The sequence below is a fragment of the Erithacus rubecula genome, assembly GCF_903797595.1.
Source record: "Erithacus rubecula genome assembly, chromosome: 8".
Taxonomy (NCBI): Eukaryota; Metazoa; Chordata; class Aves; order Passeriformes; family Muscicapidae; genus Erithacus; species Erithacus rubecula.
The window spans coordinates 9,196,534-9,268,622 of NC_136659.1; positions in this window are offsets into that span (position 1 = coordinate 9,196,534).

Here is a 72,089-nt window from a genome sequence, read left to right on the forward strand (position 1 = left end):
ATAAGAATTACTTGTTGTGACCCTCAGGATCCTGAGGAAGGGGGGAAAAAGCCTAGCAAGCTCTTCACCTAGCTGTGTTGATGTCAATGAGAAAAACACATCTCAAAACAAACTCATTCACTCCTGACTCACAGAAAGACAGCACTAGAAATCCACAGCATTTTTCCCATTTGAACTGTCTATTGGACCCCACAGAAGTGCACTTACATTGTGAAGTTTGGCACTGTACCACAAAGCAACTTGCACCTTCTCCTGTTAGGTAATTAGCACTGAAAGTCATTGTTTTGGAGAACCATTCAGAGAAAAGTAAGATGAAGTCCATTTCTCACTCATCCCTAGTTATTAATGGCAATTTTAGCAAAATGTATGAAGAGTATATCTGATCTCTGCTGTCACACAGCAGACAGATTTTAACTCAATTACTCCCCTCTCACCTTATCCGAATGTATTTTCCTGGATGAAATTAGATCAGCTGTTATCTCTGAGCACACACCCCATGAATCGTGGGTGGAAATATCCACAAGGAAAAACAGATGCTCTTGTGATTGACAGAAACTCCTGAAACACTGTCTGCTCCACAGAAACAAAGGCAGAGATGTCACAGGGGTGATTTACTAGCCTGTATTACCCTGACAGAGAGACATTTTTGTATGGCTAAAGGTCTGGTCTTGTTGCAGAATAAATAAATGTACTTGCCTCAAATTCAATCTAGTCTAATTTGCTGCAGAAAATTAAAAATATTAGCATAGCAACTATTAAATCAAGTGAATTTAAAACAGTGTAAGGTGAAATGAAAAAATATTATAGCAGGAAATCCCATAACTGTATGTTTTGGATAAAAACAGTGAGAGAAATGAAGCTAAATAACACCCAGATGATTGCAACCACTGGAGAGATGATATTTTGCTGTATGTAGAGATTAGTCCAAACCCTGCATTTGTGTATATTTCCTCTCAAGTCTTAATATCAGTGTTGTAAAGCACATGTAGTGGCACCAGAAAGGGCTGCCACGTTCCAGCATTGCAATTTTCATTTTCTTAAAAAGACAAATAAAAACACCAAAAGCTTTAGGAAACTATGGATTTTTTTTTTTTTTACATAAATCAATAGCATTTTGATCCTAGTTGTAGTGAGTACTCATGAAACTCTTGTCTTTTAATGCTGGCCTGTGGCACATGACTGCGATAGCAATGTCTGCACCACAGGGTCTGATCATGTGTGATGAATTCCCAGTTACTTGCATCCTGACAGACTGAAAAGGTCAAATTTCCTATCAGTTCATTAGCAGTTCTGTACAAAGAGAGATATGAAATGTGAGTTACAGTGAGTTAAAATTAATGGGAAAGTCTTGGAGTATGTGGACAATTTATTTTACTTTGGAGACTTGCTGCTTCCCCAGGGAATCTTGCAAGGGCAGGGATGGCAGCAGGAAGGCAAGAGGCTGGAACCCATTAGGATCTGTGCAGCAGAGGATGAAAAGTCTACAGAAGCAAGAGAAACATCTCAGCAGGCTGGAGCAAAGAAAGAGATGTCTAAGATTTGGGTTTTGACTCATTCTCTCTGTCTCATGTCCCCAAAACTTGCACTTGAAAGCTACAGGGCTCTCTACTATGACATGAAGTTTTCCTCTCTGCACTGTCTGCACATCTCTTGTCATTTTTCTAGAAATTGTCCTGAGAATGTTTCAAATAAAATGCCAAGGTTCTTCTTTTCAGTTGTTGGACCACCTTTGATTCATCCACATGAAAGCAGGCAGGACAGCTCCACTCTGAGTTTTACAAAGGCAAAAACTTATCAGTAAATCCTTAAATAAAACCATGCCAAAGAGCAGAAGTTTCCTGGAAATCACCTGCAAAGTCTGAAAAAAAATAATTGCTTGATTAGACAGCATTATGTAAAGAGTAGTGTTTTCATTACACTGGATTATTCTCAAAACCCTTTTCATCAAATGACTTCACAGATTTGATCATTTGCATAAAAGTATCCAAAGCTGTCTGGTGTGAGCCAGCCCAGCCTGTGGTCTCACAATGAAAGCTGAACATCACATCATGGAAAATAAACAGAAAAGCAGTTTGGGGAAGGGGCTTTCTCAGAGTGTCATGTTTGGAAAGTGCTTCCTCTTTCCCTCAGAACTGATACACTATGCTCAAGTATTAGAAGGAAAAAGTCAAATTTTTACAGAAGGCTGACTTCTTTGCTCAAAAGAAAAACAACAGAAATTTGAAAATACAGGAAAATACACGATGCTGATAGATTCATTAGTTAGTCATACAGTGCCAGGTAAACCAAGAAACTTTGCCCAGGTACATAAATGGTAATAATTCTCTCTGGTGTTATGATAAATAGTACAACCTGTGAACAGGCTGTACACTTAAATGCTGGTATAACCCACTGGTGATTGGAGACCAATATGCTCAAGCTATTTAAATGACCTCTTGTTCTCAAGTTTTTTGTAAGAATTAATGACAAGAACCATGAGGCTGAGAAAAACATATACTGTGTCTATTGAGATTTTATCATTTGATATATGAATAGCCATTTTTGAGATTGACTGATGAAGTTAATTTTGCTTTAAAGGTCTAGTGAAAATGAAAAGCATACACAGAAAATGACTTTTTAATGTTCTTGGTCACGTTGGAATTACTAAAATTAACACAGGGTGTTGTGAAAACAAACTGATGGCATCACCTTACAGGCACTGGATAGAAGATGCCACAGCATGCCAAGTGCCTCTTTCATTGTAATCCCAGCATCTTGTCAGAAACCATTTAGTCACGTCAAATTGCTGAGTTGTATTTAGTTGGATTCATCAAATAAATGGAGCTGTGGATGTAGTGTTTTCTTTTAGCAAGCAGAACTCATTAATTTAATTCTGGGAAAAGTCTACAAAGAAACTCCAGGAAATTACACTGTGAGGACAAAATGTATTTTAACTGATGAGGTATAAAGACTGATAGTAAAATGACTGATAATGCAATTGTTGAGCAGTTGTAGCAAAGTCTGGTCTAGCAGTAATCAAAAACATTTGTCTTGATAAGCATGAGGAGCAAAAACAAGAAAGAATACAATTCCAGGGTTTCTTAATGAGAATTTAACAAAGGGAAAGGAACCTAATTCTGAGAGTGTAGCTCTTGGTACATTATAGCCCATGAACTTGGGAATTTATATTCTCTTTTTTCCTGGCAGCACATGCTTATTTGGAAATGAGTTTGCATGGCATGAAAAACTTAGTGGATAAGTGACAGCATGGCTTATAGAGCTTGTAGATCTGAGAAACTTAGGGCTTAAAATTGAAGGATAATTTATTTTTCAGAAAAATTTGGCATTACAAATCAAAGAGCACTCTTGTGACATAGTAGAACAAAGAATCAGCACAGAAAAATGGATAGTTTATGTGATTACACCCATAATTCACCAGTGCTCAGCTTTTAGTAAGTAATATAAACTCCCTTTCCAGTGTACTAGAAATTACCAAAAAAAAAAAAAAAATTAAAAAAAAGAAAAGATAAAGAAAAAACTAAACACAGACCCAAAGCACCCACAATAAAAAGATCCATCTCTACAGATACAAAAGCTTTCAGAAAAGCTTTTTTAAAATGTGTTTTCTGAATGTCTCCATTTGCATTAGAAATACATAGATTGGGTTGGACTGAATTGTAAAGCATCTTTTGTCATTCTTTTTGTTCAGTCATGGTTAAATGCAGCAGTTCCAGGTCACACACTGTGACTTTCAAAAGAATAGAATAAGGAGTCTTTCAGCACACGTGCCCATTTATGAAAATTAGGATCCCTAGAGGAAGAAACTTCTCCTACTTTCTAAATTGATTCCACTAATTTGTTTCCACATACTTCTGTGATGTGACCAAATAACAAAATAAACATTTTTAAAGATTTAAGCCATGGTAAATATTTTTGTCAGGACATAGTATCTTAATACAGATCTGTTACTTCATCTGAGCAATGAGAACTCAAAACAAAGATCATGGGAGACATTAAGGAGAATAGAAAGAGTAAATTCAGAGCAACAAAGCTGCATATTTTTACTCATTCATTAATTTCTTAAATTTCATGCTTTTTAAATCTGTGTTCATAATGAGGTTCAGAGGCAATAAATTAGCAAATAACCTATCATCCATGATGAATTCCTACCCATTTCTTTTCTCTGGAAATTGAAGTTTTAACATTCCCTACAGGCTATATGAAGAAGTTAATCTCTTCAAACCACTTCCATGCAAGGGGTTGTTGGCCATGTTCTGTGTTTTAGTTCTCAGAAAATAATTATCACAGTGATAAGAATATAACTTAGCTTTTCATTATATTTATTTCATACACAAAACTCAGATCTAAATTGTCTGTATAGTTTTTGTGTGCTGACTTTGTGCCAGAGGAATGTAAAAGTTGGAATGTTTGGCAATAAATGGGCAAAAATCCCATATGTAGTGACATACCTGATGAAAATCCCACTGAAAGCAGGGAGGAAAAGAGTGAGGGGATGAAAAATGCCTGTTGTAGAAGGAAAATGGACTTGTCTGACAGTTCAATAGTATGCTCTGTGAAAAGCCTGGACAACCTCTATTAGCACTGCTGATGAGATAAAGCTGGTGTTTTTCCTGAGTGCAATGGGGGCAAAAAACTTACAACTTGCTGTGCAGTCTGAAAGCCTTTGTTAAACCAGGAAACAAAACTTTTACTGATAACATGGGAAAAAAAAACTTTAAATTCACTGGTGATTTGGAGAACATTCCAGTTTTGATAAGCAGAATAAAAGAAGTCAAACATTTCTGAGTTTGAGGTTAAATTAGGAAAATGAACAGAGCTTTGCCAGCTTGATGAGAGTTTAAAGCAGGGAGAGCCTCAGTAGTGTGTTGTATGCAGAAAGAAGCAATCAAAAAATGTCTGTTTGCTGGGGCTTTTTGTACCCTAAAGTGGTCCCTAGAATTTGATATTTAATTCTTATCACACTGTACTCCAACAACATTATATGATCACCATAGCAAATTAACCAGAGGTTGAGCCAAAAGTACAATATTGGCACCATTTAAATTGTCCAAGCTTTGCTTTGGAGATGCAGAAATTTGTGAAAGTAATATTTTCTTATGGAATGTTTCTTGGACCACTTTTTCTTGCAGTACATTTGAATGGGAATTTCTCTTCCCCAACAGAATCAAATCTCACCGCTGAAAATTAACCAGCAGTTTCATTAACCAACTGTTCATTTTATTTTGACTTAAAATTGTCTTTTCAAGGCCTCAGACAGCAAACCCTGCATCTGAACAAGTTTACTGAGTCTCCCCTATGCTGCAGAGCCAGAAACAGGTCCAAATGGAGATGTAAGTTGGTGTTGAGACAATGAATAACAAAATGCATCTTTTCACTGGGGCCTGATGTTCTTGGAGTACATTGTTGAAGAATTACCAGCTTGGTTTGATTATCAGAGCATCTTGTATTCATTAATTGCATCAAATCAGAGGGAGGGCTGAGAGTGAGGGTGAGAAGGAATGAACACTGCAGAGGAGGATTAGGAGGAGGAGTTGTATTCAAAAAAACCTGAAATTAATCTTCTTAAAAATCCTTTTCCATAGCAAGATTGGGTGCAAAGGTCTGAATTAAGAGTCCAGTGCTCTGAGAATATCTCAGTAAGGAATCTGGGCAGTCTCCATGTTTGTGTTTGTGTATGTGTGGTCCTTTCCATAGAGCTGAGTGTCCCACTGAGCAGCCAGTCCCTCCAAATCAGATGTTATTTATTTGTATGTGTATCCTGAGAGCTTTCTGCATGTGTGTACCTGTCCTACCCACCCTTACCATCCTTAGGACTCATGTACTTCCCTCTGCTCCATCCCAGCACCCAACAGGGAGGTGCAAGAGTTGAATTCTGAGGGTCTGTTTGCTCTGCTTCTGGTACCACCTTGTGCTTTAGATGTCTGCCATGGCTGTACACAGCTACATAGAGAGAATGGATATAAAAATAGGCCTAAACTAAGTAACTCAGTCCTTCTAGTACCAATTTTTGCATTGCTAAACATTCTTCTTATCATTTACTTTTACATTTAGTTTTCCACTTAGTTCTGCCTCTGATTAATTTTCTCGTAGATGCAGAAATGACAAGCTTTTCAAATGCTTGGGGTTTTTTAACAGAATTTATTTGCCATATTGGCCTTCTTCCACAAAGTCTAACAACTCCAATGCTCTGAGGTTTTCAGAACTGATTCTTTTCTAACAATCCATGCACTCAGGGCTGTGATTAATTTTCCTAGAAAAAAAAAAATCTATGCAGTTGATAGCTTTAAAAAATGTATAACATGGATAAGTGTCACAGGGCTGGCTATGAAAAGAGAAGGATATTAATCACAACATTTAGATTAGATTATAGATGCAATTGTACTTTTTTTTCTCCCTTGCTGCAACCATTATGTTTAGAACAGTCACTGCTCTGCTATTCTAGCAGGGAGAAAAAAATGTTTAATTTATACAGCTGGAAAGGCTTGGCCTTACTTTCAAGATCATCTCATGCATTTTGTAAATATGATTTAGTGAAGAATATAGGCTTGAAGACAAGAATTACCTTTAATTTAAGATTCAGCAAACCTCAGAAGAAGAAAAATCTTAGAGGTAAAAGACAGCAAACATGTTTGATGGAGGCAACTGTACCACTTTAATTAAAATCTCAGACTGCCTTTATGAAGCACAGAATCTGTGACCCTTGGAAGCATCACTGTGAAGCTGGTGCTGAGTTCTGTCTCAGGCCTACCCCTGCTCTCTTAGCAGACAAAGGGAACACTTCTGATGCCTCCAAATAGATCAGAGCAATCCCATATTTCTACTTCTGGTTCTCCACCTCTAGCAACCTGTCAGTCCCTATGAAGAAGGGCAACAGGGTTGTTTTTTTTTTTGTTGTGGTTTAAGCAGCCATTTGCTCACACACACTCATGGGATGGGGAGAGAATTGGAAAAAAAAGTAACACCCAGGGGCTGAGATAAAGGCAACTCAGTAGAACAAGAAATAATTATAATGAAAAAATATATACAAAATTAGAGATGTGCAATCAGTTGCTCATCACCTGCTGGCTGGTGTGCAGCCAGTCCTGAGCTGTGGGCTGCAACCCCCAGCCAACTTCCCAGGCTTTATATGCAGAGCATGGCACATATGGTATGGGATATCCTTTATCCAGTTGGGATCAGCTGTCCTGGCTCTGGCTGTATCCCCTCCCAGTTTCCTGTGCCCTCCAGACCTGTCACTGCCAGGGATGAAAAGCCCTTGACTTAGTGTAAACTCTGCTCAGCAACATCTAAAACATCCATGTGTCATCAACTTCAATCCAAATCCAAAATACAGCACTGTAATAGCCAATAGGGAAAAATGTAACAGCTGAAACCAGAACACTTTTCCAACTGGCTGCTGGATTGCTGTGAGTTCTTCCCAAAACAAGCCCATGTTTATACTGAATCTGAGAACAGGTTTTATAACACTCAGTAGCAGGGAATGGCATCTTCAGCAGAGGTTGCTGGGGTGTTTTTTTAATCTGGTTTAATCATTGGTTTAAACAGTGTTTCAAACAGGAGCTAGAAACCAGTGTAGGAAGCTCATGAGTAAAACACTTGGTACAGCAAGCTGGAGCAGGGCAGAAGCTGCAGCAGTGCTTTACACAGCAGAGCAGCCATCAGCAGGATGCACAGCAGCCACTGCTGTCACCCAGAGCTCAGCTACTCACATGGGAAATGGGCTTTTCCTGCATGTGGGAAACTGCAGAGCCAATACCTAATTCACTGACACCTGCTCTCTCTATTTTGGTTTTCCTCATAAATCTCTGAAGATACTAATTTCCTTAGGAAGCAATCATTGATAAAAAGCAGAATTTTCTAAGTCAAAATCCACAATTTAATTCCTAAGTCTCTTCCTCTAAGCCATCACAGATGCAGTTAAAAACCTTTTTGCCAGGCAAACTTTTTGCTGTGGAATGATGCCCCTGAGGTAGAGCAAGCTTGTCAACAAAAAGTTCTTCAGGGGATTTCAGCATCCCTCAGCAGAGTCAGGACATTTCTATCACAGCTATCAGCTTGTTTAGCTGTACAATTTATTTTTTGTTGCTCAAAGAAAGAATGATAAGAAATGCTTGGGGAACAACCACATGTCTGTGGGCTAACTGCAGGTGTTAAAGCTGCAGGTTTCTCCTGAAAGACATCTTCAAAATTATTCCAGTGAGTTCTGACTGCTAACTTCTGCAACATGGGCTGAGTCATGTAAGAAACCTCCAATTCCTTTTAATCAACTGTTTCTGTTTAGATTTCATCTCATATTTATGTTAAATAGTCTCATAGACACAACAGGTTTGTATAGGGAATAAATCAGTCTAAAGTCTCTAACTCTTATTCCAGTCACAGCATTGATGTTTTCCAGTCTTAAGGATGATTTTAGTTTGATAAAAATTAGGTTTTGAGGGCTGCAACTTATACTTTTCTTTTGAAGTGAAAATAGTAGAGCAGGTAATGACCAGAAAGGGAAAATGAATGTACTTAGATACACTTTATTCAATATGTAGCTTGATACTAAACCATTATTTCAACTTAAATGTAGCAAATTACTTTTTCCCAACTATAAGCACTATTTTTTTTCTGAAGGTTTTTGTCATGTGGTCCCTACCTCACTAGTGAGCATGTGTTATTTTCTCTCCACTAACTGTTTTAATGGCCACCCAATGGGGTCATATATCACCTTATTTATTACATCTGCATCTGGTCAAACAGTTCCTAAAATAAAAAAAATCATTTATTGAAATAATTTAGCCTTTTTCCCCAGCCCTACATAATATCCATAAGAAGAATGTGACTTTTATTACTTCATTCCTTATTCATAAGTGTTTGTCAGATCACTTATGTGAACAAATTATTGCCTGTGGAATTTTCTCAAATCTTCCAATCATTCCTTGCCATCTGGTCAACAAGGCTGGCTTCATTAGTCACACAGTCTTATTTATATCCTTTGATATGCAATAAGAATTCTCCTGGAGCCCAAACTGGGGATGTCCAAGTTAAAAGCAGAATTCATTACAGCTTGAGTTGCTTCACAGTAGATCTGAAATGAACTCTCAGGAGCACACAGAGTTACAAATACCTGCTAAGGGAAAACTTGAATAAACTGAGTTTAGAGAAACTGCCTAGAATTTACTTGGAAATGTTCTAAAATATCTTTCTTCTTGTTTGTTTGTTTGGTTTTTTGTTGGGTTTTTTTTTTTTTTTTCTTTCTTCCTGCACAAGGAAATATATCTGTTTCCCTACATGGATTGAGTTTTTGTGCTCAGCCCACTCCAGAAAAGAACAGCAAGATCTGCTGGCTGTCTGGAATGCATCTGCTTTTCTCTACATGTCCTACATATACATATGGAGCTGTGTTTGTGTCCTGGTGTGTGCTGACATGTCACAAGTGTGCACTGGATCATGAATCCTTTGTACTTCTCATCTGATTTATGTAGCAGCTGAGGCAGTAAGTCTCCAGCCAGGAGTGCTCATAAAAATAAGTGAATATATATTACATATTTATAAAAATACCTCTGAACACCTTTCACAGAGCATCTGTATGGAGACATTGCCTGACATTTCTCACAGAGGTCTCCCCTTAAACACTCTGGTCTCCTGTGTGTCCCCTCCACGGCTGGGTGATGAGCACTGATGGGAGGGGAGGCACAGGGGCTGCCTCAGCTCTCCTGCCCATCAAGGTGTGTCCTGCTGGGGCTGCAGGGCTGTGTCCTTGCCCCTTGCCTTTCCTGGGCCAGCCCTGCCATCATTCAGGTGGGTTATGGAGCACACATCCTTCTGGCTCAGCTTGCCAAAGGAAACCTCACTTTACCTCTTCTCTGGCTGAGACTTCAAAACATTTCCACACCTAATTCTCTCAACACTATTACTAAGTGATAATTTCTTGTTATGCATCTTTTTCTCTTAAACATTTTAATTTAGCATTCACACCTGGAGGTTTTCATTTACTTTTCTAATGGCTCATTAAAAAGCGAATATCATGGTTAAGGAAATGGTTTGGGAGTGTAATATGTCATGTGAGCTAGGTGCTAATGCTTGAAGGGCCTGGCTGCTTTTCTGAGCAACCCAAATCAGTGGAGACACATCACAGATTTCCCTCCCTGTGGTTATGCTGCCAGTGAGGTGTGAACAGGGAGCCTGGAGGTCCTGCCTGGTGGTAAAAGCAGATTATCTCCAGGAAAGAGACTCAGGCTGCAATGTCAGGAACTATGGCTTAGGTAATTCTTCTGGAAAAAAGACAAGTGGTAGCATTATTTAGCAAATAACAGTAAATAGTGTTTAGCAAATAGTAGAACAGTAGTTAGTAAAAAATAGATTTTTCACCAAAAATCTAAATGAAGTGAGTGACAACATATGAATGACAGAGCCTGAATGACAGAGTCTGAATGACAGAGTTAGAACTCTGTGCTTTTGTACTCCTCCCTTGGGTTGCTGTGCTCTTCATGGCCTCCTGGATTCCAAAAGGAGGGATTCAGCACTCCTTTGGGAGGAAAGGCTGGGCTGTGACACTGCCTGAATTCAAGGATAACCTCAGAACACAGCTCCTTGGTGTCCCATGGGCTGGTGAGCTTGGCAAGCCCTGCCTGTCTGAAACCTCTCTCATCCCCCACCTCCATTTGGGTACCTATGTCTGTTCTATTCTATTCTGCACTTTTTCATACTGTTCACCCTAAAAACCAGAATCTTCTACTGTTTTACTTTGGGTGCCCTTGGTACACATATAATAGCTGTTTGTTAGGTTCAGAGAGGAGTATTGCTTGAAATATCATTTCACACTAATACATTTTGTTACTCAAGAAAAAATTAAAACATGCTGGGGGCCCAGTTTAGTTGGGAAATAAAAGATGTCAGTGGGACAGAGCGAGGCCTAAGAGGGGGTAAGAAAGGAGAGTGTGACACTGTAACAATGCAATAGTGGATTATTGACCAGGGGCTTAACAACCAGTGGTGCAAATCCAATAAATTTTATCCACAGGGTGACCAGAAAACTATTGCCAGTGAAAAACCATTGACTCTGCCTCAGGGCAAAAGACAAAAAAATCTCATCACACACAGAGCCTCGACACAGGACTCCAAAGATTCTTCTATCACAGCTACGCTGAAGGCTTTGATGGATCACCCAGTGCTGTAACCCCTGTCTTAATGAATTAATAATTAAAAAACTCATAATGGGAATACTGAGACAAGCTACCAGGCTAGCAGAAGGATTAGGAGGAGCCTGATTAAGATAATCTTGGAAACAGACATAGATGTTCATTGTGTGTTCATTCCCTCTTGCAGAGACTAGTGTTCCAGGATAATCAGGCCAGTGCTGGTATTTTCCCCTGTGCAAGGATTGGAGCATTTTGGAAGAGCCTGGAGCTTGTAGGCACAATTATAACTCAGTGTCATTCAGCAGAGTTGAGGCTTTCTGGAGTGGAGAGAATTTCTCCTTGGTCATCTGGCAGCAAGAGAACCCAATCTAACTTTCTCATTTATTCATTACATCCTGAAGTGGTTAATTCATTTATCTGCTTTCTGGAAATCATTAAGGCTGTTGTTGGCTTTTGTTTTCATAGCTAACCTCTTCTGTATTGGACTATTTTTTAGTATTGTTTCCTACTTCTGCAGTTAGGCTAACATACACTTTTTAATTAAAATATGGATGCATTCAGTTCTCTTAGATGTTCACCACAGCTCTCTGCTCTACATGAACCCCAGGAAGTGCCTTATAACCAGTGTGGGACAAGGGCAGTGAGCAGCCTTTAGGGGACATCTGATGTCACAGATTTGCCTCTTTCTTTCAGAAATTCCTTTCAGGCAGCTGAGCCTCACTTCCACATGCCTCTCATTCCTTAAACACCAGAAACTAAGGCAACTCTCTCACTGCAGTGGGTCTACTGAAAACTTCTGGAGGTTTAATAGGAGAATTAAATAGGATAATAATTCAATATGATCATTTTCATGTTTATGCCATTCCTCTTTTCATAAGAAAACTTAAAACACATTGTGTTTTAAGTGTTTTGTTGTTGTTGTTGTGGTTTGGTTTTTTGTTTGGTAGGTTGTTTGTTTTTTGTTTTGAAGTCCTGGCTTTTGTTTTTCATAACCTAGAACTGAGGAGTTATTTTCAGTGGTGCATTTTGTTTGTTAGCTTTAGAATTGACACACATTTTATATATTGCTGGATGCAGGAGTTAGAATGACACCAACTGCCAGAGAAGCACTGGAAGAGTGGACATAAAGTTATCAGGTTAAACTTCCATGGAAATGCATAGGTTTTAACCTTGACAGTGTTGATTTGATTTTAATTTTTAAAATACAATTCTCTGCTTTGTTTCATTTTCTAGTGGGGCATGAGAAAAGCTCTGGCAAGCAACTGAATCTGTTCATGGAACTAGAATTGCATAAAATATTAACTGCATATTTTTAGGAGAACCAGAAATTACATAAACAAAACTAACAAAGTGTACCATGAGGTAGCAGCCAGGTGGTACCATTTACTTATCTAGATGCTATAAAATACTTCTAGTGTTAAAATTTTTTTCTTGTTAAAGAGAGGTCAGGTGGATTAAGCTAACATGTATTCAAGCTTGAAGGCTGAATTGATTGTATTGTATCAGTCTAAAAGAGATAATTGAATTAATTTCTTCTTTAAAAAAACAAAAACAGATGGGCACAGGAGGGAGGATATAGAATTCTGCCCTAATTCAGTCCTATGGTTAGAAAAAGTTTCTTGAGTTTCATAGAAATGGTCTCATTTTACAGCCAAACATGAGATCCACTGTGTAAATCCTCATATCGCATATGGGGTAAAAAGTGTATAATCAGGTTGTGGAGTTGTTGTGTTTGTGGTTTTTTATATTATTTTGTTTGATATTGATACATATTTATATAAAATTAATTTTTAAATATGATCCAGTCATTTTGAGCAAGATGTTACTCTTAGGTCTTTAAACCCCTCAAAGTTTAAAAAAATATATTTGGCAATTGTACACACATAAAATAAGTTCTTTTTCTGAAATATTCATTATCAGTTCTTATTCTTTAAAGATACTCAGGGGAAGAGAACCAATTGCAGTCCACCTCTGCAATTTTATCAAAACCACTATTTCATGGGCTGAATAAATTAATTTGGCCATACAAAACATACCTGACAAAACTGCCACTAAAAATTCTCTATAAAGTTTTAAGCTGAAGGAAATAGAAATGACTGAGCTATAAATGTCCACATAAGAGGGTCTGGAGAAAGTGCTGACAGCCCTCTATCTCCAGTGATGCTGCCAGGTGCTGTTATAATTAGTGCTTTGGAAGCAGGGAATTGTTCATTTCTGCAAGCAGAGTATAACTTTGTGTGGGTGTAACCAGGTCTGTTAATTTGAGACTGAGCATTATTTCAGCACTTGGACTACTCAAGAAGAAGAAAAAGCTTTTGATAGAGGACTTTGGTGCTGAATAAACATCCTCAGGTCTAGATTTTGGATGGCCTTACTCAGCAGAATGTGGAAGGAGTTAGAAAGATGTGTTTTCAGCTCATTTACCATGTAGTTTATGAAATAAACCTATGGGCAGACATTTAAATGAGCAAACTGCTGAGGAAAAATGGTTTCTCATTCAGCATTTCAGCTGACAGGGTGTTAGAGTCAGTAAGAAAAAAAAAATTAAAAAAAAATATACCCCAACATTGGACAAGGCAGCACTCAAAAAAAGGGAAGAGCACAAGATCTCTCTTAATATGGAGACTCAGTAATGTTTTGTAAGAAGATGCCATTCTCTCAATATAAATAAAGCCAGAGTATGCAGATTTTCCATCAGAGCAAGGAATGGGTTTAGTGTTCTTGTCCTGCCTCTGCTAGTCTCACTCTCTTTGCAAGCTAGACCCTAATTTATCTATTAATGAAACACAGGTGCAAATATTTTTGACACCTCAGGGTGTATTAGGAGTCTGAATGCGTGCTATTCATCACTGTCCACACACTGGAGTATACATTCTCTTTTTTAGGCTTCCTGAGAAGTAAAAGGTCCAAATGCAACTTCAATATAAATGAAGAAAAACATTAGGGCTGGTGGAGTTGTGTTGCTCTAAAAAAAGAAATAACAGGCACTTTTGTACTTGTGGCAAAATTTTCCATATTTCTTACAGGCTGAAACACTGTTCTTAAATTAGCAATTGGCTGCCAGTGTGTCCCACAGAAAATCAGTGAAAACCTCACCTTATAAATAATCCATAGTGGAGAGATTAGGTGTATAATTATAGAGATAGATATTGGAAAGAAAGAAAAAAGTTAAATTTGATGGTTAGACAATAGCTGCAGCTTTGAAACTCTGCCTCTCATTTTAATGGTTGCACATTAGCCTCCACTGTTGACAGTCATCATGATGTTGCAATAACATCTTTCTACCTTTATGAAGCTGAAATAGCTCAAATTCAACAAAGCAACACATGTCTTGATGGAGGGGTGTGGGTGAACTGTAACCGTGGGTTGTCTCTGGTCATGGAACTATCACTGTGAGAAGCCCCATCTCCACTTCCCAAATTCACATGTGCCCATTTACCCTGCTCACTTTTTTCTTTGTTGATTGCCCTGACTGGGCACTGCAGGTCAGCTGTGCCTTCTCATTTAATCACAAGTTCACCACCTACAGCTGCTGCCAACAGCCAAACCTGCCCTCAGCTGAAAGATTTTACAAATCACACCCAAACTATAAAAGAACCAGCAACCATAAGGCTGTGCTGGTCAGTCTTCTGGATTTCTCTGGTGGAAGGAGCCTCTGTTGCTTTCTAAAGGTATTTTTGTACTGTTGTTTTATGGATTTTTGGTTTTGAGTTCCGTACTGCTGCTTCATGTGTTAGTCCTTTTGTAATTTCTGGGTTTTGGGGGGCAATGCTGAAAAAATATGTAAGGGTTGCTTTAAATTTTAGGAAAAATGGGGGACTTTATTGTCCTTGCCTAGTTGTTTGTATTTTTAATTCTGATGTAGAAGAGTTATATGGTGTGACTTGTACACTCTGGAGTGTAGCCTAGCTCCAGCCTGACTTGAGTGAATCAAGAGATTGTCACCAGGCAGTAACAAGTCTTGTGTCTGCCCCTTTTTTGGGGGAATGCTTCACCTTGTGGCTCTTCATAGGAATGATATCAATACCTGCTTAATGAATCTGTTGGTGTTTGCTTGACTTTGTTTCCTCTACTTTTGTCTGCATATAAATCACTCAGGTGATGCTGCTGACAGATCCTGTGGTTATATTTAATAATAAAAGCATGTGTTTTCTTAAGCTAATTATCTCTGCCACCCTTGAAATTCACATTAAGTTTCTGCTTCTGAAGAAAAAATATTTTAAACTGCATGCTTTGGGGTTTGTTGTTGTCTTTTGGTTCTGTTTATTTTTCTTATGAAGCAACATAAGGATATTTTCTAGCACCTCTTTGTGAGGTAAAAGTGAGGCCCATGGTGATTATATCCTGATAAATAGCAGGGCTGTAGCTGGAAGAATATATTATATGTAAGTTTGCTGAGAGGTGCTGAAAGACTCTTGTAAACAAAGCTGCCAATATGTTGCATCTTGAACACTTTAACAATTAAGTTGATTGGTTTTTTTCCCCTCTCTTTATCTGACAACACTCACAAGGGTTCATGATTTTTTCACTGATAAAGCTCCTGAAACTTTCTTTTCATTTCTATGAAAATACTGAATAAAGGCACATTTAAGACAGCATTTCACAGAGCAGATGAGCTCCCAAGGGGTTTAGTTTCTTAGGGTTGGCAGATGATAAAGGAAGAAGCTTGTTTTGATGAAAGAATTTGGAGTATCTGAATGAATAATGACAACTAGTATGTATAGAAGTAGGCTTGTTTTTCTCTGGCTTTTGACCATGGATGAATATCTTAAAGTTTGTCATCAAGATAAGTACTTTGAAACTGTATTAATGATTAAAGTGAAAGGAGACTGTGGGAGGCAGAAGAGGAAGAAAAAGGGAATTCATACAGTGTTGTGGGTGGCTTTTTTCTTTTCAAGAGCTTCATAAAACACAAAGGTGATAAATACAGGGTAAGGACAGAACAGCTGAAAGATGCTGGTGGAAAGAAGAAAACATGGTTTGACACTTGCAGAACATCCACAGAGCTGGGCTGAAGAGTGGGAGTGTGCAGCACATCTGAATGGCAAGAGCAGCAATCTACCTTAATATGAGCCTTTAGATATTTAAAATCCAATAATTGGGTTCCAAATATTGGGATAGATGGAGCCATAACTGAAAGAAAGCTGATAGGAAGAAGCAGCTAGTGAAGGCAGCAAAGAGGGGAACTGTAAAGTAACAAGAAAGGATAGTGGAGGCAGATAATTGGCAAGTTGGAAATGGAGAAATGAAAAAAGTTCCATGAAATAGTCTTTTGTCATTAATTTCTTGTCACAGGGTGAATCAGAAAGGGGGGAGTGGGGTTTTTTTCACCACTTGGCATTAGTAGAACTCGAGTGAGCAGCTCTGCTTTTCCACCAGTCCCACCAGGGAGAGAATCCAGCCTGACAGAAGTAATCTCTTTGGTTTTCATATATCCTGTTCTCCCAGTGGACTTTCTTTGTGGAGTTGAACAAAACCGAAAGAAAAGTGAAGTGTACTAATATCAGGATGGTGTTGAAAGAAATAGGAAGCAGTGGTTTTGAGCTATTTCTGTGTGCGATTGTGTAGAAGGCAGCACTGTATTTGGCTTATTGTAATGCTGTGGGTTTTTAATGTTAACTGTGTGTGACTTTTCCAATTTACTGTGCTTTCTTTATCCCTCTTCTTTCATGCTTAGGCTTTCCTATGCATTGTTCCTGAAGTTACATTGCTCTCAAAGTTCTCTTCTTACTTAGTGAAAGTACCAGCTACCAGCTTTTATTGGTGATTAAACAGAGTATCTTAAGACACAGTTAATCTTTAACCTTATTTTTCTATCCTGAAGTGTAATTTTAACCATTAACCTATTTGTGCAATGGAAAGACAGTAATGCAGCAGAATTGAAATTAAGAGGGTAAACTGTGCTGTTATCAAAACTGCTATCAGGTTAAATTGGTATCTTCACAAATAGCTGCTTTCATCTTTTGAGCCTCCTTGTGTTAGAGTGAACTCTGACCACTCCCATATGTCAGAAATGTTTTCATTAACTCTTTTGGGGAGTATCAGCAAGCACAGTGGAGCTTTTCCTTTAGCAATATGGTACAGAGGATTATCTACCAAGCATGAGTGTCTTATCTGCATGCAGTTAAACTAAAAGCATATGCTAGTGTGAAAACCACAAGTAGTAGTTTTTTCATCATCTTTTATGGATGTGTTCAAAATAAAACCATCAAATCCTGCTGTAATAAGGTCAATTTCTAGCACTGTTTTGTATGTAAAAGGCATATGAGGGAGGCTTGCTTAGTACATCTGAAATCTTAAATCTGGTGACCAATGGTATGTTACTTCTGCACTCATTACAGGAGTTCAGAGGTGCCACTGGATTTGAGACCAGGAGGGACTATGAATATCAGCTGCTTGGGCTTTTTGCTTTATATGCACCATAGAAATCTCACCCAGCAATTCCTGGGTGAGGCCAATCACTTCTACTTAAGCTGGGAAGCAATCTTTAGATGGTTACATGGATTCAAAACTTTATGTGATGAAGGATGCAGATGAACACTTGTTAAATATAATAGGGAAGATAATATACCTGGGTAACAAATGCAGCATATATTTAAATTTGACATGTGATACCTCAGCTTTCAACTGTCTGAAGAAGTGGTAGAGCAGCTTGTTTGCTTGAACAGTTCTAGTTTAATATGGCAATATTTACGTATTTGAAGTGCTATGCATCATCTGGGTTCAGTGCCTGTGTGGCATCTCCCAGCTCTCCCTCAGAGCTGCCTCCTTTGAAGGTGCTCTATTAGTTCATGGAGGCTGCATCATCCCCAGCCTCAGCAAAACTGCCTGGGCTTGTTTGAGGGGGATTTTTCTGTGGCTGGAGGCAGTAAAACACAGCTTTCAGCAGACCCTCGTGTACTCCCTGCTTAAAGTCAGCTCTGTAGGTGTTCCAGGTGGCTCAGACAGTTTGCTGACTTTCCCTTCCTATGTAGGCTGCCTTTCAGTATGATAAAACTTAGCTCTGTTTACTCAGATTGTCCTTGATTCATTCTCACAATAGGAGTACTGACAGTCCTATTGCTTCCCAACAACTATTCTCAGATTTTTTCTTTTTCAGTCTTCAAAAATTGTCTTGGCTTAACCTGAACAGCAGAATCACAGAAGTTAGAAAAATTCTAACCAAGTGGAGGCATGAAAATGTTAGAGCATCACACCTGACATAGCTTCCTGAGAGTGATTGTGTGGCACAGCTGTGTGAAGTGGACATTTTCAGTAAAGTAATGACACATCTGGATTTTAGGTGCACAGTAGGTATTTGAATCTCCATCTGAAGTTTGATGTTTTTGTGCGACTGTGAAGTTTGTATATTTGACTATCAAAAAGCATTTGTTTGAAGGCTTTTTGTCAGGGACTGCCCAATGTTTTTGTGATGGAAGAAGAGTTCTAAACTCAATTGATTTTTATGCAGCAGCTTTTAAACCCTCTTGATCATTGTAACTACCCTGGAGGGTCAGTAATGTTTAGCTTGTTGTGTAATTCTTCACATTTGGCATCATCCACTGAAGCTTTTTAGCTTGCAGTCATAGTAAACTACACCTGTGAGCTTGTGAAAAATATTAAATTGAAAATGTTTTTGGCATGAATGCTTGAAAAATCAGAATCAGCTAAAAAGTAAAAGGATGTATTATAGCAATTCTTGAAGTCATTTAAAATCTGGATCAAAATCTTTTCTCCAAGTGAACTTGAGTGTCAAACTGAAGAGTGTTTAATTCTAGGTGTGAAAATAGAGCATGAATCCTTCAGAAGGGAGCAGGTTCTACTGGCTTGAGAATGCCACTGGAGTACTCATATTTACGAAATTCTTCTGTTTCAGGGAATTGGTACCCAATGATAACCATCTGCTAAAAGTGTGTCAAAAAATTCTGTATGCCATGTATGATTTCTATCTAAAAAGTTGTGTTGTAGTTCAAATTTGTAAGTTAGTTACATTTATTGAACAAGAACTTTTTGAGTGGGAATATTCCATGTTAAGTGTTTGGGGGTTTTCTTACTCTCATTTCTTTTTACTTAGTAGGGTAGGGGGTACTGATGTTACTGCTGGGTTTGTTAATTTAATAGACGTAAGAGGCACATTCACTCAGGCAACAACACATAATAAACAGCAAGACTGTAATAAACACATTGCTGTGTTAGGCAGACGTGGAAGAAAATGTGCAAATAAAAATGCAGTGGGTGTATCCCTCACAGGATGCTGAGTTTTCTGTCAGAGCAATTAAAAAAATCAATGGCAGACAGAATGGAGAAGTGAACACAAACATCAGTGATGATGAGCTTGTGTGGGAGCTGCTGGAGCCAGGCTGGGAGGTGTTTGGAACATTTATTCCTGAGTATCTGAGAACAGACCACTTGATGCCGACAAACACAATCTTCCAGTGTGCCCTGAGGCACAGCAATACTTGGTAATCCTGTTTCCTCCAAAGCTCTTGATTCATGCAAGGTGTTTTGTGCTCTTTGAGAGCTCAGGCCTCCCACCTTGCTACAAGAGGGAGAGAATGCTGTAGGTGTACAGTGAGAACAGGAGAGATATGTCTGGTTGGAAAGGGTCTAATATAGATTTCTAATTGATAGGAGAACCTTTGTTTTCATAGTCTTAATGATTGAGTGTGAAGGTATTTTTAGTTTGAATAAATATTTTTCAGCACCACCTATTTCTGTACCTTTTACTCTTTGGAGTGCTGAACAAATGCAGCTAATGCTTAATGGAGAATCACTCTTATTTTTAGCCTGTGAAAGGAATCTGTCTTGTCACTATCTGTGAGTGACTTGATTGAACTATAATTTCCATGTAATCTTGTATAGGTTGAGGAGTTTGTTTACAGTGACTTGGGTTACTCAGGCATAAAAATGCACTGTTATTCCAAAGCTCCTTGCTGACTGAGGAGCAATTATGAGCTTTGCTGGCAGAAGGGGTCATTAAGGTTTTGGACACTGTACAATGTGAAATGTGTCCAGTGCAACAGGAAATATGGTGACCATCACCCCAAACCCTGCCTCTAATGGCAATAACTTTCTCCAAAGCTGCTGTCCCTGGCTTACAGCTATGAGTGCACCTTGCCTGTTTCCCCCTGAGCTGGCTGCACACCAGTGAGTTTTTACTGCACAGCCTTGGCTGGTCCCATCATAGCTGTCCCTGCTGGAGATGCACAGCCCACCAGGTTTGGGAGCTGCTGAGGAAGTGTGAGAATGTGCTGTGTGTCAATGCTGGTCACAGCCCTCTTTGGAATTTTTTCAGTGTTTAAAGGATGTGGTGATAAAGGAAACCTTCTAGAAGAGAGAGATTGTGAGGAAAATGAGCCACCACTATAATTTAATAAAAATTCTGTGGTGGGTTGTATCAGTGTTCTTAATGAACTTTCTCATATTTGTCTGAAATTATGCTGTGCTCCCATGAGAGGGGCAGGAGAAAAACCAAACAATGTTATTTTAAACCACCAGGAGTCTAATGTCAATGAAAAAGGGAAACTGAGGTGAATCCTCCCTGCTGCCTGAGCAGGGGTGTGTGAGAGAGCCCCATGGCAGAGCCCTGCTGGCTTGGTGTAACAACAAATGAGTGCAGGATCAGATCTGCAGCAGAAAGTCTGTCTCAAATTCATGCTGTCACTTCAGACAAGTGACCAGGAGGTCTGTTCCTTTTTACATGGCACTCATTGAGCATGCCACACCAATCAAATCTCATTGTCTTGTATTCAGTTAGGATGTATTTCTGCTTGTATTTCAATTTGATAGATGTCTTTCAATTACTGGTTCTAAGCAGCTGTGGAAAGATGTCCAGATCCTCCACATACTTAGAGATTGAACTCCTGTTTTACCTGGAGGCTTCTTAAAAGTTTAGTTTGGAAAATAAAATCTGGAGGTATAGAACAGCTTGCATTATTTTTGGTCCCAGGGTTTGCAGAACTGTAAGCTGTGGAAAAAACAGAAAGTATTGACTAAAGAAGAGGCAGCAGGAAACAAAATATCCTTTCAAATATCCCCATTGTGTTATTCTAACAATAATAAAAGAAGGGAAAATAAAACAAAACTAGTGTTTGAGTAAAGATGCTTGGTGTTTTTTTTCCTTTTTTGGTGTGTTTCAGCACTTGCTTTGTACTGAACCAGAAGTTCAAGGTGACCATTTTGCTGTGAACCAGGCAGCAGTGCATCAGTTAAGCCTTTGGGTTTTCTGGGTAAACATAAATGTGATTCTTCTATCCAAGTAGATAATGTGTGTGTCATCCATACAAATAGCACAAATGCATCTTTGCTAAGCAACACTTAACAAGTTTCCTGTGTCATCCTCCTTTTATTTAGAGCCTCTTACATTTGTTTTTCTTTCATCTCTGAAAGCACAGATCATTATATGCTATTTCTGAGATGTTGATATGAGAGCATCACTGTTGCTTGAAATTTATATCTTAGAATCATTGAAATACTTTGCCATCTAGACACATCCATGTTTTTCTTATTGGTGCTGATCTTCTGAATTTTTGTGTGGCTTCCTGAGGAAGGTGATTTTTCATGTTGCTGGCAGTGTTAGACTGACAATTTCAGCTGAAAGAATTGCCTATCATGTTATCTATTGAAGAAGTGCAAAGTTTTGAGAAAAGCAGAAAATCATGCTAACCCAGCCATGAAAGTATCTCTTGCAAGCAGAGTATAGCTTTCATTATTAATATGAAGGGAATTTAGTTTTGGCTTCCTCTATATTATCTAGCCTTACTTAGACAAGGGAACAAAGTAGAACTGTCCACCACCTAAAGCACTTAAAAAAGAATTTGCTTTTCTGGTTGTAACTTAGGGTTTTCAAAGTTAATGTTAATTTAGTAGAAATTTCAAGGGCTTTGTTCTAACTTTGAACATAGATTATTTTGCCAATCTACTAGTGTGTGTGAATACTTGTTTTAGTTCTAGCTTTGTTGACATGCAAGGTATGGTTAAATTTAATGTCACTATACTCAAAAACATCAGCAAAGCATTGTGAAGTGTTAAAGGCAAGCATGTTATTAGTAAAGCATATTTTGAAACTGCTACATAGGGAAATAGTTTTCTATTCAGTCACTTAGCAGTTCAGCTGTATCTTGTTACATAGTTTTTCAAGAAATAAAATTATTCCACAAAGTTGGCTCTTGTGCTCTGCTGACATCCCTTTGTTTGCTGTCCAGGTTACTAAACCTACCTGCAGGGAGGGCAGAATCTAAGCACTCCTCTTCTCCAATACTGTAATAAGTGTGGAGATTCCCAGTGCCTTGTTTTGAGGATCTGTTATCAGTTTTGCTGGTTCTTTTTCTTTTAAGAGTTAGAAACCCTGCTTTTATAATTAAAGTTGCTGGTACATCTGACAGAAGATGGATATGAAACCCTATCATCAATCTATATACAATTAAATAACAATTTATTGTGACACTCTGGCATTCTGTCTGCATTACCTGCTTTATTAGATATTAATTCAGAACAAATGAAAGCAACCTGGAAATAAGTTTGGTACAAACATAGTAGATTTAACAAAATCCAAATTACTGTTGCAGAGCCCATGTCTCCTCTGAATGTAACAATAATAAAGATTAATTTTCTCAAGCATTTCACATTAGACCTATTTTGAAGGAAAAACAATTAATAGGATGCTAATAATTTGTAATGTTACCTAAATAAGCTATTACCTTATCACTACAAAGCCTATTTTTTTTCTTCACACACATTAAACCTCTTTTCAAAACAAGAATAACACTTCCAATAATGTTTATCTGAAAGCATGAAGGTAATGTTCAGAAGCAAGAGAGCTCAAGAGAAGCAGTTTTAATCTGTTTTGTTGCTGCCATCTGAGAGCAGTGTGGCAGTGGGTGGCTGGCACAGATGCAGCAGGTTCCCTTGTGCCCAGTCATTTGCTGTGCCCTTTCTCTGCCAGGGACACCCCTGTGGTCTGAGCAAAGCCTTCTTCCCCCAGCAGCCAGATCAACCCTGTAATGATTGACCAGCCTTTAAATGAAGCCATCACTGGGGGTTTATGGAGCCACAGGAAATGGGAAAAACAATTGTCTTCACTTAGCTCTGCTTCCAAGAAAGGCATAGCTGCTCGAGTCCAATAAAACACTGAGGGGTGTAATCTATTTGAAGCCTGTGATGTTCTTCCCTGGGTGCAAACATCTGGGACAGCTCTCCAGCTGGTGGGAGCTGGCACTGCTTCACCTGATGTGCAGATTTGCTGCAGCTGAGGAGGAAAACAATTGGACTGTGCTTTTTCATGGACAGAAAAAGTTGATTCTAATTCCAAGTTATGAGTGAAAGTGTGGAAAGATGTTTCTGTTCTCCTTTTGGCAACGTTTCCTGGGTGTTTAGGATAGAATATGATGGCTTTGTTTTCTTATATCAGTAAGTGCTCTGTTTCTGGAATGCCTCTGGTATGTTCATGCAGCCCAGTCTAGGTGGGGAGGTTAGTTGGAGGAGCTTTCCAGTGTGAAACCTTGCCTGGCTATCTCCAGGCAGACAGTTTCTAAGCTGGGCACAATGACCAGAGTAAGATAAATTAAATGGCTCAGTTCTTCTTAAATATTAAAAGGAGGACAACAGTAAACTGTTCATTTTTCATGCTACATGCAGCTCAAAATTTATCACCTAAGGATATAATGAGGAGATTAGGAAGGGGAAGGTGGTCACCTCCCTGCAAGCAGTGGAAAGGGATTTGCTGTGTGGCACTCCTGTCTCTGGACCCCCTGCAGCAAATTCATTGTTTCTTGGCTGCTCACAGGTTTTCTACCTTGTCACCTTCCTTAGATTTTTATCTGCAGTGTTGTCAATGGCAGCTTCCTTCCATGACTCACTGGGAGCAGGGAAGGTAATAACTTTCACAGCCAATGCATCTTTGCTATCTTACTGAGAATCTTTTGCTGGGGTTTGCTGTCTTTCCTCACTTGTCAGTAATGGAAGCCACCAGTCGTCTTTTGAAATGATCAAATATTTATTTGCACACATCTGCCATTTATTGATAAATAACTAAGTTGTAAATAACACTTTAAGCATTGTTTTCCCTTCACTTTTATAGCTTCTGGTGACTTGCATACCCTTCAGCAGATGTGCTAGTCCTGAGTGGCATTAGAGAGCAGTTAAATTTTTAGCTAATGGAAAACCAAAATAAATAACACACTAGTAAAATTAATCATGTTTTTCTCATAATCCAAAGGAATCCAGCAATATAACTGTATAGAACCTGACTTAATGTCTAGCTGAAACTGTTTGTGCTGGATTTTGCATGGCTTTATTATGGCTTAACTACACTCCATAGTCTTGGATGGTGCTTGAGAGACAGGAAATAAAAAGGCTCATTAACAATGAAAGCCTTCAGGAAACAAAACCCTAGCATGAAATCTATGATGCTTCTTTCTGGACTTCTATTTTAGAAGGCAATATTTCAGGTTGAGAAATAAGGCAAAAGGTAAAAGTGTGTGTGACTTTTAAACAACACTAAGATTCAGGTGGAACTTTGTTTAGCTTTAGAGATGCTAATGTAGTGACATCAGGAACTTGGGAGCAGCTATTGTATCTGAACTGGTATTACCTGACCATCCTGAAATGGATTGTTGAACCCCTTTCTTTCAAGGCATTCAATGTTGTATCTTGACTTGCTGGTGAAAGGCAGTTTAAAAGCTTCCTGGGAAGGAATTAGAGAGCACTGCAAGTAGAAACACTGGCAGAATATCACTTCCAGCATGATTCAGTAGGTTCTCAGTAATGTTTATTCAGCCCCCATGTCCTGAATTGCAAGCAGAAATGTTGTTTGACTCCCAAAGCAGTGTATTCAACTTAGTTCTGCCAAGACATGGGTCCACTGGGTGTCTTGTTTAGTTTTCCTTCATCTCTCCTCTCTCTTTGGAGCAAAATAAAGTTAGCTTCTCTCACTTATTCACAATATCTCAAAACTGTTCATACTCACATCTTGCTTGAAATCCATTGCTGTTGCAACTTCAGTGTCTCTCATTGCTTTGTTTTCCCTCTTTGCTGCCCTCAGATCTTCCATGTGCATTCCTGTGATTTATTATCTGTACTTTTACATCATTCAGAAGCATTGCCTAAGGGACACCTTGTAGGGGGGAGCTATTTGTGTGCTTTGGGTCAGGTTTGGAGGTCACTGCAGCCTGACCTCCAGGTCTGAACTCAGAGGTGGGAGGGAAGGTGATGCTCAGGTACAAAAGGCCTGGTGAGTTAAGCACAGGAAGGCAAAAGCAACACCTAGAGCCTGACCAGGTGATCTGGCATGTACAAATCCAGCTGGATTTCAGTGAATTCCCAGAAGGAGGGGCTCCCAGGAGCACCTGTGGGAGAAATAAATGCCAACTGATTCTTTAGGATGAGATTTGAGGAATACCTATGTGTAGGTATTGGCTATAGTATGTGTCTGAGGCTGTCCAAAGAACCTGTGAGCCTTTGGTGGTTCTCTAATACCTGAGCTCTTTGTGACTGTGTGTTACTCTGGCATAGAGAGAAGCAAACTGGACACCTTGCTACCACTGGAAACACCCAGGAAACCATTTACCAGGGAGATGCAGACCCTGAGCCTTACCTGAATGCAGTTTTCACTTGATGCTGTTCCCAGTATTAGAAATGCAAAGGTCTATTCTGTGGATTTTTTGCAAAGCAGATTGAAATCAACATCACACTTCATTTGGCTCCCAGCAGTTGAAGAGAGAAAGCACATAGAAATATAAACATATTTATTTTAGAGTATTTTTCAACAGGGAAAATCAAGCACCTGAGGAAAGCAGTAGATTTGGGCACTGGACACATTTAGGATTAAAAGTTACTACATATTCCAAACTGCAATTTTTGCAGATTTGTAATAAAGAGTTACACACGAAATCTTCAATACTTGGGAGGTTAAAAAAGGCTCAATGTAATTTATTCCTAACCCATAAAGGGGCTACCACATAGGTGTTGTCACCCAAACCTCTACACTGCAAGTCCCCTGATTCTCTTCACAGACAGAAAGGGGGATTTTCTGTCATGTGCTCAGCAGTAAAGCACTTGCAGGAATTTCACAGGTCTGTGCTAGTGAAAACCTCACTGACCAAGTGTTTGAAGGTGTTTGCTAATGACTTCCATTAATTGCTACAAGAGCTTCAAGTTCCAAAAATGTGCAGTCATGATTTGCAGCCTGCTAAACTCCATTTCATCAGAAAATGGCATTTCCCTTGTAAAGAGCTGCCAGCTCCTTGTCTGGGTCTTTCTGCTAGATACAAATTGTACAGTTTGTGGGATTCTCACCATTGTGGAATAAGTACATGATACCCTAAAAGATCTGTGCTGCTGCCTGCAGAGCCAAAGCTGAGCAGTCTTCTGTTCAGCCATTGCTACCAGTTTCCCAGTCTTGCATCAGAAAGGAATTCTTCCTTGGATCTTCTTTTCCTGGCTGAGATACCTGTAGAAGCTCCTGTTGTTACTTGCATCCCTTGTCAGATTCAGCTCCAGCTGTGCCTTGGCCTTCCTCATCTTTACTGACTTTACTCAGAAAAGTCACAGGAGGCACCTTCCTTCTGAAAAACATCTGTCACTGAGCTTTGTCCTTGTCTTTTTCTCTGCTCCCCTCTGCAGGTTCTGTTTTCTTGGCGAAATGTATATTATATCAGCTAGCCCCTGTAACAATGGTGACTTCACATGTCCTATAATGTCTTCCAGAGACAAATGGCATTGGCTCTGTGCAAGTCCTTCCACCTCTTTCCTTCCTGCACTAGTGAGCTGCATGTGCAGAGTGCACTGTGAATTGATGTGCGTTGTTCCTGTGCCCAAGTGCAGAACAAATACTGATTGCAGGTGGCAGGCTGCTGTTGTCTCATTTCACAGTCTGGTTTTCTTGTTGCATGATAAATTTCATCTTTGGGTTTTTATAGCTGTTAAGAAGCTTAGGTAATCAAAAGCAACTGTTAAACAAAACTTGTTCGATTCTGATGGAAGATCCTTGGGAAAGGGAAAGTCCTCTATCACCTGTGTTTGTATGAAGAGTAAAGCATGGCTGTCCTCTGCTGGCTCCATTCTCTGGGCCAGTTTCCTCTAGCCTGAGAAAGTGTTGCCATATCTCTGTTTGCTGAGATACAGCCAACATCTTCCAAACCACATCCTTGACTAAATCTCCCATCTGCAGGCCAAAAATCACTTAGCAGAGAAAGAACACCTCTGCTTTAAACCTCAGAGCAGGTGCTGACCAGCCAAGTACAGTTTTAGCCATAAAGGTACATTTTTGGCTCTTGTAGGGCCACCAGCAGTGCTTGCTTAAAACTACAGGGATGTTTATTTTTTTTGTTTTGCACCCCATTACAACATCTCTCTCCCACCCCCTCACACATCTGGCAGATAACAGTCACAGCCCTGATGCCAAATTGAAATCATAATGCTTTCTTCCTCTCTTGACTGTTTCAACTAAGCTGCCATCTCACAGGCTAAGTAACTTCCTACCTCCAGCTTGTCAGCACACGATGGTGCCTTACCAGCCAATCATTTTAACACCAAACAATCTTTGCAAGTGGGACTTGTAGATTATTTTCTCAGTGAAAATCATTAGCAAGGATAATTAACTAAGACTGTGGTGATGAATAGTGCTGCACTACTGATCAGTGTAATAAAGAACAGAAGCCACTAATTACAGATAGCAAGCCTTGAAGCCAATGAGAAATTTAATTTAACGTTGCTACACAGACTCCACACAGTCTAATGTAACTTTGCAATTATCATAATACAGTCTTGCCACAGATGAGGCTTTTGGGAGCATTCCAGGAACAAGGATGTGTGTCCATCAGAATAAAAGGGTTGGTGGTCTCTCAATTACAGCATCTTGAGAGAACAGGTTAAAACTCCTGTATCTGACCAGGTACTTGGCTTTTGTGGCCCCAAAATTGGTGCAGAACGTGGATCCATTTCTGTGAGTTCCAAACATCTCAGTGCCTCTGTGCTGTTTTTAAAGCAGCTCCCTGAAATTCTCAGATGTGGGATGCACACTTTCTATTAAAAGACATCCTAAAAACGCCTGGTTCACTGTGTCACACACTCTCTTCACTTGGCATGTGCCACAGTCCAGCACATGAAAATGATAGATCCTGGGCAATGCAAACTGATGGGAACCAAGCTCATTATCCCCATGTGCAAATACAGCAGTTTTTGACACTGGCTGTGAAACAGCCTCCAGCTGCAGCCAGGTGCTGCATTTCAGACCCTGGAAGAGGCTGCATGAATTAAATGTGTGTTAGTCACTAAAGCAAGGGGCTGCTTCCACAAATCAAGGCAAACCACATCTCCTGTCAGCTCTCCAGCCTTCCTTTCATATGTACTTGAGTAACATGCTGAGGGAAGGAGGAAGCAATTGGGGATTGCTACTTTTGCATCTTTTGATCATGGGTTTTGAAAGCTTTTTTAAGCTCCCTGCACATCATCTTTGAGTATAGAATGCAGTGATTATGAATAGTGTCCTGAATTTGTGGTGTCTTGTGTACAGATTAGCATTGCTTTAGGAACTGCAGAATTTTGGGGCTACATTAACTGAGTGGAGGTGGAATAAGCAGGATTTTCAATAGCATAGCTGTTTTTTGACAGGAGTATTGATTGCTCTGCTGTAAGGTCCTCCAGTAAGGTAAAAATATCTAAAAGGAGATGGAAAGAAAAAGATACAGTAATCTTCAAGACACTTCAAGGCTGGATAAAAAGGGGTGGGTAACAGTGTTCTCCATGTCTGGTCTGTAATGGATGTGCATCAATATGTTTGCTACACAGACTGGGGGACACCTCTATATCTGAAAAGTGGTGGGAGAGTCATTTTAGTAGCCAAGAGCTCGCAAGGCTTTTTGAGGAGCCTTTTGAAATAAGGTAGACAAATACCTGTCAGCAGTTGTGTGGATTAAAATGCTACTATCTCAAAGTAAAGCAAGGAATTGTGTGGATTTGAGGCCTCTTGTAGGTCTGTTTTGTATGTTTTCCTGTAATTTTTGTTCAGATGAGCAATAACCCTTTTTGTACTTGTTATGTAAAGTTCCAGCATGTTTCAGGTTTTCTGTTTCAATTTCTGCATTCTCTAAGTTTACTAGAAATAACTATAACCCTGCAGGGCAGGGTGAGGTACCTGAAAGCACAGGCTGAAGCAAAACTGGGGTAAATTAGACTAAAAGAAAAATCCATGAACTCTTACCCAGCCATATGGATATGGAGAGTTGAGCTGAATTGTTGCCAGGTGCTGTGTGATCCTTGTGCTATTTCTGAGTGCCTCTGTTTGCACTGAACACTTTGATTTTATGCACTCCATGGCACAGACTGGTAGTTGGGGCTCAGGAGCTGTCTATTACTATGTGGGGTTTTTCAGAGCTGTATACAGAGGAGCTAAACCTGTGATGGCCCCTACCTGAGCCTGAGGATCAGATATAAATCCAGGGTCAAGGCAGTGCCTCACCACTTGTGTTTGCTTCCTTATTTAATCCATATAACAAGTCAACATTCCTGACCAAGTGGGTATGGTGGAGGAAACAGTGCAGTGTTTGCATAACCCATCCCAGTTCAGTGGTTTCAGCAAGATCTCATTGGGCTGGGAGTGAACATGGTGCAATTCCCACAATCTCCATCTTTTTCTTAATCTGAAATCATGGTTTCTACAGGCTCCTGCTTGCAGTGACACCATTTGAAAGGCAATTTTGGAAGTGAGTCGATAGGAGAAATAAAAATAGAAGGCTAATAATGATCTCCATCTAAAAACTGATAATTCAATTAACTCCCAGGGTTCATTTGAATGGGAAAGAATTAGTGTGGCTAGTCAAGAAAAGGTACAGGCTGATTAAACTATTACCGTGGACATCATGTGGTATTAAGGTAATAATACAAATGAGTTTAGCCCTCATTAGAGCATGAAGAGAGCAAAAGGTTGTGGTCTACTTCTGTAGAGATGTATCATGATCAAAGGGAGAGCTACAATGCAAAAGTAGGTTAGTCCTCTACTGTATCTCAGATTTCAGTGCAGGGCTTGTACTTAGAACTATCACTTAAGAGTATTTGTGACTTGTACAGTAAGAGAGCTACAGGTGAAGCTTTGAGAAGTAACATTGCCATAATGATAATAGAGAAGGGATCATGACTCCTGTTTTGTTACTAATAATGGTATAAAAATGATTGCAGCCCAAAATGTCTTTTGTCAAAAAAAAATGGTATGAATTTTACTTTCTCCCTATCTTGTAGCTATGTGAAGGAGGGAACCAAGATCACTTTAAATACTCAATTTATCTAGAACAGGTAATTAGGCTCATTTAGATAAAAATAATCCTTCTTTCAGAAACTTGTTTTGAGATATTTAATGTTGCTGGAATGAGCTGGATTAATTGTAGCAAATTGTCAATCAAGTTGTTTCACTGAAGCAAAAATAACCTGTAGACTGCAGTCACTTCTGTTCATTTTCAATAGAGATTTTAACACCTGTCTTCAAAATCTGAATGATAGTGAAATATGTGGGTTTAGATGAAGAAAATTAGATATTTCTGCCTGTAGAGGAAAAGGGAGAGAAAGTGTTTGGTGTGGATGATGGCAAAGTGATTGGCCTGGGAACTTGTGAACTAACACACAGAAAAGCATCAGAATTTCTAAATTTGATTGCACTGGCAAACTTGCATTATGCAGAAAGGAATTCAAGGTGAGATTTTAAACTGAGATCTTCCCTTATGCTTAATAGAATTCATTGCCAAATAAAATGCTTATCCCAATATAACCCTAGCAGAAGATCAATAAGGTTATATTGGCTGTAAGAGAACATAGCAGAGATGAAGTTCACCAAAGGTGGATGTTGCAAACAACTCACAAACCCTGAGACTTCTGCCACCATCAATAGCTCATACTTTGTGTTTGATATGGAAAATTGGGGCAGGAAAAACGAACTTTGTCTTGCATGAGTAGATTATCCCCAGCACATAATCAGGAAGCAGAAACATTCAGTCCTACTTCAAAAACATCCAAGAGGTCCACAAGGAAATATGTAGATGTTACCTTGCTAATACAGATGGATGCAAACAGCACAGCCTGGTTTAATAATAAATAGGAAAATACATTCATGCAAGGCATGGATATTTGTTTGAATGGACCAATCTGTGCTCACAATTCTTTTTTAGCAGCACCCTTCAACCCTTGAGAATGGAATGCAGATAGCAGGTATAAATGAAATTGTGTCAATCATCTTTATTATCAGAATGTCATTTGAGATAATTCACTGAGGGAGATATGGAAGAATTCCTGAAGTTCAAATATGAAATGGTTTCAAATAATACATTTGTGAAAATGTTAGATGTTCATCTAAACCTAGCATCTGCTGTTGACTTGAAAAAAAACTCCACAGAGCATAATGGGAAGTATATGAAATAAGGTATTATTTTTCCTTGGTGACACTTGGAAACAAAGTGTTTCACTAAATTCAGCTGAGCAGATAATTGAATTGCTGTGTCTCTGGAGAGTCCATGTTGATTCAAAGAAAATCTAGTTGATGATTTTCTTTAATTTTCTCTGTTTCCTTGAAAGAACTTTTAAAAGTGAGAAATATTGTGGGGTTTGTACTCTGGGTTTAAATTGCAATTAGATTCCAGCTGGAGACTGCAAAACACAGCAGAACCCTTACAGGGAGAGTAGTTGCCTTGGCTTCTATTTTGAGACTCCTTAGCAATATCACCTTGTCACAACAGCTGTTCTGAGAGCTGGGGTTGGTGTGAATTTCTCCTCCACTGGCTGGCAAGCTCTCAAGTGTTACACATTTCTCAGTTCATTTTAGGTTCAGGTATGGCTGGGAGAAATCTTCATGTCAGAACAACCAGATGCAAAGATGGCAAAGCAGGAATTCAGCAACTTATGCAAACTGCTCTCAGTTGGAAGCCTCAACTGGGACTTTAATGCAAAAGCACCAGGTAAAGAGAAGATCAGTTGCTAAATTTGCCAGAATAAATGTTAAGAGGGACAAAAGTGCTGCCAAGTCTCTTTTTGCAGACTGGGTAAGCTGGCAGTAGGCCTGAGGAAAGGCCTGAGTAAACAAGGAGCAATCCAGTACCTGTAGCTTTTCTGTGATTTGTTAATCCTTGATCTGTTGGCAGCAAAGCCTATTGAAACTACCAGGCCTTTAGCTGTGCACCTGGAAAAATGATGTTCTCAGTTCCAGAATGGAAAGCCACAGTAAAGGGCTGGACTAAGTAGGTAGAAGAGGTTTCTTTTGAAATTGAAGTGACTGGTGTGGTGAATAACAGGGGCATTTGACATGGTTTTTCTAATAATGTTACCTAAAAACTTCTGCCACTGTTGCCTGGTCCTTGCTCTCACTTTGCCATTTGATTGACTTATCCAGGGAATATTTGTATATAGGGATGGTCCCCAGGGTGTTCTTTCAGGTGGTGATTTTAACAATAACCTTTAGAAGTTTTCTTACTTTGACAGATGAAAGCTTAAAATCCAGCAAAAATATTTTTAATGTCCTTATTGGGAGCAGTCTGCCCACTCACAGAGATCCTTGAGGAGAATGGGTCAAGTGCTGATGCCGTTTTTGGGAAGCTCTTCTGTCCTCTGGCCCTCAGTGCTGGCTCAGGGTGCAATAGGTGACAGCAGCTGTCAAGTGCCAAGGATGGCTGTGAACTGCTCAGCTCCTGGGTGAAGGCTGTGAGTGAGAGCCTGAGATGGAGCCTTTCCAGGAAAAAAAATGCTTTAAAATGATAGTAATCCTAGCTCAAAAAGATGATGAAAGGAAATCCATATTTAAATTACAGATTCCTTTGCTTCTGAAGATGCCTGATTTTCAGACACCTCTGTCTGAAAATGTAGACAACCATTTCCCTGCCCACAGGGTGTAGATGTCTATTGTGAATCCAAGTTTCCTGCTCTGAGCATCCTTCCTAAAGTCTATCAAGTCTCATAACAGGCAGCAGGATACCCTGGGACTTTGTTGGCATGATTAATTGACTCAGCACTGCTTGGTGCAAGGATCAGGTGAAATATCAGTGTGAGTCTAAGAGGAAAGGGAACATGCTTTCATCCTGCTTGCCAGCCTTGGCATCAATTTTTATTCCTTTAAATATTTGCAGATTCGATAGACAATCCCCTATGTGCTGGTACCCACATACCTTTTATCACTTTCTCTGAAAGCCATGTCTCAGCATCCCCCAGAAACCCTGCTTGGGAAGGAGAGAATGCCATTGCATTACTGATATGTAGATCCCAGCACCACCAACTTTATAAGGAAGTTAGGATTTCCTTTATTGCTGCCTGGCACAAGGGCAAACAGAGAATCCGAAATAGATCTGTGAGTTGTAGTCTGCATTTGCTTTCACCTTAGACTTTTCTTTGGCAAGTCTGCAACATCAGCCAAGTCAGTGTAGCCTGTGATTTAAAACATAAGCTGTGACTGTGCCTGGTTTTGGAGAACAGCTAGGTAGCACTGTTAGAGCATGTAAATATCTGTTACTCATAATGAGCAGAAACTGTTAGGTTTGTTATCGTTAACATTTCTGTTGGTATTGCTGTAAAAGTAAAGCAGTTTGAGCAGAAGGATAATGTGTTTCTGAAAAGTGGGACTGAATTGTTGTGGTCAGAGTAGAATCAGATTTGCATCTTTGAAAATAAATGACCTGCAAAACAGCAGACTTTATCCCCCCAAAGCTATTATTAGGGAACTAAACAACTTTTCCAAACATCTTAGCAGGGATAGCATTTAAAATAATTTTACTGGGTAACCCTTTGTGAACTGAAAGACATCCAGTCAAATAAATTTTTTTCTATTGAAAAAACAGCCAAAAAACAGGTTCATCACTTTCTGCTGATCTGTGGGGGTCTCTGGAACTCCTCTGCATCTGGAACAGCTGGCTGTGGTGCCATTTTTCAAGCAGAAATGTGGTTTCCTCCCTGGGAACCCCTTGGCTCCCCTGGTCATCAGGGTGCTGTGCCCATGGGACCTGCAAGTGCAGCTCTGGTCCCCAGTGCTGGCAGGGATGCAGGCACTCATGCTGGGCTGGAAGAGGAATGTGCTTCCCTCAATTTATCTGCTTAAACTTGGTAATATGGAAGGCTGAAAGGTAAATGCTTTAAAAAGACACATCTGTGGGCCATGGTCTCTGCTAGAGCAGCAGGGCCCATGCTGAAAGCACAGGGCAACAGGAGAAATGGTGACAAAAAATTAAAGCCAGTGCTGGGATCATCTTTGGGTCTGTAGGGTTCACACCAAGAGTAAAGAGCTTTGATAACAAGGGGAGCTGCTCATTTCAAAGTATGAACATAAAGCAGAAGGGAACTTGCATCCCCTATGTTAATATTCTATGTAGTGCTGGATCTCTGTAGCTTAGTTTGGCAAATCATTTATCTTTTCACATTAGTGATTAAGTGTATCTGTGCAAATATTTTTCTCTGTAGCTTTTGTGGGATTTTTCTTCCCCTCTGCACCAAAATCCTTCCTTTCTTCTCTCCCTGGAGAACAAAGAAAATAGATTTTTCTGACCATATGGCTGTTGCAAAGTGGTTTCCTTGGCAACTGTAACCTACAGAACTTCTTAAAACTTTTTCCCTCTGTGGATATCTTTTTTTTTTTTCTTTTTTACTGGTTTGATTTCAGAATCTTCTCATCTTCTCTGAAATCATTACAGCAGGTGGAACAGGGGTTATCCATGAAGACCCTGGAGTGTGCTAGGGCCCTGGTGAGTCTTAAAGAGTTGGGATTCATCCACTCAGATTTGTTCCTTTAAGCTCTGCAGATGTTTGGCTTGATTTGGAGGGCATTTAATAAATTCCTCTTGGAATTAGTGTGGTATTCTTTACATAAACACTACTGAAAGTTGTACAGTATGTCTTAGGAAAAAAAAAATCAAAGATAACTTGAAAAATGTAAACCAATGGGGCTTCATACAGGCACAAGCATCCTCTGTTTTGCAAGAAGTTGGCTGGGTCCTGCTCTGCTGTGGTACCAGACTTGGGACCATCCTGTGTTCTGTGGTCTCTGCACCTGTGTGTAGGAAAAAAAGGAAAGCAAAAGCAGATTTCTCCTCTTCCTGATAGGCATGGCTCTGCCTTTGGAGCAGACACAGAGCAGCTGCCCTTCCCCTTATCCTGAGGGGCAAAAATATGCCAAGTGTCATTTTCTGTGCACTTGGCCTTTCTTTTGGTTTCAGTGGCAAATCAAGATCTGCTTCTCACCAATGTAAAAGAGGCCATTTCTCACAATAAATAAAACTTTCTACTAAACACCCATGTGCACAAGAACAGCCTCCCTGCTTTCAAACACTTCCTATGAACTACAGTTTCCACCTATTTTTTTTTTTCTGTGGATTTAGAATTCACTATACTTTTCCCTAGACAAGAATAGAAAAGATGCTTCAGGATTCCTGTCCCAAAGATGTCAAGTTACAAAATCAAATTATCAGGCAACAAAACAAAATCAGCCAACTTGGAGAAACAAAAGTAAAGGAGGGTAATTTGGAAACCACCAGAATTAATCAGTAAGTTGTCAAAAAACCGTAAGTAGTTCCATTAAAATATTGATATGTCTTTGAGTGAAAGAAACAAAAGAAAGCAAACAAAAAGAACTCCAGAAAGTTCTGCTGTAAACAAATCCCTCAGGTTCTCATCATTAGCCAGTAAAACACACAGGACAACAGATGCTGGATTTGAATTTTTCCAGGGTAATATATGCATTCAGTGCATATATTCCCCAAGAAGATTTTAAAGCACATTTTCTGCAGCCAGCTAAATCATTCATCCTCAAACCCTCTGTTTTATATACACTGTTAGAAGGGAAAAAACAAAAGAATGCTGAAATAAATAGTCTTGATATGCTACTAAAGTAGGGACAACATTTTAGGAATAATCAAACTCGGTGTTTAGGGGAATTATACAAGAAAAGGAATCACTGATTCAGTGTTTAACCCTTTCTATCTTCTCATCTGGGAGCAACAGAAGATTTACTCTGAAAACCTCAAAAACACTCACACAAAGGCTTTTAGGGATGGACTTTTACATTGTTTGGACATTTGTTCAAGTATTTGTGGAGCCTTTGTTTCAGTGACAGGCTGTTACTTCTGGAGCCTGGACCAGCTTTTATACTTGCTCTATCTTTTTGATATGCTATCAGTTTACCTCCTCCTTAGATCTTAGCCATCCAGTCTTTTCTGATCCATGATTTCCATCTTTATCCCCATGGACATGGATACAGAAGTCAGAGCTGACTTTGCCTGCTTTACCCTGCTGCTCCCTTCTATAGTGTCTCTTCAGGTGTCAGATGCAGTTGTCATCCCACCTTTGGCTACTGAGCTAATGCAAATTGCTGCTGTTCTGTAGGAAGAAATTAGCTGGAATATCCCAAGAGCTATAAAGGAGCAGCCATTTGATTTAACTTGAATTATTTACTGTGGAAAAATCTAATCTTGGGGTATAGTTTAATATTGGATTGACTTTCAGCCAACATAAGAAACCACCTACAGAGACATGAAGAAAAGGATCCTGTCAGCCCATATGTTTTTACAAGATGCACCTCACTGTGCACTCAAGGAGTGAATTAATTATTCAGGCATCTTCAAACACAACACCAGGAAACTTTGCAGAGCTCACAAAGAGTGAAACTTCTGGATGAGACTGGCAATAATCTGTTGATGACGCCTGGGTCAGAGCAGGGACTTGCTGAAATCCTTGGTAGCCTGAAAATACCTGGTACTGTGGGGTGGCTGTAGGACAGGTGAGCAGCTGGCCACAGGAGATGGAGGGTGAAAGATCTCTTGGAATTTCTCTCCAGGGACAGGCAAGAGGAGAGTGCCTATCAAGGAGAAAGTAGCATTTTTCAGAGCATTTTTGTGTTTATAATGTATATGGCCGTCATCCACTGTGCTCTTGTGAGTCTAAGGTTTGTTATTTTGTAATCAGGACAACTTGAAAGCAATTACTTGTTGGCCTATTAATGGCTCCTAGATGAGATTCACAAATAGTAAAATACTTGATGTCAAATTGTTTAGGAAGGAAATGTAAACTCTAAGCTAGTTTTAAAATCTGTCAGGATTGTTGAATGATGTACTCAACAGAAGTTTTCTAGAGAAATGGGCTGAGGTGTTAGTCTGGAAACTTTGCTTGTTTATGGCAAGTTAAAAAGGAGTTTTTGGAAAAGTCAGTATTTCTCGCTTGTAGAGATGTTATTATGATGAAAGGTGACAAATATGTTGCAACTTAAAGCATTCCAAGGGTGTACTTAGACCTTCTGCAGAAAAAACAGCTTAGATATTCAATACTAAATTCTTCTTGGTTGCTTAGTGCTGACTGTATAGCACATATTTTATTAATTGGAATACCCAGCATCAATGGGCCCCTGGCTGAGGGATTTGACCATTCCAGTGCCTCATGGCTGAAGGAGCTGCCCTGGCTGAACTGAAAGGTCCTGGCAGGTGTCAGAGAGGTCCCTGTCCCTGCTGACATGTCAGGATAGAGATGCAGGACTCGTGGCAGTGATGCTGCCCACCAGAGCTAACTGCCTGTTACAGAGGTGCGGCTCAGTTTCCACTGACAAAAGTTTAGTCTTGTTCACAACCTGCAAGACAAGACAGGCAAGTCACAGAAGGTTTGGCAGATGTAGGGCAAGATCCTCACATGGCAGCAGCTCTGGTCTCTCTCCTTTGTTTTCATTACCCTGTAAGAACTATTCCTGACATCTCCAACCAGAAGTATTTTTGAGATTCCTTGTTAGTTTACAGTGGGAGGATTTCAGGTGTTCTTGACACCCCCCTCCATGAAAATTCACTTGCTGCTTTCACAAAAATTTGTTTTATTATAATGCAAATAACAAATTCTTTCAAATATTCATCTCTTCCCACTCACTTCCTTTTCAACTCTCAATGATTTCTTTGTCTGTTTTTTCAATTGAATTTTGATGCTCTGATCCAAGAGCATCAAAGGTCTAGTAATGTGTCAGTGCCTGATTATTATGTCAAATTACGATTTTTAGAGTAAGTCTGTAGTAATGGAAATTTTCTGAAACTCATAACATATTCTACAGCTTTAAAGACACTGCAGTTACTTAAGTGCTTTTAGAATTTTCTATTTGAAAATAAATATTTTATTGGAATAATTTGTATACGAACATAAAAATGTTCTTGTGATAAAGTAGCTGAATATTTAAGAAATCCTTTAAGTCTTTACCTATGAGCTCAATGAAATGTCTGTAGCAGGAGCACTGTGAAGGTTTGGATTGCTCAGCAGGAGTAGCTCAGAGTTCTGTTGTGAGTACTAGTGGAAGCAAACTCCTTTTCTTGTCCTTCCTCTTCATCCATTATAGATTGTGTCAACAAAATATCACATTTCCCACAGTGTTTGGTAAAGGGTGCTATAATATGGGACCTGCATAATCTGGAAAGAAGTTTTTGCCTCTTAAGGGATGATTATCTGGGAGCAAATAAGGTGCTCAGAATCAGGCTAAATTAACTCTACCTCTAGGGAGAAGTCATCTTTGAGCTAAGTCATATGCTGCACCTCATTTTCAGTTAGATTTTTGTTCTATTTGTAGTACTTCCATTATGGACATTAATCAGGAAATGATGAACACAAGCTTCAACTTTGAAGCAGAAATGAAACTGTGCCATGTAATCTGAGATCTAAAGCTTCTGGAGGAAGGTTGAGATGGCATTTCAGCACACTTGGTCTTCAGGATTAAATATTTAAAACACAGAACTTAAAGGTATTTTCTAACGAGATTCTTGCACCATCATTTTCTAGAATTAGTCTTCAGCAATATCCATTCCTTTAAGCTTTATGCTCAGGGATTAAGAATCAATATTAAGAGTATGGTGACTCTATCAGAGATAAGCTGTTGTATTTAACTGTGATGGTGCAATCAAGCTTTTCCAAAAAAATTGTGAATGGCCCTTGACTAAATGAGGCTTATTCAACTGGGTGAAATTTAATTTTTCTGTCAGTTGGCAGGATATTAACAAGTTTGAAGCCTTTTCTAATTCAGCAGCTTTTAGCAGAGGAGTGCTGCTGAGAAGGATTAAGTGCTCCAGCCTCTGCATATGGTGCTGAAGGGAAGAGTTTTACCTTAGAGCAGCTCAGCAGCTTGTAAAACTCTCCTTGTAGGAGAAGTCTGCAAGAGAGGTGAGGGGGCACTCTCTCTCTCTCTGTTATCAACATTGAATTATTTGCATCCTTACTGCAGAGAAGTTAATGTCCCACAGTACTTCAGTGAAGGAATGCCCCTTCTGGGGCTGGAGTAACAGAGTGAGGAATGTTTGTTTTGTCCCCTGGGTGCACTGCAGGCAGATCCCACTTTTCACAGGGATTCCCACAGGCTGGTCCTGGAACTCTGCAAGTGACACAAAGCCACCTATGCTGGAAAACCCTGGGGTCCTGTGGCACACATAAATGCATTGAGTTTCCTAAATTGAGATGGAAGCATCTTATGGGTTAAAATAAGTGATGCCAGGCTGTGGCAAGTTGTACCACAGCACCAGGCAGCACTCTCCTCTTCAACTATTTTACTTTGCTGCATGAAAAACCTTGATCCTAGTATAATTAATATAGGAATTCAGTTTCTCCACTATCCTTTACCTCTATAGAGGTTTGGCATTGTAACAGTCTCAAACATGATCTGTATATTGAGATTTTGTTCTGTGGTAAGTTTAAATGGTGATTTGAAAATGGGGTGAAAAGCTGAGAGGTAGTAATACAAGGTGGAATTAAGGAAAGGTAAATAATATGAAAAATAATTATTTCCTATCTCGCCATCCATTTTTATTAGTTGCTAGCCTCTGTCAGTTTGGCATCACAGATCTTTTCTGCTCACTCTCATATTTAATTTGATCAATATTTTTGTGCTTGCTGGCATCATCTTATCATTTGTACATTTGTGTAAGTCCCATTTCAGTACATTGAACCTTACCCTGCTCCAAAAAGCAGTTGTGTGCCTGCCAAGGCTGACCTTTAGTGTAATTTAAATATCACTGAGAGCATGAGGTGTTTTAGTGTTTGCATATTTTGGAGAAATGCCAGCGTCCCACTGTGGAAGAGGCAGCACAGGGCAGAAGGGATGGAAAAGCTCTTGTACAGGAAATCAGAGCCTCCCCTCTGCAGCAGCCCTTCTTTCAGCAGGCAGATGGCATTTATTCTGATTGAAAGCTTCCTGTGAGAAAGGAACCCAAGATGCCTGACAAATTCTGTCAATCCTCCTTGCTGTATTCCTCTCCACCTTGTGTTCTGCTTTAGACTATTCATTGCTATGTGGTTTTTTTCCCTACTGTGCAATGCATTAGAAGTTGTGTTTCTGTGGATATCACAGAAGACTGATATTCAGTTTGTACTACATTTTTCTTTCATGTTATATGGCAACCTTTTATTGATTGTAAAGTTTGTCACATTGTCCTGCTATGTTAGGACAAATTAATTTTTGTTGTTTCCTTTGTAAACTGGGATTCTCATTTTTAACATGTTTGAAATATAATGTATCTAAAAATGTAGAATACACTTAGTTTAGGACCATTGAGGAGATATTAATCTATTCTGTGTGATGCATTTTTCAACTGAAAGATTTCTTTGACTCCCAGTGTCCCCTGTGTTCTCTCTGACAGCATCCAGAAATACCTCAGAAAAATGAAAATAAGTGTGATGTTCTCTCCCTGTTTCGCTTGTTCCAGCAAACATTCACTTAGGCAAGCTAACTAAGAGCTCAGCAGCCACACAAGGCTTGTTTATGTTGTTATGGGCTGTCTGTGTAATCACTTCCAGAGCCAATAGAATCCTAAAGGAAAAAATTGCCAAGCTGCAGCTGGAGGACTGCAAACAATCCATGACATTTGGTGAAAGTTTAAATTAACATATGTTATAGCAGACAACAAGCAAACAGCTGGGGAATACACCAGCTGCTATCCATAAATAATGTTACGTTATCAGCACCTATATTTATATGAAATTTTACTGGGCAAAGATGCAAATGAGGATTTCATTACTGAACAACGTGACTGCACTGTAGGAAGAGCCTTGGCTGCCTCCAGTGTGTGCCACGTGCTGCACAATCAGCCTCAGGTACTCCCAAGCTGCCACCTGAATCCCAAGGTCTGGGCTCTTAAGCAGTGAAGAGCTTCCAGATTTTCAGGAAGGTTTTCTCTCTCCTGATGTAAAAGGGTGAAATTATATTTTTGTCCTTCAGTGTTTGTGTTGTTTGCCTCCAAATTGAAGTGTGGTTGGTGATTGTTTTTAGTGTTTGTATTCTAAAATTGGGCAAGGGACACCTTTTACTCTTTAGATAGAATATTTTCTAGTTATTGCATCCTAATTTTTGTTGTTCTTTCATCCTCATACAGAAAGTTGCAAACTTGGCAACTCTGTTCTAAATCTGTTAAACATACAACAGAAAACTCACTCCTGACATAGTTCTGTTGACCAAGTGGGTCAACAGTCTCTGTGCTTCAGGATTTGATCTCTCTGCTTTAGAGTTCATGTTAAAATAATCACAAGATATAATATTTAGGATTTAACTATTCAGCTCCTTACAAACCTGTAATAAGTGAGCTTAACTGTTGATGTTTACTGAATATTATCTGGTTTGATAGTCAACATTAATACAAAGGTTTCATATTCATTTCTTCCAAGTTTTCTAACTAACATCTGTTCACTTAAAAATTCTCCTGGGCAACTATATGAATTATAATTGATATTTTCCAAAAGTGATCAGACCTGTGCAAGTAGTTAAAAGAAAACTTCTGTCACATCTGTTGTCCAACTGGGTATTTTTCATTAGAGTGGGGGGAAATGTGACTTTTACTATCTAAGGAGAATTGACAGTCTTGCTCAGGAAAATAGTTTCTATGTAAAGTTAGATAGTAATTTATGTATTTTAAGTACAAAGGCTCCTATGGCAGCTGCTTATGCTAAGGAAAATATTCACAAGGAATATGTGGTGCTTAAAAGCAAACAGATCACTGAAAAATGGTCTTTTTATCATCAGCACACTTGGCATACTGCTTTTAAATAGCTCTAATACAGATAGAAGATACATTAAGAAAGCTATTTAATTCAGGCACTTTGCCAAGAGTAGGCAATGATGTTGTTTACAGTTTATTAATACTGAATAGAGCGAAATTATATTCAATTTTAGTATCTGGAGAAAACAGGGTTTGCTGAAAGGTCAGACAATTGAAAGGTTGCCCAGATTCTACAGAATGCAGGAGCTGAGGGTGTGATCTGGAAAAACACAGCAAAAGTATCAGGTGAGAATCAAACTGAAAGGAGCCTGATCTGAAAGGTTCATCCTCTCTAATTGCCGTATCATGTTCCTTGCAATGCAAATTATTATATATGCTGAATCTTTAAACTGAGCAAAGGCTATGTGAGAGTAAGTGGAAACTGGAAAAAATAATTGTAACTCCAGGCTGAAAATTGGTGTACCTGACCCAAAACTACTTAGAGGCAATTTGGCATGCCTTGCTTTGAGAAAAGTGAGGATCCTTTTAAAGCAACCAACTCACATCAGCAATGACAGGGATTTGCAAAGCTCTACCAAGTTGCCACAGTTACTGGGGAGGAACAAATTGGGTCATTTGTCACTGAAGAGTTGGGTTTTTCCTGCTTGTGATATTTCTTTTCCCTGCACCCTGTGTTGTGAAAACCTGTTACCATCCATCCTCACAGTCTTCAAATGTGCCCTGGAAAAGCTGGCAGGTTCAGTGGGTCTATCTGGGATACAAAACATTCAGAATAATCCATCACTTCTCCCTTGGTTTTGGTATTTCATTTTTTCCCCCCTTAAGTTGTCCTTTGGTGTCCTGGTAGCTAAGAGTGATAAACTCCAGTTAAATAACATCATTTAGTGCCAGAGAAGGCTCCCCATACTGCTTTATCCTAGTGAATGGGGGGGAAAAAAAAATCAGCTGGAGGGAATTGGGGTGTACAAGATGACACAAAACCCACTGTGTTGCAAGTAATCTCCATCTGGGAAAAAAAAGGAATAATGTGTGAGGAGTGTGAAAATGAAATCAACTCAAACACTTACAAATACACACAGTATTAGTAATGTGAATTCAGCCTCTGCCTATACTGTCCATAAAATGCTTTGGACAAAAGACTCAAACTATCCTGCTCTTATCTGAGAAGGAATCTTTGTAGTCAAAAGATATTCTCATATTGGTTATAGTTTCTTGAATCAAAGATCATGGTTTTAAACTCTTGACATAGATCTTAGCTTCAACCCACACTGATGCCAAATTCTCTTTGCCTCTGTTATTCTCATGCACAATTTTTGCAGTAGGAACCTGATGGGAAAAGTTCTGTTTTCCTCACTCTCAAGGCTCATTAATGGCTGCAATGAGTCTGTTCTGGGAGAAGATTGTGTTGCTGTAGAGTCATAGGAGCACCCACTAGTAAGGCTTGGGGGATAGTGTTATTTTTTGACTGTGCATCCCAAAAGAATAAACTTTTTTTAAGAAATTAACAGCCTAAACGTTTCAGTATTACACATTCATAATTCCATGTGTCCTGTGGATACGTGTACAGCCTGAAAACATGGAGAGTCCTTTTCACACTCACCTGTATTTCTGTCCTTCCTGTGATTTTTTTCCACACTAAACTTTGCCCTTTCATGTTCTGATTTTCATGCTGGGATAATAACAGTGAATTAAAGACCATAAAATGGTCTGGATTTATTTTCAAATGAGAAAAAATGGTGTGCTTGTTTCTGGCTTCTACCAAAACAAAAAGGATGTGGCTTGATTATAATTAACCTGAGAATGCAAAGTAATTAAGTTGTTCCTTCAGCTGTTATGTATAACATAAGTGGTCTTCTAGACAGACAAAAATCAAGGACATAGCTTTTATATAATCTAGTAGCACCTTGTGAAAGCTCACTACTCTGATATCCTCAGATGTGTCAGAAGTCAAGTTGTCATTTCAGTGCAGGGAAGTGTGAAAACAGAGCCACCATTTAGAATGGTGCTAAAGGATCTCGTGAACCAAACCTGAACAAATATGAGTAAGTGTGACCCATAATGTGTTCAGCTTCAAGATACTTGACTAGGGGTTTGTAATCAAGGTGCAGTGGGAGATTGAGAATTGCTGGGTTCCATCATGTGAGACTGCAGGGTGACAAGCAGGTGTGCTCAGTGAAAAGGAGGATGTTACTGGTTAAAAGGGAATAGCTACCAAAAGTGAGGGCTCTTGCACAAGAGGAGAGGCCATGTGAAAGAGCAGCAATTGCAGATCTGCCAGGAAAAACCTTACATTAGAAATGCAGTCTGGGACGGTACAAGTTACTAGGGAATGTGTTTTTTTCTGCTGCTCACATCTTGTGTCTCCTGCAGGCAGCAGAATGAGGAACATGAAGATTTAGATAGAATACATTGATGCATGCAGAGGAAAGCCAGCAATGGGCTGGGAAATTAGGGGCCACCTAAAACCATTTAACTTTATTACTCAGGGCTGTCAAACACTGAGGAAAAAAGTTGTGTACCACTATAATTTGGTCGATGGTGACTACCATAACGATTATAAAATTCTTGGAATAAGGATAAATGTGAACAAATGCTATAGCAATTTCTTCCTCTCAAAGTAACTGTGATTAGTGGAGTTGTGCTTTAAAGTTTAAAGTAATGAAATAACTGCAAGCCAATACAGCAAATAAGGAATAAAAATACTACTTTTACAAGGAAAATTAATTTCAGCAGGCCACTAAAAATGACTAATCATGTGAGACCTGCAGTCAAGAGCAAGGTTTTTCCTGCTCTGCTGTAGCCTGTAGGTAGTGAAATCTTTGCCCTGAAGGTTGTTCCTTGTCACACTAATTCACAGTGCTCAATTCTGCTGCTATTTTGTTCTTTGGTCAGGCTAGATTGTTACAGCATCTACAAAAGAGTGTGTGGTTTTTCCACAGACTTTGAATAAAGACTGACAGGTCCAAGAATCTAAGCAAATTAAGTCTTGACCTCCTTTACAACTCTGTCACAAATCAGAACCTCATGTGGTGTGGTCCTGGGCAGACATTTGGCAAATGTACCGTTGAATATTGGCTCTTCAGCTCAAGTATTTGTAAATAAGAAGAGCTACTGTTCACTCACATATTCCAGGGACAGCATACATCTTGCATTTAATTATTGAATTGGGTGTTCTCCTAATTGCTGTTCCACAGGTCTATATCCCACAAGTAGATATTTTAAAAGTGAAATAACCTGGTGGCAGCTCTCTATCCCGTAATTCATTTGTCTATGCATAGTTTGTCTAATGGCACTGATTAAATAAGTAGCTAATTAGAACAATATAGATTTCAAAAAAATCCCCAAACCTGCTAGCCCTTATGCCTCCTGGGCAAATTAAAGGAGGTGGGAGCTGCCTCTGGTACATCACTGGGGATTCCTTATTTACAGCTCTGATACATTTATATTGCCTGAGGATCTTATCCTACCCCCAAGATTTATGCTTTTCAGCAAACTGGTAAATTTCCACATCTTCCATGTTTTAAATTTTAAGTCAGAAGGGAGTGAACTTGGAGAATAATGAGGAGAACAGGAGGCCCAAAGGCAAGGAAAGACTGTTAGGAGGGTTTCCTATGACAAAAACCAAAATATCCTCTATGGTATACTTTGGCTAGTTGTTTGTATTGCCCTGAGAGAGTACAAGAAATAACCCTGACAAGATGGGTATCTCAGTGGAATGTTTTCCCATCCTGAAACTGCTCTAGGTTTTTGACTTCTGCAGGGGAGTATTACCATGTTTTCTTAGAGGGAATAATTTTGTATTTGCACAGGTAGTGCTTAGTCTTTTGGCAAAGAGAATGCCTCATTTGTTTTCATAATTAGGCCCTTCCAGAGATATTAACACATTTTGTCTTCCTAGCTTGGCCAGTGACTTTAGATCTGAGAATTCTCCTTGGTTTCTGGTATTTCTTTTCTTGGAGAACAAGGATCATTTAAAGTGCTGCTGGAGAAGCAGCAGGTAGCACAAGCTGTCACTTTGTGCAGTGAAACAGATTCCAGATCAAGGATTCAGTGTGCAAACCAAGCCTGCTGCTGGCCTTTGGGATGAATGTCATTAAAGACAATCTAAAGATGTGCCCTGAGTAGTATTGCTGCCATCCTGTCCCTGTACTCATCTGCTGCTCCGTCTGCCAACACAAACTTTACACCACTGTGTTGGTTGCATTAGTAGAGCGATCTGTCTTACCCACACTCTACTTTATAATAGTCCTTTCATAAACTCTGCAAACTAAACTTTGCATGAAATTCCAGGTTTCTGTGAGCGTTTCACCTTGCTGCACAACATTCTCTGAGTTGTTTGTGGTGAGGATCCTTTCACATGGTGCAAGTAGTGTGGCTGAAAAACAAATGCTGCATGCCTAGGATTAGCTCCATCTCATCCACTTTCAATTCAAATCAAAAATCCATCCCAGCTCAAAGTAAATTTTTTTATAAGGAAAAAAAAAAGGAGGTTAGGAGGTCTGGTTTATTTTACTGTGGAGAGAGCTTGTTAAAATTTATTTTGGAGAGCACATGCAATCAAACTTTCAGCTTTGAAATTTGGAGAGGCAAGGCAGCCCAGGATGATACAGGTTATATGAGAATGTGATTTTGCTGATTTTGTTTTCCAAGGCTATTAAGTAGTTTGCCTTTTTGAAAATCAAGAGTTGCATATATTGATTTTTGGATTATTTTTTTTTAATTCTAAATCTACTCTTTGGTTTGGTAGCAATTTGTTTGTTTAATAACAATTTGTATTGATTATTAAGCTTCTCAACTGTGGCAAAAAAAAACAGACCAGAAGACAAGAAAAACTGGTATTTCCTTCAACAATAATCATTCACCTCAATGGTCCATTCAGTTTGTTCGTGTTCTCCTCCCCTTTAAAATGTAATTCTTAAAGTCAGGCTTTGATACTGGATCTGGAAAATTTTAATATTTTATTCTATACAGTGTCTGTTGGATGATTTCCAGTATGTGAGAATTGTTATTGCAGGATAAAACCAAATGAGTAGAAAATATTATGAAATCTTAGTGGAATAACTATAAAAGATGTGCAAAATGGGTTTATTTTTTTATTTGACACGTGTGACTATAATATTCTATTTATTCAAAACATACCATGGTATTATATTGTTACATTAGATCAGCTATATTCTGGTTGAGTTACAGTTGTGATTTTTCTCCTCTTCATATAAAGTAATTTTCCTTTAAGCAAACCTGATATCAGTGAGGAAGAACAGGAATTATTCAAATTAGGTTAAAGCACCAGAGTTGATGAGTGTCTCACAGAATGAAGGAAGGTGCAGGTAGAGCATGTTTGTGAAATGTGTTTAATGCCAGCACACGCAGATCTGAGATGAGGGTGAACTTAGTGCCCAGCAGCTCTGATGAGCTCCTTTTTCATGGTTATTTGGTGTCCAAGGGCTGCTGCATCCCTGCTGCACTCTGAGCGTATGGTTCTTAGAATATTTGTGTAAATGTGAGGTTTGTTCTCTGGGACACAAAGGGACCCTGCTTGTAAGGAGGAGCAAGGGAAGCATGTTGAAGGAACCTCTGTCCAAGTGTATCCAGCACTCAGCACATTGTCCTGCTAAACTGAGTTTATCCACTGCAGTGCTAATGGGTCACAAATACAGTGCCAGTGAGATCACTTTGGCACTGAGCAATCCTTTCTGTGATTTTCCAATTCACTGTGTCAATTAGTCAGACTGTTTGCATGTGGCACAGAAGTTTTTTTTTTCCTGATAGAAATGGAACCTGTCCTTTTCCACAGCTTCCAGTGTCAGTCCCCTCCTGTGCCTGCAGAGCCCCTGGAAGAGCCCACACTTTTCTTATGGAGGGGTTTCCATTTAGTGCTTCTCTAATGTAGTACAACAGGCAGATTTATTAGCAAACAATATTTTTGCTGTCAGGCAGAACCATGGGCTGCCTTAATTCACTGAATGTGTCAAGAATTCAAATTGAGAGCTCTTTCTCCTAACGTACTCTGCCTGTATGTTTCCCAGAAGTGGATTCCTACATCCTGCACATCACGGTATGGTGCAGAGGCAGGTATTCTCCTGTTTCTTTTAAACACGGACTCAGACCTTTAATTTAAAAGTATTTTCAAGTAAACCTCATAAAGAGATGAATTAATGTACTGTAGTCTAATTATTATTTTAAAGAAAAATTGTTTTGTGAGCAGAACCTGGTTTTAAAAATTGTTCTTGCCAGGATTTTTACCTTTATATTCCCTAGTATCTTATTGCCAGTTACAGCCAGTTTCCTCTGGTTGTCTCATTATTCCTTGACAATCTCCCTCTTGCAGGAAGCCTATCTGCCTGCAGCATCCCCAGTTCATTTGGCTGGACAAATTGCTGTGGCTCCTTCAGAGCACATATGTGCTGATTTGCTGGCTCTTATCTCTGAGAATGGGGAAAGATCTTTCCCTTTGCTGAGGCAATAATTTGGATCCCTTTTGAACAGTCAACTGTTTGCATTATATTTGCAGTGATTTCACACCTCTGAAAGCTATGCCTTTTTAAGAGTGGCCAGGAAGTTCAAGGGTTATTAAGAGAAACAGATTTCCCCTTGTCAGGAAACTGTATGAAATAACATGACCATAAATGAGTTTTGGGCAAGGGGAGAATTGGTAATGCTAATCTAAAAAAGTTTGCTTGAAAATCAAAACTTTCAGAATTGCATGTGGATTTATAATTCTTGTAGTGATTCCTTGATGACGATAAATTTAGAGTCTTTGAAAGGACTGTCAAAACTAATTTAAGTGACTAACAAGAATTTTTTCACTTTGTATTTTTGAATATTAAGTATTGGCTTTTTGATACCCATGTATATTGTACTTTCCAGTGGTGTAGGGAAAATTGTTTTGTTGTTTTGTTTTTTAATCCTGAAAAAATGAGGATCACTTCTGGAGAAGGGGTTTTTGGCAATATAAATATATTGATCTGGTATAATGTCTTAGAAACTTTACCAATGGGTTTTATATTCCCAATTGTCTACCTGAAATAGAAATAATAATATCAGGGGAAGATACAATATTTCAGTGCTGAGAAATATGAACCTATATGGCTTTCTGTAAAACAAAGCAGAGTGATTCACAGTTCCAGGGATTAAGGCAGGAAACAGACACTTGGTGCTATTTAACCTTCTTCCAGGGCACTTGCTGGATGTAATTTCCAATAGGGACTGATGGGTGAACCCATACAAGGAGAGCATGACTCAAAATAAATGTTCCCAACCAGATAAAACAACTGGCAATGCCCCACAATCCCATTAGCTCCAGAGACAGCACTCAAAATCCTTTCAAGAAAAAATGTCTATTGCCACAAAATATTATTGAATGGAATGGATCCCCTTTATTACATGGAAAAGATAAAGTAACCTTCTGAATATACTGTACTAAACAAAAAAAAAAGTTGCAATTCATAGAGTGAAAAATTATGAGCTTGGGTTTTTATAAGATTTGAAAGGTCAGGAGTGTAAGCAGATGGCTAGCTGTAGAATTTATTATGCTTTTAGCAATTGTTTTGATGTTCCAGGTGAAACCTTGCAAGCTTATGAGGTTGTAAAATTCTATGACCCTGCATTAAAGTGAGGATTATGCTCATAATATGCATGTGATTTTTAGAGATCCATCTATCACACATTTATTATCTGCCAAAAACTCATGGGATTCAGTGTGATTAATATCTTGAACTACAATTTTTACTATTCTACAATAATGCATCCTTTTTTTGTACATTTTGAATTTTTTTCTTTATGAAAATATAGCCAACCTTACAGTAATGAAATGATACTCTGGTAGAGCTGAGTGACTTTCCAGCAACCTTTTAGAGCTCAAAAATGCCCTGATTTTACAAGGCATGTAAAAAGTTGTGTTCAGTGATAGCTGATGCACAGACTTTCTCAGGCGCACCAAGCTATGCTTAGCAGTATTAATAATGAAAAAATGGTAAAAAATTCCTGGTTTCCTATCAGAGTTTGAAAGCATAAATGCTTTGTTTCTGCCTGGAAGAAATTGCTAATTTTTTTTTCCAAAGACAGCTAATGTGGTTGAGTTTCCCATGATAATCAAGACAGGATATAGGAAAAATACCAGTGGCTTCCAACTAATGCAACTCAATGATGGGTTCAGGCTCCTGTCTGGAGAATACTCACCAAGAACAGCATGTGGGACAAACAAGGAGATCAATATTTTATATATATTCTTCAACCTGGGAAAGAAGATGCTATTTCAGGATTTCCCAACTCTTGGAAGAAATGGCAAGAGCTGTATTTTCTCCTCAGAAAAGTCATGCAAGTTCCACGTGGCAGTAGTTCCATTTTATGCACGTGCCCATCTGCCAGTCTGTGGAGGTCTTTACTGCCCTGTTTATGAATTCAGCCAACAGCTGGATTCATTCCCTCTTTTGCCAAGGTCTTTAATTTTTAGTTAATCTTTAATTTGTTTGTTGTGTTTTTGGGCACTGATGGCTGAGCTCAGTTTTGGGTTGTACTGGTAGGATCACAATATTTTAATGCACAGCAGGGCTCTGCCTTGGGCTCAGTGCTCTTCAACATCTCATAAACACCTTGCAATTCCTGCACAAGATTCTGGTGGTCCTTTAAGTTTGTTACTTAAGGCCAGTTATCAATAATAACTAGATTTCTGCTCAAATGTTTTTCTATCTGTATGGTTTCATATCAGGCAGAATCAATGTCCAAGCACTGAATCTAAAGGGTTGCTGCTTAAATAATTCCACCCTGCCAGTCTTCCACAGGCAGAATCTCCCTGTCCTCAGTTCAGCAGCTTTGTGCTGGCTGGAGTTAGTGCATAGTTCCTGCACAAAAATGAGCAGTTAACTAAATGCTAATTAAAAGCAGCATGTCAGTTTATTGTACTCAGTAGGAGCAGTCACAAAAGAACATGAACCTGAATTAATTTTTTATCCCTTTTTTTTTTTTCCCCTTAGACCCCAGGAGACTTGAGGGGAAAAGCCTATTAAGATAACTGAAATGAAAATTTGAGATGGGCCTAAGAAGCTTCCAACCCAGTGAAATACTTCCCTAGAGCCTCCCCATTCCTAGACAGGAGCTCCTCTGCCTGTCAGATCAATATGCCACAACTTCTGAAACCCAAAAGCTGTCTCAGGTTCCCATCAGTCCTGTGCCACCAGCCAGCTCTGGGCATGGTCCTGTGAGGTTTGATGCTGCTGAGCCCTGAAGGCACTCAGCAGCTCATGGGAGGGATCCATTTCCATGCTATCAATCCCTACAGGCATGATCCAAAGTCTGCTGTGCTCAATGAGAGTTTGCATTTCAGCTTGATAAGCTTTAAGATGCAGGATAGAAGCAGATAAGGAGGGCAGGATGAAAGGTAGATGAAGTGTAGGAGTGTGAAAAGACCTAAAGTATGAGAAGTTCATCTCTCAGACCAAATTCAGTTGGTTTGACTTGAACTGCCCTGTAATGCCTGGGCTCCACAATTAAAGCAAAGAAAAACCAGCTTCTTGACCAGCTTCAAGAAAAATTTGTAGTCATTTGATAATCTGATAGTGTAGGGCTAACAGGCTTTAATTGTCCCAAATATTTTCTTATAAAGCCTGAGAAAAGTTACCAGGTTTTCATGCCTCACTCAAAGCTCATAAGAAACATAAAGTTCCCCAATACCCCCAACTAATGGAGTTACTCCCTCAGTTCCACATTTATTCTTCCAGCTTCAGTGACTGTGAATGGGATTATCATTTAAAAGCCTCTGAGCCAGTTTCCTTCTCTAGCATTCAGAATACTCTCACTGTGCTGGTGCAAGTGAAATTAAGGTTCCCATGACACTCCCATGTCCTTTTCATCCAACTTCTACCTCATCCCTTCCCCAGCAAAGTACTTTAATGTACTAAAAATGCAATGGTAACACTCAAACCACTGGTTTGGTTCATCCCTCAGTATCTTAGGCTATGAGCTGTTACTGAATGCATAAAATATTATTCATTGAATTATTACTGGTCATCTGTGGTGTTTTAATGCATTAAAGGGTCTCTTCAGCTTCAAGAGCAGTTGTAGCACGTTGAAAAAAAATCAATGGGCTCTTTCCCATCAGACAGCACAAATCCCTTCCTGATAAATGCAGTTTCTCACAGAATGCCAACAATCTGTAATGATTCAGGACCACATGAGCAGAAATGAGCTTAGCCACCAGTCTGTGACAGAGGTTTGAAAAGACATGACATGAACTTTTGCTTTTTGAACTTTTTTTTTTTGAAATTGCAAATCTCTTTGAATTGTTGAGGATTCCCTACCACCTATCATTTCTTATTTCTTTTTTGTTAGATGGTCCTGGCAAGCAGAGAAACAGAGGCCTGACTTTCTATTACCTGACCGTGACAAGCCCTCTGGGGGGGGGTCCCCATTATTGGGGGAGCTAATTTCCTACCTACATTGAAAAACCTTTCTAATTGATCCCTTTAAAATACATGCTAGACAGTCAACAATATAGCTCTTCAAAGGTCAACATGTATAAATGAGTTTTAGGAAATAACCTCAAAAAAAGGTATCTATAAGGGCTGTATAACATCATGCTCAGCAGACCACACTCCCTGCTGCTGCTGGAAAGTCTCTTCTGCCACTGTGCACTGAGCCCCTCTTTTCCACCCAACTGCTTTTATCTCCAGAACTCTCCAGGCACCTCAGTGCACATTCCAGATCCCCTGTGGGACAGGAGCTGACAGCTGGAAATGTCTCGAGTGGTTGCAGCTTGGTGGAAATGAAGTGTGAAAACATGAAGCAAGCCCATGCAGTTGTTGTTCACATGAATTGATTTTCTGTATTTGATATGAAGACTATTAGTGACTCGCCCTTTACTTCTGTAGTGTGTTTTCTATTACAGGGTATTAAGCAGCTGAGAATTACAAATGCTGTTAACTGGTGAAATCCTCTCATGAAATCTAAAATATTGTTAATTCTTAATAGAATTTTTAGCTCTCAGTAGGAACATGTATAGCCACATTAATATCTCACATTGTGGTACTTGTTAACAGCTCATTTTCACTGCCCATTTGGAGTGTGTGTAGCTTACTAGATAAAATCTGGAACATTCCTGATTCCTCTAGAATAATCCTTATGTTGTAAATTAGTACCTTGAGCAGGCAGGAGCTCATACCTGCCTTTCAATGCCTGTTTAGCTCTGCCAAATCTTCATAAACAGACACAAGGCTTCAATTTGTGTTGTAAAGTTTGACTTTATTGTGAGCTCTCTGATGGATTTTTAAAAAAATTGGAATTTTTTGGTTTATCAAGTAATAAACAATGAGATTGGGTTTTTTAAACATTGACTTGGATCAGTTTAGTTTTTTTAAAACTGGAATACTTATTTTAATGCTTTATCAAATATAGAGCTGTTAATGCAAATATAGCATTAATATAGAGTTTATCCTTCTGAAACTTTCTTGGAACTTATTTGACATGATGCACAATAACTGTACTACAGTTTAACCCCACAGACTTGTACCATATGTCAGTCCTTGAGCATTGTGTGTGTTCCTTTGTAAAGCAATCTGCTTTAGATATATTGTCAACATTTATATAGAAGTGTTAGTGGAGATAAGGGACATTATTGATGACAAAGTGTTTTTATTATATTGTTCAGTAGAATTACTTGAGGCTATACTTGAAAAGATGTACCTTAGAGCCTTTCTGTGATTCTCTCCTGACAAAAAGGGCCATGATGACAAAACAGGGAAAAACATCAAAATATCATCCAAGATTAGAAGATCTGTATTAAAATTAGTAACAGTTGTCCTCAAGTAAAGCATGTAATGGCACATCTGGAGAGTGCAGAGGGGTTTCAGAGGCTGTCTAATCATATCTTGAATGGTCTGATTGATGCTACTTGCAGACACGGTGTCGAGGGCTATGAAAGAAGTAATTGCAGAGTTTCTATTTGTCACAATATTCCTTGATGGGGTTTCTGATGTCAGTAATTTGTCACAGTGGTTCATTGTCTCACTGGATGTCAGACAAAATTGAGATGCCAGGGAGCTGATGATCTGCTTTCAGGATGTCAGTGTCAGGCTGTGGGAACAGAGCTGTGATGAATTTTGGGGTGACTGGGAAAGGGCAGTGTGCAGCAGGGCTCTGGCTGCAGGGAGCAGAACTGGGTGGTTCAGGGAGAATTAATGGGTGCTGGCCTTTTTTGTGACTACAAACACCCCTTTTCAGAGCCCTGCTATCCCCTGGGATCTCACCTCAAAAGTACTTGAGGATGATGCTCTTTTCAGCTAAACAACACACATTATGAATTTGCTCAATATTTGTTAAGTGGCATGTCTGTCTGGGAGTGTGATTTACAGTCTTGTCATGGTGTTTTCCCCTCAGCTTACAAACTGTGGGGAAAGGTGTCTGAGATTTCACCACAGCACTGTATCACTCAAATTTTTTTCAGACTAGTGCCTTCCTGTGATGGAGTAAAACCAATATAATATCTGGTAATTATAGAGGGGGCTCACCTTAGTGGTGGGGATCTTCAAGGTTCTCAGGACAAGTCTTTTCTGCCATCAAACCCTCTTACAACTGGTTTTGTGCTACCTGGTCTTTTTCTCTGCCTTGTCCAGTGAGGGATTTAGTGGGGATAATAAAATTTTCTTCCTCTCTTTATCTTATTTTTGTTAAAAACTCTTTAAGCCACAGACAAATTCTTAACTGCACAAATATGTATTGCCTGTTATAACAGAGCTTAACCTTGATGGAGGGGGATTTTAATCTTCATGGAGGTAAAGATTCATTTATAAAAATAATAATAAATCATATTTCTTTGGGTGGTGTTTTTTAACACAATGTAAAAACAGAGGGGAATCTATGAACAGAGCTGGAAGCAAAATCCTGGCATTTCTCAGAAACTGTTCTGTTAGTTTTATTTTATTGTTATTCTTGAATAGATCATGCATAAATAAATGATAGGAAGAGTCAGTGATCTGCTCTGGAGAAAGACAACTCTGCCTCCTGTCGTATCAGAGCACAGAAAAACAACCTAGAGATTAGACATGTCATTGATGGCAAGTTCCAGGCATGAGCTGCTATAATCATTCTAGGGAAAAAAAACAAACCAACACAAATGGACATAACAGAGAAAGCTGCCTGTCAAGACACATCTCAGTAAAGTGCCTATGCAGGCTCAGGGAGTGTAAATAAATAGGCAGAAAGGAAAATAATGCAATGGTAAAAATAAACACAGTACAAAAAGTTTGTGTTATAAGTTGAGCAGTATTTTGGCTCCTTGCTGGAATAGTTGGAGGCTGCCAAAATTTGGCCAGTGTGTGAGCTAATTGTCAAATGGAATGAGCCATGTGAGTAAAGGTGTGATTAAATTTGTTTTAATTATTTCTGACCATAAAATGTAAATGCAGGATCAGGCCTGAGATAAAGGTCGTTACTATCTGGGTGAGTTGGCACACCACGTATAACATCCATGCTTTTATTCTTGGTGATAGCTATTTTTATTCTCAGGTTGCACATCAGTCTGACACTTATGGGATAAGTTGTGGAAAAGACAACAAGGATTTTGAGAGAAGCTTCTGAAATAAGAAAAGAGATGAAAAAGGAGAGCAAAGCAAGCTAAACAACACTGCAGAGACAAAAAGTTAAGATTGTGGTAGAGCCACAGAAGAACAAGAGAGGCATAGACAGGAGAAAATTTGTAATTGAGGAGTGAGCCATGGTCTGTTACAGGCATGTAAAGGCAAGAGCAAATCCATGAGGGGAAAATAACAAGATGACAAGAGTGAATAGGCCATGCTGAGCAAGGGTGTTCTAACCACCCAGCAACTACATTATTTAATCACTAAATGGATCTTATCAGGGTAAATACTTTCTGTCAAATCCATTTTTGGCAAATTTGATTACCTCTTAGAATATACAGAAATATAAATGAATGCATCAGCAAGTGAGGGTGACAGTTTAAAAACATTATGGACTATTTCTTTGCATTATTCATACAGTTTACAGTACTAATTTCTGAAAAAGATGCTTCAGTTATTCATTAGAAAGCTGAACACAGATATTATGTACTCATTCTACTGTTTTCTATTTCAGGAAGTGTGGCCAGATTTTTTCATTGGGTTGAAGTATATATGAGGTCAGTGCTCTTTTTGCAAGAGCTCTGTGTAGAACCTTCTCTAGAGACTTTCTCCTTATAAGAAAGGCACAGCCTCTGCAGTACCTTGAATGGTCCCCATGAATCTTTGACACTCACTGGGTTATGTTCATGCTTAATTGAAAACAAACCTAAAGGTCTTAAATAGAATTTCACTGGCAAAGTCAGCGTTTATAATTTTTTTTTTTTTGGCAAATTGCTTATTTTCAAATCTGAGTGTTAAGGAGACCTGAAATACTTGCATGCAACAGCAAATACCAATTCTGAGCTTGCCTCCTCTCTGAGGTAATTAACTCAGGAAGAAAGGTGAAATCTTTTGTGTGTGTGTGTTCATGGTGTAGCTCCTCATTATTCCAGCCTCTCCACATGCCCTGAATTATGTCAGACATCTTTGTCCAAATGCATTTTTGAGTTTCATAACAGGCAGATAGAAGCAGTTAATGGTGTCACTATAATGGATCATTATTTTTTAGTGCTAAGCTCCTGGTAATTTGATGTTTTCTGCCTTCCACACCTGTAATCTATAAGGAAAAAAAAAAGGGGGGGCTGTACTTACCTAGAGGGTTTGGGGAAATTTCATGCCAGGCTGTCACGTACTGCAGCACCATCTAACCAGACAGTGATAAAACTGAATAGTCTTATCCATAAATCACAATAGAGCTTGACACAATTCACCTCTGCCTTCAGAGCCTTAAGAGTGGTTAGGTTTTCCTATTTGAAACAAACCCAAAATGTATTTATCAGAAATATCTGAGGTCTGGGAGAAGTAGGAAAGTATCATCAGAGGACGTTTTTGCTGGAACTTAAGAAAAACATCTATCTCTGATTCTTACCTTACAATAGCAGGAACAAAAGGAAAGCTGGGGGGTTTTGTGAAGGCATGGATTTCTAATGGAGCACCAGGAAAAGTGGGAAACACATCTGGTGCTAGAGCTGCTTCCCTTTCTGGAGGTCCTGGGAGCCTCCTTTGTGTGGCAGGGTGGCTCTCCAGGAAATGAGGGCAGACTGAGAACAGCCACCAACAGACAGTGCAAAAGCAACTCCAGGGTAAAGTAAGGAAACACTTCCTCAAGGGATGGGCTGAGAATGGTGCTCAAGCATTTTGTGAAAGCAGAAATTACTCATGGATTTGTTTCTAGTAATGAAAGCTAGAGGTTTTGACATCAGTCAGCCTTACAAACCTGTGAAATTGTTTATCCCTGAGAAAAATAATTTTTTGGCAAAATTTCCACTGTGTATCCTGGGATGCCTGTCCTCCATGCTCTTCTTTATGCTAACTTCCTGCTCTCCTCCTGGATGCATCCCTGTTCAAGTACAGGGTAAGCAGCCTGTGCTTCTCCCCTGGCTATCTCCTGATGTGTCACAGGACTGGATGAGGATTTACAGCAGCATTGACCATAAAAAGGGAGAGATTATTGTGGAAGAAAGGGTTGGATAACTTTGAAGATCATTCTACTGAACTGCAGTGCAGGAGTTTTATGCTGTGAGAGTTTTTTTGCCATGAGCAGGGAACAGCAACTGCAGGCAGGATGAGCTGATCAGAGCAGGATCTTATGGGATGAAACCCTGAAAAGAGACAAGTTAAATGTGGGGTAGGCAGAGGGAGATTTTTATCAATAGAGGCACTGCACAATACTCTGTTGGAGGTTCATCTGCAGCACTTCTTCTGGAAGTGGAAGGATTTCTCATCAGAAAAGGGCTTCAGCCCCTCAGTGAAAAGTCTAATAGGGAACATAAGTTAATTTTTTTGAGTTAAAAACATCAGGCACTTGTATAATCTTCTCATGGGTTGGTAATGCAAGAGACCAGTTGCAAACTCAGACTGGGAATTTGAAAACATTTCCACAATTAAGATGTCTGAGCAGTCTCCTATGTGGACTAATGTGGCAAAAATGCTTGGTGAGCACCATGGTAAATCTATCAATGTACTTACAGGAGAGGGTTTTCTGAATAAGCAGAAATGCAGTTTTGTTGAATAAAAGAGACTCTCCTTTGTCTGGAGCCCTATAAACAGAAGGCTGTTGGGTCAAATATCTCAGCAATATACTGAGCATCACAGAGTTTGTGCCTCTGGCCAAGACCTTTCTCAGTTTTTATTATCTCTAAATGCTGATGTTTCCTTCTTGCCTGATGATGTGCTTCTATTTGCCAATTTATGCTGACTGGTAGTTTGGCCAGTTAGTTAATTACTTTCTCAAAGGTTAAACATTGTCTAATCTTTGCATATGATATTCTTGCAAGACTATTTCTCCATTTTCCTTAAGCACAACCCCCCATGCTCAAAAGAAAGTGTCTGTGTTTGCTTGGTAATTGACTGTATTTCATCTTGAACTGTGATATATTGATTTTCATGTGAAGAGAGCTTTCAGGTTGCCATTTAGAAAGATGAGTTTTGGCAAGGCTCCATTAGACTTCTTTGTATTATTGCTTATCCCTCAGCTGGGAGAACAGGCAGCCTTATTCCCAAGTACAAGCAGCCTGAATCATCTCATACAACCCCAATTCCTTTATTCCATTTTCTTTCAGTATGGTCCAAATTGTCATTATTTTGCTGGCCCAGTTAGGTGCTGACTCATGGCAGGTAGTTTTCCCTGTATTCCCAATCACTTTCTTTGTTTATTTTGTGGGTTTGGGGTTTTTTTTTCTTTCTTTGTTTGGGTTTTTTTTTTTTGTTTGTTTGTTTTGTATTGGTAGGTTTTTTGTTTGTGTTGTTTTTCTGGAGTTTTTTTGGGTTTTTTAAAACTTTGTTTTGTTTTGGGTTTTTTTTTTTGTTTTGTTTTGTTTCCTAGGAACTATATCTAGAGGCTTTACCAGCTACATTGCAGGCTGCAGGAATATTACATATATTGCATTGGGGTCTGTGAAGGACACTGCATCTTTAGAGTTCCTGCTTTAATGGGGAGAATAAATTAACTTGCAGACTGTAGACAGAGTAAAAAAACTAATATATCAGGACAGCATCCCAGTGATGTTTCTGCTACTACCAGTTCTTTGATGAGAAGTGTGGAGGATCTTTTCTGAAGCTTGTGTCATAGGACAGCAACCAGCAAGCTATCACATAAATGTTGATTTTAAATGATGCTTCTGAATCATAAAGATTTCCTGGATTTCTCTTTAGCATCCATGAAACATACATTGATTTTAGACAGTAACAATAACAATAGATAGTCCATGTCTTATATTAGATTGTGCTCCTAGCCTTTAAAAAAAAATATTGCATACAGTTAAAATTTATTACCCTGGGAGTAAGCACTCCTAGTAGTATTTTTTTGGAATATTGCTCTGGAAAAAGTGGCATGATTGCTGTCCAGTACATACATAAATTTAAACTGTTTATAGCATCTTACCAGGTAAACAAGTAGCTTGACTGTCAAATGATGCAGACAATACAAGCAAGAGACAGTCCCTTGGAGAAAGTGGGGGAAAAAAGAAAGCCAAGATTAGAGACAATGAGCAAGTCATGGAAAAATGTCTGTTCATGGCAGGGAATTAGGAATTTCACTGGAATATGGCAGACTGGAAGAGGGAAAAAAGGAAAGTTAAGATAGTCAATCTTTTGTTTATCTCAATAAAGCAATTTCAGCTCCTAATTACTGATGGTATTCAAACTCCAGATAAATGTCATATTTAGAAAAGTGTAATAACATGCACTGATTTTAGATGGAAATGCAATAAAGGGCATTACCAAGAAGAAACAACAAACAAATGCTTGCAAAAATAATGCACTGAAGTACATTTTGAGTTTGTATTAGAAAATGTTTGACAGAAAAAAATATCTAATTCAGAATGGAAGAATCTACCCAGAGTCAAAGATAGTAACTCTCAACTGCAGTGATTTTATGTAGGCAAGGGATGTGGCTGGGATGACAGAAACACCTCTTAAAAAAATCACTCTTCTCAGGCTTGTCCGCTTGGCCAGTGAAGGAGATGGAAAATAAACAGAATATTAAGCAAGAATTCAAGCTCATGTGGGAAAATAACAAAAATCTTTATCGAAGGGATGGGCCAAGAAATTTTCCTAGGCAGAATCTGAACAGCTTACCCTTGGCTGAGAGCAAGAATGTCTGTCAGCATGAAGCATTAGCTGGACACTGCCAGCAGTGGGACTCTTTAGTAATAGCAGTGGGAGTCCATAGGAAATATTTCAGTGAATTCCCAAATATCCTCAGGAGTACGGCCAGCTGAATGTGTGATTGAGGCTGACTCATCAATGACTTTGTGAGACACTTGTTCACCAGACACAAATGATCCCTGACACAAACACAGGGCTGGAGCAAAAGGCTCAACCTCCCTCACTGTGCCCAAAATGCATTCCCAGGTTTTGGCATCTTTCCCCACTTTGAGTGTAAGAAAACCACTGCTTGTTATCAAATGTAGTATGGAATGTGCCTTGTATTAAACTGTGCAAATGGTTTTCACATATTTTTTTCTGCCAGTCACAGACCAGACTATGTGCCCAATAAATTCACAGGCTGTCAGAGATGCCAGTGAATGACTGATACATTACTAAGATTACATGAATCTGGTTAAGAAATGTGCATGAAGACTGTCTGCAGAAGATGTGAAGGGGAAGAACGTCCTCTCTTAGCAAGGTAATAAACGTGACAAAAGGTTGTTCCAGAAAAGAAATAGTCAGGAGTGTGAAGGTCTAGTGTCAAGAGGAAAATTAAAAAGTGGCAATATGGGTGGTGGCTTAATTTATTAAGGAGTATGTGGCTTAAAAACATAAAATAGTCTCATCAGAGACACAGAGCTAGCTGGTATGAGCTTGAGGAAAATGTTGAACAAATCAAGTCCCAGACTTTATTCCTGTGCATTTTCCTGAGCTTCATGCTGTGGATAGCTGGGATTTGAGGGAAGATTGCTTTTCCTTATGGCTCAAGGGGTGTTTTGAGAAGTATTTTAACAGTACTTTAGAAGTAGTGCTCCCCATGCAGGCCTGACTTGTGTCATCTACTGAATGCCTTTTGCTTTAATAGCACTGTAATTGCTCAGTGCTTGGGGCAAGGACTGTCGTGGTACTCATAGGTACTGCTACAGAGCAAATAAATCATGGAAATTATGTCTTTGCTCCTTATTCTGTACATTCTAAATATATTTAGCCTCTAGTCCCTAATTTTGGCAGATACTGCCATTATTATTTTTAAATGATCACTTTGGGGATTTGGCAGTGACTTGAAATGGTCAATAATTGTGAATACCTTTCTCATGAAAAATTACATTAATTAACATCATGGTGTGGTACATGTTTAAATTAGCACCTACATTCTCAAAGCTATTTCTTTTGGAGGGATTTCTGTGGAACTGGATCTGCAATTGGAAGGAATAACTAAAAAGACCACTAAAATCATTGCTAGGTTTTCATGCAGAGAAATACATATTCATGTATATATGATCTGCATCCTAAATAGATGTTTTCAGTGTCATTTGAAACGATGTGAAAACTATAAAAGACTTGTATTTTGCTTGTTTTTTGTGTTGGCTTTTCTGAAAGCTGGGAGATTAATATTTTGGCCATATCTGCATGAACAACAATGGGTAAAGGCAAATATCTATGGCAGAGCTGCCTGTGCTGTGGTAACAATTAGGTAATTCCTACCTGGGTTAAAAAAATATTCTACCAAGAATACCAAGTTCAACCCAACCAAGCAGCTGAGTAATTATAGATTAGTTGGTAAGTTGTTTTCGTTAGGTGCAGTAAAATGTTTAGGCCAGAAATTATCTCTGTTCTTTAGACACCTGGCACAAATCACAACGCTGTTTATTGATTAAGTCATACTGGATTTCAGAGCATGATGATAACATAAATATTTGTTGGTTTAATTTATATCAACATTGATTTAGACATGGTAGTAACCTGACTATTATACAAATTCATTTATGAGGTCAGTACTGATTTAGAGCAATGTGGCAATCTCCAAAACCTGTAAACGTCCAATTATTTAATATTTATATTCACCTAAAAATGAAGTCAATTTTGCATCTTCCAAACTTGTGAAAAAAGGATTTCTCTCACACAAAGGCTGTATGAATCAAATATAACCCTGAAGAAAACTTTTTGCTGTTGTGGTAATAAAACTCTTCAAAATCCAGGTTCTGCAGGAGATTTTGATAAGTACTGATACAAGCCTTGCTGCAGAGATACAAATGGCAATGCTGGAATAATCATTCTTGCTCATTTCCCACCCAATGGATGCAGCAGGGAGCTGAAGTGCTGGTTTGAATGCTGCCTCCCCAATAAGACAAGCTCCTTTTGAAATCTGTCAATCTCCTATTTAAGATAATTTTGTAAGCTGATGTCTTGTACAGGTTTCACATTGTTAGGATCATAGTTATATTCTGAACCCTCTGCAGGATGCAGCATTTAGAGTAGACTAAAGCAGCTTCCAGTCTTTATCTTCCCTATCAGATTGTCTTCCCAAGTCAGGTAGAGCTCTGCTCTCTGCCCTTTGCAATGTGTTACCAGCTCCAGTCTTTCATTCAAAATATTTTATTCCAGATAGTTTAAGGCTCCTTTTAGGGGTGATGTATTTCCTCCACCCTTTTTCCTTCTTAAGCAAAATTATGCATTCTTCAATGTGTCTGTTTTTATTTCAAGACAAAGACTGAGATGAGTGCAACCCTTTTTTAGAAATTATAGGCTATCAGCTGCATGGAACAGTCACTTACATGATGCTTCTGTAATCTCTTTTCCTAATCAGTTTTGGAGATGATGGCAGCTATTACTGTTATAACTGACCTGGAGGATTAAAGACAAATGCAGATGTTGTCCTGTTGACAATGTTATGAGTGGGCTGAGTGCAGGCACTGAGAGAAAATGGGAGTGTGACAAACAAAGTATTTTTAGAGCTGTGCAATGAAAACATTTCTCTCTTCCTTTTGGCCTCTTCTTGAAGGATGTCTTCCCAGTGCTGGAGGATGTCTGGAGCCAGAGGACCCATTCCCTCTGAGCCTGCAGTCATCAGCAGTGAGCATGGGGCTTGACCATGGGCAGTCTTTGCAGACATGAATAAATGCACTACCAAGTGAAGGAGAAACATTTACAGGAACATATGGGAAATAAGATGGGACAGGCTGGCTGCTGTCTCCCTCCTCACAAGTGTTATCATTTGCAGCTGATTCCTCATTATAAAGGACCCCAAACCATGGCAGCAATACCCTCTCAGCTGGTATATTAATATTCTTTCTGCCAGTCACTAGAGAATGGTATTTAATACATTCACCTCCATTTCTACAGTAAGGGAAGGTGGCAGGATGGAAGGAAATAGGGTTTTGGTTTTTTTTTTCATGTTTCAGTGAGCAGATTGCATGGCTGAGGTCACTTTCAGCTACTCATACTTACATTTGGCAACATTGCCATCTGATAGCACTTTGCTTGTGAAAAAGAGGTCTAGGAAAACAAGTCTGTTCCCACAAAGTGTATTTTAACTTTTGTGGCTACTGCTATTTTCAGTTTTTTAGTATTTTTGAAGAATTGTATTAATTCCTTTTGAGGAAAAAAAATTGTTTGGGGAAAAAAGTTTATTTTTTGTAGTTAGTTCTTCTCCAGCACTATTGAGTTAGATAATCCATCAACTACAAATAATTTGCCATCTGCATATCTGTATCTCTAGATTCAGAGCCCTGCTTTGAATAGACTCATTTGGGGTTTTAGAAAATAGTCAACTTCTCAGCAATTCTTAGAAGAAGTTACTATTTCTTTCTCTTTTTTCATGAATTTGTATTAGATAAGAAATGAGTGGTGCAAGTCAATAAGTATCTGCCTCTTCATCTTTGTGTGAGGGATTTTTCAGAATTTTGGCAGAGCAGAGCAAACTGAATGCAAAGTGAAAACCTGAACTGTCCCATGCTCTGAGCACAAGAGAACCAATATCCCCTTGCCTTCAAGGAAAAATAAATGCACCTCACAACCTGCCTGGTCAAACACTTTTTGACCAGCAAAGAGCTTTCCCACAGTCTGGATTAGCAGAATATTATTTCAGAAATTATTGGACTCCAGTTCCTTAATTTGTTAAGAATTAAATCTGTGTAGTACTTATACTAAGAATTAACATGTGTAATTCTCTGATCTGAATATTTTATGAATATAAATGTATTGTTATTAACACTGATTAACATAACTGAGTCACTTTCTTATACTGTTTGACTACTGGAAACCATTTTTAATGGTGAAATCTGTAGAGCAGACACCTAATATATTGTCATAAGGTACACTGACCATCAGAAGGAGGGAGCAGAATTGTTTGTGTGTTTTTGAGGTATCTTATAGCCCAAATGAGGGTGAATAACTTACCATCATATGTTACATCTACATGTTACAGGGTGCAGTGCAGCAGGGATCATGTGGGTACTCAGCAATGAGAGCATTTCTGCTGCTTCTTGACACTTTCCTGCCTCAAAATTGCAGTGTGGTTTTCCATGTTAAGATTTGAGTAGGGGGCATTTCATTTCTGCTGTATAATACTCAGTGCAGGCTACAGAAACTGTCTGCCTCCACTGGATTGATGCCTTAGAGTGTTTGGTCCAGGATCATTAATTAATTAATTAATCCTGGCACAAATCAATCAGCATGGTGCTGGTTTTCTCTGTGGGTGAGAACAGTGTCATTGAGATCAATAGGATTGGCTGGGTGTTTTATGTAAGGTGTGTGTTAATGTGCAGGATTGAAGCATTCCTGGGACAGCAAAGCAATGGTGAGGAGAGCATTGGACCTGTCCAACAGTGCTTTCATTTCATTTGTGCTGTAAAATATCTCTTAAGTGAACTTGGCTAAGGTAGTTTGGGACAGAAGAGGCACCTAAAGCTATCCCTGAGACTGGAAGTGATGTGCAGCTCTGAATCCTGAGCATTCACTTGTTTGTCAAGGATTTGTATTTCTGCTTGTCTTTAGAAAAGAATGAGTTTAAACAAACCAACCTGAATTCCATGGCAGCACCCTTTTGGTCTGCTGTTATTGTTGTTTATAAACAAAAATAGCCAACCACTGGTAGTTATTTCACACCAAAAAAAAAAACAAATCAATGAATTGCCCATATTTTTGAATACATAGTCTTACAGAAAATGAAAAATAGCTGTAGTTACAGCACAGATCTCTAGGCACTGGGATGTTATACACTCACATGAGTATGATTGAATTTACCCACCTAGTTTAATAACAGTCCATTTCTGATGTTCACAAATTGACTCAGTTTGTCATGCTTTAAATGGCTGCAGAGAAGTGCAAATCCTGCACCCTTCTGAGTTGTCAAGGATCTTCCCTGGTTTATGTGATTTCATGACACAGATGAAGCAGAAAGTATGGCTTCAGGATATCTGAGATTTCAAGTCAGACTGATAATTTAATTCCCTTTATTAAATACTCAGAAAAGAAAGGTATTGTCTAATAGAAAGATACTTCTTTATAGTTACTCAGAATTTATTTTAGATGTTTGTTAAGCAGCTAATTATTAAAATTGTTCTTTTCAGTATTAAAACTGTTCAAAAGATTATTCTGGTCAGAGACAGACAAGTAAAAAGTAAGTTGCTAAGTAAAACTTTTTTGCAAAAGAAGCAAGAATTGCCAAAATACTTGTTATTGACCCAAGCATTGTCTGCAAGGATAGAATCCCAAATATGTGTAGGATTTCTGGTGAGATAAATGCCTTCTGCCACTAGAACTATACAGAATAAATTTCAACAAACCTTAACGATTTGCTTCTAAACTTGATCAGATCATGCTGCTAATACATCTCACTAAAGTAATCCTCCTCACCAAGAAAAGGCTTTGTATCAAACAGAATGTTCTCCCTGACCTCATTATTTTTTTATCAAGATTTTTTTTCCTGTCCTATTTAACGATTCTAAACTCGGGGTTTAACAAAGTGAATGTATTTTAAAGGAAAATATTTACACTGACTTTTCAGCTTTACCAATTTTGGACCTAACTTGACCAGTGCATGCACTTTATCTGCATCCTCAGACAAGTGCTGCTGTAACTGCCCCTCTTGTATGTGGAGAAGTGAAGAAAGAACCTTAAGATCTCTCTTCTGTGAGAATTTAAATTCCTGGAGGAAAAGTGACTTTGCTCTGTAAGCTGACACACACAAAGACTAATGACACTTCTCTTGCTCCATGAAAATCTGACTGTGATACGTTAATGGCCTTCATTAGATGTCACCCACCATCCCCTCCTGTGATTATTGTCCTCCCTCCCACTGAGATGTTTCATCACTCCTCTAACCATGTGAAGGGAGGCACAATCGTGCAGCAGCCTGTCTGCAGGGGGATGATGAAATGTCCTGTCATCACCAGGTCCTGTGCAGCCACCTTAACTGCTGCTCTTACAGTTCCCTCATATCCCTTTGTTTTGTGGTAACTCACAAGAAACACATGTTGAAAAGCTTGCTTTCCTGCTTGAACCACGTTGCATGTTTAGAATTGTAGAATTAGTTACATTAGAAGAGACCTGTAAGAGCATTGAGTCCAAGCATTAACCATGTTCCCCAAGTGTCACATCTGCTGTCTGCTAAATACCTGCAGGGATGGTGACTCCACCACTGGCCTGGAGAGCCCTTCCTGTGTGGGACAGCCCTAGTTCTGCTGGAAACACTAGTTTTGATAAGCCAGGATGCCCCTGGCTTCCTTGGCCACCTGGGCACAGGCTGGCTCATGTTTGACCAGCTGTCCACCAGCACCATGAGGCTTTTCCCACTGGGATGTTTTCCATCCACTCTGCCCCCAGCCTCTAGCACGGTGTGGGGTTGTTGTAACCCAGGTGCAGGATCCAGCACTTTGCCTTGTTCAACCTCACTGATTGTCCTCAGACCATCAATCTAGGCTGTCCAGATCTTCCAGCAGAGCCTTTCTGCCCTCCAGCAGGTCAATCCCCCACCCAGCTCAGTGTCCACTGCCAGATGACTGTGAAGTGTGTTACTAGTAAACACAGAGTCAAAGGTACCATTAAGTGCTTTGCTCTTTTCCCTTTATCCCTTATTAATGTTTTCCCCAGGTGCCATAAAGGCTGGAAATCCTCCTTAGACCCTCTTTTGTTGCCAAGGTGTTTATAGAGGCATTTTTTTATTTTCTTTTATGGCAGCCTGGCTGCTGTCTGGGGCTGTGTTTTGGCCTGGGCAGCTGCTCCAGCTGTGCAGGGTGCAGTCTGGACAGGCCATGGCTTTCTGCTGGGCAGATCCCATTTCTCCCTGGAGGAGCCGGCAGGGCTTCAGCACCCTCCCTGCTGTGCCATGCCCTGGTTTTGCTCCCCAAGGGGCTGCTTCTAGTCTCGTTGGGGTTTGGCTGCTATTGCTCCTGGCCCCATCAGCTGCAGGCTCCTGCTGGCTCTTTACTTCTCCTAAGTTACCCCTAGTTTGGGAATACCCCCCTGTGAGAGCTCTGCTGCAGATCATGCTGGCACCAGAGCCGCTTGCCTTAGCAATTAATGCTTAATGAGTTCATTATCCTATTTAACATTTCATGGATAATTTGCGATTACTTAAAAATAAACATGTATATTCAAGGTCTGGCTTCATGGGGAGAAGAAAAGTAAGTGCTGAAATATATACATATTGATAGGGTAGGTAATTGCTTTGAACAGGAAAAAATCCCTTCCTCTGCTCCCACACATGACCTAAATATATAAATAGGTAGGTAGATACATGCACATATATACAGACACATATATATGTAGGTATGTATTTTAAATCACTTTACCCCTTTCTTTAAAGGGCAGGACTAAGATAGCTCTTCCTGCTGTGAGGAAATGGTGTATTCAAAAGAGGTCAGTCTCACCTGTTTACAGAAACAGTGAGAGCTAACTAGCTGGTTAAGCTGTAGGTGTTTTCACTTGAGTATTTTGGTCATTGTGCCTCATGGGTACATAGGGAAATGCAGAATATAAAAAGTAAAACTGTGATTTATTTGCACCTGTTTTGTCTGAAGAGTCCATTGGAAAGGATGGATCCTGCTTATGGGGAGGGCTGCATTAGAAATAAATTCAAGTATTTTTGAAGTATCTCCAGATCACTTACAAGGCACTCCCTGTGACAGCTTTTATCCTTTTCCACTGCTGCTTTCATTCCTGGTATGTTGCTGTTTCTTTTGCTGTCCTCCTCTGCCTAGAAAGTGATGATCTCTGTAGCACACAGGACACACCTGATAACATTATCTCCTGCTAGATGTCATATGCCAAGCAAAGGGATTTGTATTTAGCATACAGCACCTGAAATGAATATATGTTCTGCCTCCACTTGACAATATCCTTTAGATTATGGTTTCTTGGCTTGTTTAATGTGGTATAATGCTAGATGAGACTTGTGAATCGGAAACTGTTATAAGATATTTGTGTCTAAATCAAAAACAATATTCACCTTAGATGAAATTCCAGTCCCCTGCAGAAGCCAAGGAAATTTTGCCTTCGACTTCGCTGTGACCGGAATTTCAATCAGAGTCGTTACACAGAAAAACAATTGAATAGCTTTGGTGGTTATCATTTCAGTCAGGATCTCCTGCATTTTTATTAAATTAGTACCCAATAACAATAACTTCTGGGAGTGTTAGAGGACAAGGGAAGAACAAAGGAGGAAAGGAAAGCTTGAGAGGTAAATACTCTTCTCAGAGAGGCACATTCTTATCTTTAACAATGGATGTAGATACACCTCGTCTGTGGGAACCTCAAGAGGAACAAATAATTAGTCTGCTATAATCTGTAGAAAAGCAAAATTAATGGCAGCCTTGGGAGTTACATATGTCTGGGTAATTTTTGATAGTGAGAATTTATTGGAAATACACTCTGGAACCTGCCCAGGAATAGATTAGTCCATTATAGAGACAGACAAAAGCATCCATATCCTTCTGCTCTAGCAGTGGATCACAGCTTATGGCCTGTGGAATTCTATTTTTTTGTGCAGCTGAATGAAAAAAGGATAGACCACAAGCCTATGGTGAATGGTCATGGCAACACAGAGCAGTAAACCCAGAGAAAGGAATCATATTTGAAAAGCAGCTTTGAATGCTGCTTTGTTCTCAAGGGAGAACAGTATCAAAATTACAGCTCTGTCCTATCACTTTAGACAGTTCTGCTGGGCTAATGCAGGTACTGGAGCAAAGTTCACACATCATGGAAAGATATTTAAGGTGTAAGTTTTGAATATTTATGGGAACCAGGAAAAAAAAAATGTTTTGAACTTGCATGTTGAGTTTGCAATCATTGGCTCAAACACTTAGCAACAGCATAAATCTCTCTTTTTACTAAATGAACTCAATAAAGAAGGGCATGAGATCAGCCTAGTTTCAGATACAGAATTTCCGTTTTTTCATTACTACTTTAACTGTTTTAGGCTAGGTTAACCCTGATTTATCGTATCTTCTATTTATATTCATTTTTTAAATAAGATGACGATTTCCTGCTCTGTCATCAGCATGTTACTAAAAGGTGTTTTGCAGTAGGAAGTAGAACCCAAATACCTTTGAGAGAATCTTACAAGGCAAAACTCAGAAAACATAAGAACTGGGCTATCCTCATTTTTTTCCTTCAGGTTTTCCCATATTTCCATGCAGAGAAAGAAGGGAATTCAGCCCTTGCTTCAGCCCAAGGAAGCCCTGCAACTTTCCTGACCTAAAAAAGCAGTGAGTGTTCATCTTCCTCCAAAAAAAGTCATAAGAAATGAAAGCAAAATTTCAATTCTTGTAGTAAGGCAACTTGGGAAGACAATTAGCAATAAGAAGTATTTAAAAACCCCACCATTTGTACTTTTCTAAATCACTCAGCTCTTACAACTATGGCTAATGGTAAGAGAAATTAACAACACCAGAAATCATATTTTTCTTCCTAGTTCTGGTTACATTTACAATTGAAATATAGACTTATTTGACAAGACTGAGCTGAAACCTTAAGATTCTTGTAATGTATGTGAATTAGAAATGCAGGAATGTTGTATCATCTTACAGCTAGAGTATAAAATCAGGGGAAGAAGAGAACATTTAAACTAGATTTATCCCCTGTGGAGGGCTTTGTACGGAAATTAGAAGATGATCAAATCTCTGAATGGTAATTTAATAGCTAATTGAAAAGCCTCTCTCACTAAAATTATCAAGAAACCACAAGATGCACAGTTATATATTGCACAATGCATATTATGGCATAGGCATACACTAGTGGAAAAAGGACTCTGAAAAAACAGTTTGAGTTTCATAGTAATTTAAATATATAAGATTACATAAAATGTCAGGTGCATTTAATCATTTTTAAAGCAGAAATTAGCACAAAAGCAACCCATTGTTCTGGCTTTAGGCAGATTCTGCCTGACTCAATACACCACTGGGAAGTAATTCCTCATTCAAAACCCCGTCTGTTAAATTCACCTGCAAATAAATGAGTGTTGCACTGCAGCCAGAGACTTGGCAAATTTATCCAATTTGGGACTGAAATTTCTCAACCTTCACCTCCATCTCTTTAATATTGAGGGCTGTGGCTTTAATACCTCCAGTAATCTCAAATGCAGCATGAGCTGAGCCCTAATCACTCAAGTAGGAAAGTGTCAGGCCACCTGTAGATCTGCACTAACACTGGAGTCTCACATTCAGGCTCACTGCCTCTTACCTTTTTTTTTGTCTCTACATTACCTTTGGAAGTTTTTTTATTATACTTCTTTCTATGATAATGTTTCTCGTGCAGAGAGGTCAAGAAAAATCAGAGCTACTAAGCTGATTTCACCAAGCACAATAGAATTAAGTAGCACCCCATTAAAATCTTGCAGGAAAAATACATTTCCAGGTCCTCACAGCTACATTTAAAAAAAGGTAATTTTTAATTATTCATTAAATAATCACTGACCATTTCTACACCATCCCCTCTTGGCTTAAAGTTGCAGTCATGAGAACAGGGAGGTGTTTTTGATAGCACAGCTACACAGGGAGAATGGATTATTAATTTTTTTTTATGGATGATGATGCACAGTTTCACTTTATCTTCTGGTCAGGTGGATGAAAGGATGTATCCCTTCACTGAAATTCTTGGAGAGAACCTAAAATCCTGTGTCATTTTCTCTCCCAACACCTTTGCCTTTCATTTAGGAAGCTGTGAAAGATGTATTTTCTTTTTCTGGTTAAGAAAAAAAAAAAAAAAAAGAAGGGAAAAACAAACAAAAAAACTACTAAAGATTTAGCTTTATTTCTTTTCCAACTAAATAACCTAAAACACACATAGGTTTTCCCACAGGGAAAGCTTCTGACTGATATGTTGAGTCAATGCAGCATCAAACTCTTCCAGCTGTCAAAGCACACTAAAGTGCAGGTCCATCTGCCAAAAGCCAGGAGGTTACTGTGGCTGCTTCCAAAAAGTGGAGGAGTGATGGTTTGCTGATTAATTCAGGCTGGGGGCTTCTGAGATGACTTCTTGGAAATGACTGGCTTACATTTGTGCACTGGCCCTCTGCTTCTGGGGTGGTGCCTAAAAAGGCTACTTAGAACAGGGGCTAGACATTGTTAAAGGAATAAAGTAGGGATTTATTAAATGCACCTATTATTAAAGGTGCATTTATTAAATATACCTATTATTGAAGGTGTATGTATATACACCTTGGGCAGTACAAGAACCCAGCTGTGACTACACCCAAGATGGATGGCAGGTCAGGAGTATTCACACTTTTGTAAGTTTTGGTCCATTTGCATGTTGGGGTTAATTGTCCAATTACATCTTCAGGTTTTGAAGTCCCATCCTCCTTGTTTGCTCTCTTCAATTTGCTGGTTTTAATTTTTGGGCCTGAAGCTGCAATGTTGTCGGGTTGGAAAAGGATTGTTTTGTCTAACTAAACTATGAATAGAACTTGCTAACACTTTATATCAAGTTCAGAGTTATATACTAATGAAGTACAGAATCTGGAAAATATGAAAGCTAAAGGCATCAGTGGTCTGGGAGCA